General features: G+C 28.7%; 4 protein-coding genes across 9 annotated transcripts; 1 reads left to right on the top strand and 3 right to left on the bottom strand.

Moving 5' to 3' along the window:
* Positions 1-35748: 35748 nt before the first annotated feature.
* On the bottom strand, positions 35749-37065 carry LOC108337007 (uncharacterized). The gene has a single exon (XM_017573445.2). It carries the CDS (start codon positions 37063-37065, stop codon positions 35749-35751), a length of 1317 nt encoding a protein of 438 aa, XP_017428934.2.
* An 8423-nt stretch (positions 37066-45488) lies between these two features.
* On the bottom strand, positions 45489-51224 carry LOC108338554 (endo-1,4-beta-xylanase 1). 5 transcript variants are annotated; one of them, XM_052880848.1, is made up of 8 exons: positions 51057-51224; positions 50180-50560; positions 49206-49573; positions 48961-49117; positions 48378-48733; positions 48014-48191; positions 47316-47852; positions 45489-46826 (listed from the first exon to the last, which is right to left on the bottom strand). In XM_052880848.1, the coding sequence occupies exons 2-8, from the start codon at positions 50261-50263 to the stop codon at positions 45711-45713; spliced, it is 2796 nt and encodes a 931-aa protein (XP_052736808.1). In that variant the 5' UTR covers positions 50264-50560; positions 51057-51224; the 3' UTR covers positions 45489-45710. The 5 variants fall into 5 exon arrangements, with proteins under 5 accessions (XP_052736808.1, XP_017430988.2, XP_017430991.2 ...); XM_017575499.2 differs by having other exon boundaries at positions 50180-50370; XM_017575502.2 differs by lacking the exon at positions 50180-50560.
* Positions 51225-51705: 481 nt separating this feature from the next.
* On the bottom strand, positions 51706-57568 carry LOC108336442 (RNA pseudouridine synthase 3, mitochondrial). 2 transcript variants are annotated; one of them, XM_017572898.2, is made up of 10 exons: positions 57299-57568; positions 56023-56352; positions 54738-54809; positions 54410-54568; positions 54235-54282; positions 54072-54152; positions 53137-53253; positions 52905-53006; positions 52637-52795; positions 51706-52379 (listed from the first exon to the last, which is right to left on the bottom strand). In XM_017572898.2, the coding sequence occupies exons 1-10, from the start codon at positions 57338-57340 to the stop codon at positions 52005-52007; spliced, it is 1485 nt and encodes a 494-aa protein (XP_017428387.1). In that variant the 5' UTR covers positions 57341-57568; the 3' UTR covers positions 51706-52004. The 2 variants fall into 2 exon arrangements, with proteins under 2 accessions (XP_017428387.1, XP_052736914.1); XM_052880954.1 differs by lacking the exon at positions 56023-56352 and having other exon boundaries at positions 51707-52379.
* A 5395-nt stretch (positions 57569-62963) lies between these two features.
* Positions 62964-65744, top strand: LOC108337579 (transcription factor RAX2). Its single transcript, XM_017574135.2, has 3 exons — positions 62964-63144; positions 63847-63976; positions 64948-65744. The coding sequence occupies exons 1-3, from the start codon at positions 63009-63011 to the stop codon at positions 65612-65614; spliced, it is 933 nt and encodes a 310-aa protein (XP_017429624.1). The 5' UTR covers positions 62964-63008; the 3' UTR covers positions 65615-65744.
* The last annotated feature ends 6345 nt before the right edge of the window (positions 65745-72089 follow it).

Genomic DNA, 72089 nt, shown 5'->3' with positions numbered 1-72089 from the left:
TGCCTAAGTCGGCAACACCAAGCAAAGTCTGCATAAGTATTAGAAAGTGAGTTTATGCCTAACTCATCCCCACAAAACCGGCTTTTAAGGTGAGGTTTGCACCTCAATTATATATTATCATTTGGCCTTATCTCTAGTCGATGTGGGACTTCCAACACACCCCCTTCACGCCGAGGTATAGACATCTCGTGCGTGATAGTAGAAATTGGGTGGTCCGATAGCGGCCCGATTGCGGGTGGAAGAGAAGAATAGAATGCCCACTTAGAACTCGCTAGGATAGGCTCTAACCATGGCTCTGATACCATATTAGAAAGTAGGTTTTTAAGCCTAACTCAACCCCACAAAATCGGCTTGTAAGGTGAGGTTTGCACCTCACTTATATATTATCATTTGGCCTTATCTCTAGTCGATGTGGGACTTCCAACACACCCCCTTCACGCCGAGGTATAGACATCTCGTGCGTGATAGTAGAAATTGGGTGGTCCGATAGCGGCCCAATTGCGGGTGGAAGAGAAGAATAGAATGCCCACTTAGAACTCGCTAGGATAGGCTCTAACCATGGCTCTGATACCATACATCGACTAGAGATAAGGCCAAATTATAATATATAAGTGAGGTGCAATCCTCACCCTACAAGCCGGTTTTGTGGGGATGAGTTAGGCATAAACTCACTTTCTAATATGGTATCAGAGCCATGGTTAGAGCCTATCCTAGCGAGTTCTAAGTGGGCATTCTATTCTTCTCTTCCACCCGCAATCGGGCCACTATCGGACCACCCAATTTCTACTATCACGCACGAGATGTCTATACCTCGGCGTGAAGGGGGTGTGTTGGAAGTCCCACATCGACTAAAGATAAGGCCAAATGATAATATATAAGTGAGGTGCAAACCTCACCTTACAAGCCGGTTTTGTGGGGTTGAGTTAGGCATAAACTCACTTTTCTCTAATAATAAGCCGACAATATTCATACAACAAAGATCGCTAAGATGAGATGGCAACAAAGTCCGCCAATCCGCCTGCATGATGAAAGACGTCCACACACAATTTCGCCAGACAGTCAGGCCGCCTGCAAACCTTAAAGTCTTCTACGACACACAACATGTTTAGTTGCAGTTTCAAAAAAGCATCCTCGTACTTTAATCAAACTTTTGAGCTTGAAAGACTTATGTACATACCCCACCCGACAAATATGCAAGTGATGCGACCCAATAAAACTCGTTCGACTTTATTGACCTAAAATGGTTGGAAGATGTTTTTTGAGATATATTATTGGTGTAAATATTTATATATTAATAGTATATGTGACCAAATCTCAGTAATTTGATTACTCTTTAATACCATATAGTTATAGAATATATGATATATTTGGTAAGGCGTCACATTGTCATTATTATTTCGCTAATTACCATATATACGGTAAGTCATTATATTTATTGATATTATTTGATATTCTTTTAATATTATCATTTTTATCACTTGAGTAACTGGACCTAGAAACCCATAAATACACATGGTATTTCACAAACAAATATACATTTTCTCATAATTATTTTCTTTTACTCATAAAGATCTAATTCTCTTAGTGACTTGAATGTTAGAGAATCTTTTACAAATGACTTAAATGTTTGAGAATCTTTTACAAAACAATTTTATTATGTATTCTAAACCTTATGAATATATATCATAATTTTTCAATTTACTCATATTTTACCACCTATTCAAATATCCATGTTCCAAATTTTAAAAAAACAAATTCAAAATTACCAAAATCATTTTATTTTAAACATTTACGCATATCACACTATTTTTTTTTAAGTTCAATTTCAAAGAAACTGAATTCTAAACTTATTATTGTATATAAATTATTTCTTTGAAAGTAAAATTGCAGTTCAAAATTTAATTCTCTTCCAACTTATTTTTCATATTTTTGTTATTTTAAAATTGGACTTCTAGAAAATTAAGTTCTGGCTAAAAGAAATGTATTATTTATATAAATATTTAATACAAAATGTTAGTGAGATAATTTATAAATTGATGTGTACGAAGTAGGTGAAAAAATGGCAGTAATTACAAGGGGAAAAGATGATACAGTTACAGTAGATGAGGTCCTTAGTATTGCTTTTTTAAGTTTTGTTGGTTCTGTGCCCTTTTGACAGAGGCAGTGTATAATTCTGAAACATGCATCCCCCGAGAGTCCCGCGCTCCTAACAGTGGGACCCACCACTTTTTCCATCTTCTTCCATTTCTCTTCACTTGTCATTCAACTTCACTGTTCTTCGCATCTTCCCCGTGCATTACCTTTTTTTTATACGACTTCTATACACAACTCATGCTCTCTTCATCCACCTAATATCTATTTTAGGTTAAATATGCTTTTTAGATTTAAATTTTATACAAAATTAAAATGGTTAAATTACTCGGACGGTCTTCATATTCTAATAGAAATCTTAATTTGTTTATTTTTTTCAATTATTTTAATTGGATTCTCAATATAAAAAATATGTGATACATTTTTGATTTTTTTTCATTAGAACTAATACATTAACTTAATGCTATGTGTCAATATATGATTTTTTTATTCTTTTTGAAAGAAAATTGTCATATTAAATAAAGATTCTATTATGTGATAGAGATAATATGACGTGAGAGTGACAATCTTATATATCACTATTAAGAAAAACATCATGTGAAAATTCTCAATTCATATTTGGATTTTATTCACTTTAGTTCCAATATTTTAAAAATTTGAACAGTTTCATCGTTTTTTAAAATTTAATAATATTATTTTTGTTCACTTTAGTTTCAATTTTTAAAATCTAAACAATTTCATCGTTTTCTAAAATTTAATAATATTATTATTTTTAAATTAACTCTAATATTTATATAGAAATTATTAATATATAAATATTTGAAACAAAATATAAATAAAGTTGAATATAAAATATAAATTTAATATTGTTAAAAATATTTAATAAAAATATTAATTTTAAAGGAAATATTATTATGCATCTATATAAAAATCTATATAAAAATTAAATGTGATCTTAATTCAGAGAGGTGGAAAAACTCTCATTTAAAAGAAAAAAAGTTAAAACTAAAATAAAACAAAATATAAATAAATGATTAAATTAAATTCTTTTACATAACACTTTCCTAACGTGAGATGGTTACTGTTACGTCACAACATCTCTACCATATAATATGATCTTGTTTGATATGTGGCAAATTCTTTTTTTTATAAAAAGTTAAAAACAAATTAAAACTAAAAGATGAATTGAGATTAAATATTAAGAACATTCACTGAATTTAATCAATTATAATTTATTTTTTAAATTTTTAGTTCACATATTTAAAAATAAATAAATATAATTATTATAATTCTAACCATGTTATTTTTTTAATGTGTTAAAAGGTTTATCAGGTTGATATTTAAGTTAAAAGATATCAAATATAATTAAAATTAAAAATTTGAAAGATTATATATATATTTAAGTTAAAAGATATCAAACGTTTAAAAAGAATAATTAATGCAGTTAAATTTAAAAGATTATATATATATTTATTTTTAAAATTTGAAAATTAAAATATATTAAAATTTAAAAAATAATAATTCCATGTGTTAAAGTTTAAACATTAAAAACATCTTCAATAGGCATCTCCATTTTATATTTAGGGTTTGTGTTTATTATATAGTGTGTGTTTGTATTTATTATGTGTCATCACGCGGTCTTATGTGAAAAATTTAACACACTTTTCCTACATACATCCGTGATAGGCTTTCATTAGGTGATTTGATGGTCTTCATAATAAAAAGTGTTTAACACATTAGTGTTATTATGCTAAAAATGTAATTCATTTTTAACTAAGTTGACATGCTGTAATTCATTCATCACTTGTCATATGTTAAAAATGTATTAAAAATAAAAGTAAAAAAATATAGAAATCAAACTAAACTTATTAAATTATACAAGCCTAATAATACTAATTTAATTTAGTACTTTTAGAATATGATTTTGTATTACTTGATTAATTATTATAAATTACCACGCACGGAGGGAGGTATGCACGCACGCACACTGCATGTACCTTTATTTTTAAAAAAAATTCAAATAATTTCGAGTATTACTGTTATAAATAATAAAGACTTAATACTCTCGTTCTTGAATAATCAGCTGTCCTTTTTATTAACACACTCAAATAATTAACTGTAGAATAGATAAGGTGGCTGATTATTATGTCACCATCTTTTATGTTTTCTAGAATGAAATTCAATTCTTCGAAAATTGATATGAAGAGACTTGGGGCTAAATTACTTTAGGAAGAATATAAACATAATAATCTATTAGGATTCGTTATCAAAATTTATAATCGATTGTTTCAGTTAGAAAATCGTTTTTTTATGATTTTTTTTTAAATAATTAATTATCAATTGTGATAATTAATTATTTGTAAAAAAATAAAAAATTTAAATTTTTATTTGACATCTTGTATGTTGTTTTGGTTCTTTTCCTTATTATTTTACTTTTGATTAATGAAAATGTAATAATAATTTAAAACTTATTTAATAATATGAATGAAATCTTTTAGAAAGTTTTACACATGAATTTTATGTAGGTTTTCAAGTATGGTATTGAAAATTATACAGAGAAGATTTTTAATAAATGTTTGTAGAAGCTCATTTTAGGGGTTATTTGACATTTTAATGATCATTCATTTTTAAATAAAGAGGAGGGTCATGTGATGAGAGCAGCAGAAAATCCTAGTATAAGAGTCTTTACTAATATTGTGTGATAGCTTGGAATGGACCAATTGTTCCATTATTATAAGTGTACAACCCGTCATAGTTCAATAAGATGTTATAATATAATAATTTTAAGAATTTCATGTTTTATTTTTATTTTTATATTACCTTATACATATGTCTTTGTCTATTTGTATTATTTTTTAAATGATCACTCTAAATTATGTGGACATAGGAGAATGTCTTCTAATTGATGGATGCGAACCAAACAATAACAATGACATAAGGTTTCATTTATATATATATATATATATATATATATATATATATATATAAATAAAAGTATTTAGCTTTAGAAATCTAAAACTATTAAAATCTTATTTTAATAGTTTTATACTGATTGTTGTTATAGAATATTACTTTACAAAGGGTTAGTAGTATAACTTTTTATTATTATAATGTTATATTCGTTGTTCATTGTTTTAATGTTAATTTCTTTTTTTTTCCTGTTTTTTTCTCTTTTTCTGTCCATTATATCTTTACTATCTATATGAAAAATATTTTATATATTTACATTTATAATCAAATATTTTTAATTCGATTAAATAACATTAAATAGTTTTAGAACTAATTTAGAAATTAAAAAATATGTGGGTTCTTACAATTATAAAATATATTTTTTCAAAAGGAAACATATAAGTTTATAACAAAAATATTTAAAATGACCTCTACTTTTAAACAATTTTGTGAAATTTTTTTAACAGAAACTGTGTTCAAATTTCTAATATTAAAATATGCAGAGATTATTTTCGGAAATTAATTTATATTTTCTTATAATCATATTTATAAAAAGAACAAACCAAAACGACCAATCTTATGAAAAAATATTGAAAATACCTTATTATTTAAAAAACATTAAAAGAAAATATGAGTAGTAACTATTTTTTCAAATTACTAAAGTGTAAAGCATGACTTTATAACATGAATTTAAAGCATATATAAAAAAAGAAAACATTCAAGTAGTCACCGGGAATTCATTGAAAAATGGTGTGTGATTAAGAAAAGACTTTACAAATTTTGCTACGAATTATGTGACAGTTACATTAGTACTACAGATTGGTCAAATCCATCACATCACATATAATCGAAAGTTACCATCGTTTTTAATATTTTTGCGTAAAATTCAACGGTTAATAATTCATCATTTCTTATTTTAACAATTTTAAAATCATCATATTTAAATGTGTATGTAACATCCTAAAATATAGTATAAAATCATACTATATAATATTTATATATTGACAATATTACAACTCAATTCTTAAAAAGAAAAGGTACAATTATAGTCGAACGACCTTACAATAATACTCTAGAATTTAAAATTTTACTAAGCCAAAGTCTAGATCGAACGATTTTCAAAACTAAGCTTAAATCGAACGGGTACACAAAACACAATATCTACAACTACCGAACGGTCTATGGTTCGGCCTTAACCTCCATTTCTTCCAGAGCCTCTTCCAGCAACTCTTCTCCTTCTCCTCATATCCAAAGGATGATCATTGCAACAGAAAACGACAACAAGAAGTACAAACTAGACAAGACAAGAAATAGGGTAAACTTATGTAATTTAATTAATTCAATACAACATATAATTCATATCAATCCACCAATCATACATTAATGCATGCAATGAACGACCAATTGACTCTGACTGTCCGGACTGTATGAATTCTGTGTAGCTACGACGTTTTTGTACCCGGGTGATGTAGTAGCTGGGATGTCTCAACAGCTGTCACCCGAGGTTAGTCTGTTCTTACATCTCCCATCTTAACCTTATGGACTATGACATTCTGCCATTCTCACACATGATTTACTCCTCTCAACTTGAGAATGAGTAATCATAGAATAACAGGATAAACGCCACCTTAGCATGACCACATTCATACTTTACCATTACATAACAAATCCTGAGATATCCTCCCTGGAATACTCTTTCATATCCATACCATTCAAATTACATAATACTTTAAAGTCATCATACTTCACATTACATTCCTTATTCATGATGATTAATCATCAACATAGTCATACCAATTCTAGAAAACAATATCCCATCTTAGAAGCAAAACCAAATGAGAGAATATTGTTTAGATTATTATAACCGAACACTTAGTGTAAGACCGAGCGGTCTTTCACTTATCCACAGAATAGGACCGAACGGTCCATACGAGACAAGACTAACTATAAGCATAAGACTTATAATAATAATAATAAGGAAAGACTACGGGATACACAACAACTTTGACCGAAAGGTCTTTACTAGACATAATTCAAGGAAAGTGTGTAATATTATATAACACATATAATTAAACATAATGGAAGATGATGAAATTTTGTTATTTGAAACCTAAGAGTTTAAATCAAACACTACCAACTAGACCAAACACTTTGTTTGATGCCGAACACTAATGAGACCGAGCACCTGGTCTATGACCGAGCACTACTGAGACCGAGCACTACAAAACTTATTCAATGAAAGAATATATTCTAATTATAATTACATATGACTTATTTTCAACAAGGATAAATATCATATTTAAGAATTTAGGTATTATTGAATATCTTAACGAAGCCGATTTAAAAAGAGCAAAGGAGAGACTATACGTAGACCGAACGCTCATTTACATATATAATAATATAAAATTGATCGATCATTAACTAAATTTTCTACAGAAGAATAATTTAGTTTAGACCGAACACTCAAAGGAAAACCGAACGGTCAATAATGACTCTCAGTGTCAAACAAAGGATTATGCAGAAAGCTACAGATTTAAGATCAACGCCCTATAACAACACAGTTCACATTATTTGTAATGCATACACTCGCATATACAAATCATGTCGTAACATCTATACTTCATATTCACTCATAGATCAAACAAAGATACAACCATTCAGAACAATGATCATAATCAAATTATATAAGCTTCCCTTACCTCTTAAGCTTAGCAGTACGCCCACAATTTGTATAGGATAATCCACCACTAGAAATCTTACACTCCTACGATCACGATTTATGAAACTAAATCAAACAAAAGACCATGTGTGTGCTCAAAATGAGATGACAAACTCATGCAACCAGAAACTCGGTTTGCATGTGACAAAAAACAACAGTGCTGAGAGATGGATGAACTTACCAGCTCAAACCAGCAGCTTGATCGGTGCAAAGTGAAGCTCTCGGCACCAAGAATACTCAGACGTGGTCTGATTGAAGATTGGAAGAAGAAAAGGGTATTATTTTGTAAAAAGAAGAAGAAGATTGTAGAGAGAGGGAGGAAAAAATGAAGAACTCAGAAGATTTGGGAGAGAATGATGCATGCAGAAAAGTGACACGAATTTTGAAAACTTTAATTTATAAACTATCGTCAAAACCGATCGACCACTTAGCTGCTCACACCTGTCTTCTACTTTCTGATTTTCATTAACACCTGACTTCCACTCACACAAGATTTTTAAGGGTTATGACAGTGTCAATAAGGAAAAAATAATTGAAAATTGAATAAAGAAGCAACGATAATAATTTTTTATATGTTATCTTTATCATACCGTTAATTATTACACTACTTATTTTAATATACATTTTGTTTTGTTCTAAAACCTAAATATAAAATAAGGATAAAAGTTGATCTTTGTAAATAGTAATATTGGTCAAACATGTACTATCATGTTTTACGAGAAAAGCAATATAAAATAAAAACAAATGTTATACTATTATGGGTCTAACTCAATCTGCTAATATATTTAAAGAGTTATTATTAATACTTCAAACTTTTTATTTGAATTTATGTATTGGACTACGTTAGATTAATAACTTTTTTTAATAATTTTTTAATAATGAATTTTGTGTCACTGTTTTACTTGTCTATATATTTAAAATAGACCAATCACAAGTTATCATATAGACGGTTATAAAAAAATTGTTAAAAAATATTTCTTTCATGTATTATCATGAATATAATCAATATCTTATTCTGCACGAATATAGTAAGTATTTTTCAACTAAAAACTAATTCAGAACTAATAAGTAGTTAAATGTTTAGTATTTTATGTTAGTAAGAAACTAATTTAGACTCTATTTTATAAATTAATTATAATTATTTATTAATAATAAATATTATTTTTCATACCAGTAACTTTTTGTTTATAAAATAGTTTCTAATTTAGTAAATATAATAATTAATTATTTTTTCGTTTTAAATTTAATTGTTATTTAATGACTTTTTTTTTTAATGTAGTGTGTGATTACTATTCAATCCATTAAACTAATAATAAAAAGAAAATAAAAATGTATAACATATTTTTGAAGAAACAAGTATGCAAACATATTGTTTAAAATATTTATAATAAAATCTAGATACGAAAAACAACAAAAATTACAAAATACTATAGCACTTCATTGGAATTTAACACTATATTGACAAATGTAACCTCCTCTACAAAAAGTAATTATTTAAATATATGAATGAAGATGTCATTTCAGTTTGTTTTGTCACTCTTAATAGTGAATATTTATACAACACGATTTCATAATTTTCTAAATATTAATCTTCATAGATGTTGTTTGACTCTATTATTTAATACCACGTTAAGATCATTTTTAAGAATAAGATTCTTATAAAAAAATCACTTCGAAGTACATGTTTGTTTGATTAAACAAACTACTCCTTTTTCTAAAACGCCAATTATTAAATCCTTTAAAATCGTACAAGTGGTGGTACAATGTTGGATAAAATATACTAATCGAATGTACATTGAAAATAATATTCTTATATTTAAAGATTTAAATACAAGAGCTGGACAAATTTGTATTTATAAATATTGTTAAAATCTATCATAATTTTGACAGAAAAATATTTGCATTATCTGAATATGGATATAGATGTAGATCATTCTCATTTTTTAAACAAAAATAAGATTATAAATATTTACTCCATCTTATTCTATTTTAAATTACTAAGTTATGTTTATTTTTTTTTTATTAAATAGCCTACAGTGTTTCATATCTATTTAAATTCACGAAATTTTAGAAATGATTACTGTAATGTATTCTAATTTATTTTAATAGTTTTTCAGTTAACTTATCCTTTTAAATCATGAGCAGTAATCGCCTTGTTCTTTCCTAAAGAACATTGAAAAGATGTGGATGTGATAACGTACTAAAAAAAGGCCTGTCAGTGATCGACATGAAGGAATACACATTAATAAAAAAATATCTTGGCCACTATAAGATAATTATCTGAACAAAAGCTGTAGTTTATATTTAAATAAAATTATTTTTAACTTTGAAATTTGAACTTTAATTAATTCTTAAATTATCATGCACGACTAAATTTTTTGGTTTTAAAATTGGAGGAGGTGTGAAGATGGAAATAAAACTATGTTTCGTAGGAGTGAAAAAGAAGAGAAACGTAATTGTAGAAAACGGTAAAAAAATATATTATTGTTTTTTACTTATATCTATTTTTAATTAATTTTATCAAATTACTTCAAATAAAAAGTTATTGGTATGAATTTTCTTACTTTACGAAACAACTATATATTAAACTTTATTTACTATTTATATTCTTTTTACTTTTTTTTTCTCAAAACAAAATAATAGTTGCTCATAGAAGAATTAAGAATATAAATATATATATATATATATATATATATATATATATATATATATATATATAATTATTGAGTATACATAATAGTTTTATATTATTTCAAAATTAAAATTAGGGATAATTTAATTTTTTTTAGTTTCTATACATATTTTAAAGATAAAACTATGAAAAACTTTTAAGTTCTAAAGAGGATAATACAATATTGAGTTTAGTTATCTCGTTAGATTTGAAGTTGAAATATTAGAGTTATATATAAAAACAAAATCTTTTTTTAGTAATTAATTGAGAGACTTGTTTTTCATATATTTCATATAGTTTAAGAATTGAAACCTAAAATAAAATAAATGTATTTATTTTTTTTTTAATATTTATATGTTTTTAAAGACAAAATTAATACAAAATCTTCAAATTCTAAAACAAACAAATGTGATGATTAACTCTAAAAAATGTTATTTTAACATAATTCATGTCAAAACCTATATAGTAAAGATAATGATACGAAATTTTACTACTTTAAATCAACTTCAAATTTGTCTTTTCTTTTCAATAAGAAAAATTAATTAGATAAAGGGTGAAGAGCTCATTATTGTGATCACCTAAGTGTTTTCAATCGTAAAAAAAAATGACTCAGAGAATGGGAGAAAGAATTTTCAGAGAATAAATTTTAAAGAGATAGTCAATATTTTAAATAATAAGACGTATTTATAAACTTATATTTATATTATTGAATATTTTTATATTAAAATAATTAATTTTATTATTTTAAAATATCTATTAATGTATATTTTTTTTAAGTTTTTACAAATTTTGTATAATGTACTATTAAATTTTAATAAAACAAGTCACTAAAAAAATTATAAATTATAAATATTTATATAAATTTATAAATATTAAAATTTTATTTTTATATTATATTAAATACTCGTAAAATTATAATTTATTATTTAAACTTGATCATTATCATTTATTTTTAACCTTTTTTTTGTCCAGACTCAATGATGTCTGTAAATTTGCTTTGAACTTGTTCAAATTGGGTCATTGGATTTTTATCTGGTCAGCCTAATTCAAACATTGCTTCAAGAATGTAAGTACAACATTTTTTAGTCTTACCTTGTCTCCATCATTGAGAAGAAGACGTTTTTAAGTTATGTAACACGTTTTACAAAGCTGTCCTTTTTTCTTTTGCAGTAAAACAAACATAAGAGAAACTGAAAATGAGAAAATAATTCTACTCCTACCTTTACTTAGGATGAAACAAAAGACAACAAAAAAACAGAAGGTAATGGCTCAATTTATTTGTGTTTATCTTTTAACTACAAGTAGATTTACTTTTTTTATTATATATTTGAATAATCTGTATACTTAAAGGAAATTAATTTTGTATTTTTATAAATAAACTTTATCTATTTATTAAATAAGTGATTATTTTTAAAACTGTTTCTTTTGTAAATATTTTTTTTTAAGTTTAAAAAGTCAAAATTTTATATTTGTAACTTTTTTCTTTATTATTTTTTAGAATTAAAAAAAATATTAAGGAATTTCGTAAAGTTTCATAATATTTACAGTATAAATTCCACAAAATATAAAGAATGCTAATAACAATAATAATAAAACTCGCCTCATCCTTATGTAAAAACATCAGAGTTACACTTACATAAGCATGAAATCGTTATATATTTTTATTATTTATAAAAAAATAATATATTTTTATTTTTATTTGATTAAACACTTGTATTTTTATTTATATTTTCAACTACCTTTTTTTCCCTCCTGCTACTTCTCGCTTAATTTCCCTTGGTTATTTCCAAACATGGCAAAAGGAAAATTTATTCCATCCAAAACCAAATGAGCAGTAAACAAATAATTAATTAATTCCTAGAAATGTTTGATAATTATGATATTGGCTTTTGGTCTATCACATCGCCTTCTGTATCAGTGTGTCTGAGCTGTTAATGTCATGTCACTCACAATGTAATGTTTTGACGTTTAGTTTTTCCCCTCCATAAGCTTTTGAAAAAAAGAGGCTACATGAGCCCTTTTAAGTCAAATAACTATTACACTTAATTTTACTTCACATCATCAATGCCTTTTAATACTTTCACATCTTTATTATTAAACTATATATATATATATATATATATATATATATATATATATATATATATAACAAATATATAAGTGGATGTTTAAAAAGGTTATAAACACTTGAACAAATAATAAAATAATTTTTTTGTAAATTAAAATTAGTTTATAAAAATCTTTATTATTAATATTTAAAATAAATTTTTAACTTATAATAAACTAATTTTAAAGTTGTAAAAAAGTTTAACTTTGGTTTTCAATTTTAAAATATTGATTATTTGAAAAATGTAGTTAGTATTAGGTCTTGTTAAGTTGTGTATCCATAGATAATTTATTTGATGAAAATATTTAGGATAAATAGTTAATTTAACATAAGTATTGATATATTTTACTTTTTAGTACAATGTATAGTTTTAGTGTAAAACTTTTAGTATTGGTAATTTTAATTAAATTTCGTTAACGGTTGAGTGTATTTGATCATTGGTAATTGTTATCTATGTTTATTAAAGAAAATAAATTAATATTTTTATGTAATTAATCTTTTATTAATATGTAGTTAAAATTGTGATGTATATAACAATTCAAAAGCATTCTTGACAAGTTTTTTAAAAAATTTAGACAACCATATAAACTTAGCTTATAATCATTGAATTTGTTTAATAATATCGAACTATAGAGGTCTTATCTTTGAGGTGGTATAACAACAACAACATTCTCATCAACAAATCTTCACACTCCAAAGTTAATCCTTTCAGGTATCTATGACTAATAAATAACCAATAGACTAGGAACTTCTTGTTATTCTCCACCACATAATCATCATTCTCTCTTGGAGACTGGTGATTATTGAGAGCGTAACATCTAATTATTAGCTTCTTATATCAATACATACACTTACACACGTAACCATTTCAAAGGAATTCTCCTTGAACCCCTTATAACCATCATTCTCATGCCATCACACCTTTCACTCATACCACAAAATATAAGATACATCATTATACCATTCACTATTAAACATAGTAGAGAATTCAATAAAAATTAGCAATAAAACACAGGCTTACTCGTTCAACGAGAAGTCCGCACCCCAACAAGCTGGCTCGCTTATCCCCTACAACCATCACCTAAACACCCTACAAAATAGCCCAACGAACCAATTCACTCGCCTAGCAAGTGCGAAAAAAGAGAACTCCCACATACTAGTGAGGGAGAATGCCCACCCATGAAACTCACTGCCAAAATCCTTATTTACTCGCCTAGCAAGCAGATTGTCCGCCCATCCCCTCTACATAAACCAACAACCCTCCAAAACTACTAAGAACACCACTTTAATCTTTCATGTCCTCTCCCATGCATTTCTATCAACTTCTAACTCTTATAAATGATAATCAAAGCTATAACCAACCTATACATATATACTTAAGTCTAAACCAATATTGACTCTTTTTGCTATGAAATTTCCACTTAAAATCAACTCAAAGCTTACTTTATAGACCAAAACTCAAATATACCAATTTTCACTCTTGACCAAGCAACTTAGGGGTATGAAAAAGTCCAATTTAACTCAAAAGCATACCCTAAACTCTCCATATTTCCTAAAACCTTCTACTTCTAAAACTCACTACTCAAAATCTTAAAATACACTTTAAAAGTCAATGAAAAACACAACCTAACATCTACTATGCAAATCTAAACCATCTATATGTTAATTCATCATCCAAACTAATCCTAAATGACACTACCAAAGATCCCAAATTCTCATTTCTTCCATTTTACCATTTCTTCCAAAATTCAACTACCAACACCACTCTTTTGACCAAGAATGACCTAAAATCCTACAATTTCAATTTCATTCAACAATCCAACCAAATATAACACCATAATTTCACTAAAACATTATTAACAAGATTATTTCAATCAAATCACTACTTATACAAGACATCAAACATCATACAAACAATTTCACTCGATCAAGACAACATTTTCACTAAGTCATTCATCTTTAACACAACTAATTCATATTATCATTACAAAAACTCAACAAGCATACTTGAAATTACATATTCAAATCATAAAATTAGTTTCCCTTACCTTAAATAAACTATCACTGTTTTACACAACTCACTACTCTTACTTCGAGCTCAAGGAGGTCAGGAGAGACTTGCTTTATAAGAAAAAGTGATCGGATAAAAAATAAGGATTTTCTACCATGATTACTCATACACCTCCTGATCGTCAAATGAATAATTCAGGCATTTCAAATTTTAGAGAGAAAGTAAAGAAACTAAAAGAAAAGTTTATAGAGTTATGATAAGTGTTTTTTATAATGAGACGAGTTTAATAATTTCTAATTATGTTAATGAATTATTTAACTTTAAAATATTCAGTTTTATTATTATAAAGCACTTATCAACACTAATTCTTGATTTTCTAAAATCTTACAAATATAGATATTATTACATTTATGTATGTATTTTTTAAATATTTATAAAATATTTAAATTTTAAAAGTAGTAATTAAAAGAATAAAATTTAAAAAATAAAAAATATATAATTATAAATATATAGTGATAGATATAGGTGTAAATAAAAGAAATTTCATTGTTGAAATAAAAAAATATAATTTAAATTAGAAAACAATAATTAAGAAAATAAAATTTAAAAAGAAAATACACAAAAAACTTGTATCTTTTTTATATACAGTTATATATATATATATATATATATATATATATATATATATATATATATATATATATATATATATATATATATATATATATATATATATATATATATATATATATATTTCGAGATATATTTTTTATAAAATTGTTTGGTCCACGTTATCTCGATCTGAATTCATTCTGACCTTATCCATAATTTGAGTTGAAAATTAAAGTAATAATTTTTTTTTTCAAAAGATTTTTATTTTAAAAAATTATTCATGGGTTAAACTTGACCACTAAAACTCTTATGCACATTTTAATCTTCCGAACTTTATTTTAATATGTACTTTTTTAATTTTGTGGGCTTTTTAACCCTGAGTCACTCACGTAGATTAGGATGAATAGACTAAGTTAAAATTACTAACTTTTATTCATTTAGAAATCATGACTCTCATACATTTTACTAAACATATTCGATTTGAGTGGACAAGATCATCTCTTAAAGTTGAGAAATTAATTATAATATTTTATAACAACTATAAGGTGTAATTTAGGTTTTAGAATGTATCCACAAATATTTAAACTATTTTTTTTATTATTTATACAAGTTGTGCTTTAATACTACAAAAAAAAAAAGAGTAGATATTTAGCATCAATTCAATGTTTATGCTTACAAATAAAAATTGACCCTAAAGAATTATTAGTATTGAATTTGTATTATGTGTGTGCGTCTCTAAAATACTGAATGTTATGTTAGTTTTGACTTTAGAAAACGGAGTCTAAGTAGGAACTGACATCAACTTATCACTAATTTTTAAATTGATTTTTAATTAAAACAGTTTAATATTATTTTTTAAATTTATAGGTTTGGCCAGCACTAATAACAATAACTTAAAAAAATATCATAGTGTCTTTGTATTCAACAAAAATAAAACATAAACTAGAAAAAATAGAAAAACAAATATAGTAGATGAATGAGATAAAGAGAAGAGTGTGAATAAAGATGATGAGGAAAATAATATGAATGAGGAGATGTGTGTAGACGAAGGAGATGAATGTGAAGAAAGAAAAGAAATATGGAGAATTTGAAAGAAGGGGATAAACATACGAAAATATATCAACATAAATGAAGAAACTAAGTATAATTCAATTTATATAGAAAAAGAGAAAGAGAAATTATAGGTAAAAAGATTTATCAATCTTTAAATTTGAACTTGTAAATAAAAAATAATCTAGAATACATATCAATTCTCATTAACACGTACAAATTATATATATATATATATATATATATATATATATATATATATATATATATATATATATATATATATATATATATATATATATATATATGGAGTTTGTTAACTTATGTAACTTCTTAAAGTGTATCAAATTTTAGTTAATAAAAATATTTTCATGGATTCTAAATTTTAAGGTTAAGGGTATTTGAATAATTTTTGATTTTTTTTAATTTTAAATTAAAAATAAAAATTATTAAAATATTGTATATTTTTTTTGTATGAATTAAGATTTTTTTATCAATTAAAATTTGGTACACTTTAAGAGGTTACAGCAAAACCTATATAGATTAATGTCAATTTATTATTTATTTTAGTTAATATTATCTAACCAATCCGACAATAATAGAAATATTTAATTTAAAAAAAATTAAAAATAAATTTTACGTTTTGTTTAAAATGAACCTTTTACGTTACATAAAAGTTAGTTTAACCACGTCTTTTAATATCAAACATTAAGCGAATATTAGTTTTACACTTGTTAACTTCTTTAAAAAAATAATAATAATAACAATAATATTTTACGAGTAAACTAAATTACTAATAATGTTTTAATTTAGTCAACATTAGTATTTGAAAACTAGTTTTATACTTTTTTAGTGTATATACATTGCATATTTATTCTCATAAACTATAACATGCATTGCATTTCTCCTATGATTTTTCTTCTTTACAAGTTTGCTTTTCTTGAAAACAGACATTTGAAAAAAAAAATCTCTTTCACACTAATTATTATCACAATTGATTTAGAAGGTATTTTTTCTACCTTTTTCTGGAAATCAAATAGCTACATGAATAAAATATGTTGCAACTAATTTTAAAACCTTTATAAAATCGATGTAGCATTTATCCATTAACACTAAGGTCATAATCTAAACGTGTTATTTGAAAATGAAAAAAATAAAATACCCCGATCTTGAATTTTTTTATATTCTTAATCAGTTATTTTATTGCATACACGCATTAGAAATACTTTATAAAAATGAATGGCGTAACACATGTTGTCGTATATAACGATTAAAAAAGAATACTAAGAATAATAATAGCAATAAAAAAATAGTGTTAGAGTTGTGTTTTTCTTATACCCTTTTGAATTTGATTATGAAGTTTTGTTTGGTAGGGAATGAAGCACCTCTCTTATGTGCCTGCCACTATCAATTATAGTAAATCCTAATAGTTTTGTTGAAATTATATGCTAAACAAGAAACTATCCATGGAGGTCCCATGTCTGCCATTAAATCAAATCAAATGTGTTTAGCTAGCTTTTGCTCATTTAATAAGTCAAAATACCAAACAACTTTGTTGCGTAAGAAAGACAAAACTGAAGAATTTTACAGATGAAATGCTCAATATTATCTTTAACTACTTGTTAACCCAACCAATCAACTTTTATAGTAAGAATCCGAGGGGATAATGTTTAACTTTTTATTCACAAATTGAACATCACAACGTTCGAACACTATGATGTCGAACAATATCATCCACTATCGTTGTTGGGTTCCAATATAAATAATTAGCATATGGTAATAGTCATCAATATTAATGAACTCCAGCTGCAAAATAATTAAATGTAATTATTGCCTTAAAGAAAAAGGAAAGTTTTTAAATGAAAAGAATTTGCTTGCTTTATTAGGTAAATTAATTATTATTCTGCTTTGCTGTCAAACAGTGCAAATAAAAAGGTGAATTAATTAGGCTTCTAAACAACTTATTAGTCAATAAAAGGTGTTATTTTCTGTATTAATTTATTGTCAGAACAGTAACTACCACTATCTATTGACTAAAACTTGGAAAAGACATAAGATGTCATTTTAAAGAGATAAGCAAGTCGATTTGAGGGAAAGAGAAAAAATTCGCATAAATATCAAAACAGTAGATTCCAGAAAAAATAACAGTGAAGGTATTTTTTTTTTATAAACCAATAAATTATTTTTTTTAAATCACATTCAAAACACACAAAAATGGAAAGTATAGCAATCGCAACTTATATGATCTTACCAATTTATAAGATTCTTCTTAACCTTCCAGTTTAAGACGTGTTCTTTAATAATATAATTCATTTTATATTTTATTGAGATACGAGTAGTTCTTAGAAAAATACTTTACGCTCAAATCAATAATTATCAAATATAGTAACTGTAACAATAAATTAGTAAATCGTCTTATTTGATAAATAGTGTTCTTTTTTATACCTATTAAATGGACCTTTTTCTTAATAGAACCTTCATTAGATATAATATTAAATACATAAATAATGCTTTATTTAGATCTTTAACCTTATAATTTAATCAAGTTCAAGATGATATCTTCCATACGGGATGGTTTTGTACAAAACACTATATAAAATTTATATAAGGATGATTTTTTTTTTCAAAAGTAAATTACTATATTTCGAATATAATGCGTTTAAGTTTGACTATTCAATTGACATTAAAATAATTAGTTAAATTGGTTCAGTCCATTTTAGTATTTCTAAAATTAATCTTTGATACAGGAAAAATAGGATAAGGAAGAAAGAAATAGGTGAAAATGAAATTATGGGAGTGTTTAGTAAAAACAAACGAGAGACAAAAAAATAAAAGAATATAATTCTTTAGTTATTTTTATTTTATTTCTTATTTTTGCACTTTCCTCTTGAATTAAATACTCTTACTTTTATCTCTTAATTATTTCTCTTATTTTCGTTCACTTTTTATTTCCCAAACCAGACCTAATTGCTGAAAATAGATACAGTGCTGTTTGATGAAAGATCTCTTCTTTTGCATGCAAATATCACTTCTCTAAATCCATAAATTATATATATATAAGCTATTCACATAAATTTAAAATTGCTGTGCTCATCATTCTTAGCACAAACCGTGACCTGATCATTATCTCCATCATTATTTTATCATATTCTTTCCTTTCAAATGAACACGAGTTGATTGTGTTATAATATCATATATAAAAAAAAACCCTTTATTTAAATATTTGTTGTAGCCCTTTTCATAAAAAATTGAGATTACATCATATCAGAGTGATGACAACAAGTGTGAAAAATCAATTAGTTTAGAAGATCTTCAATCACCAGATTGTGTTAGAAATTTATAGAATTGAGTCAAAACACAATGACCAACAATTAATTATTAAAAAGTAGATTAGATGACAATTTAAATTCAATGATTAATGCATCTCCTATACTCTACAAAATTTTTATATACTTTGCATGTAATTGATGAGCCTCAAAGATTACAACTCTTTTTGTATTGATAGTTTTGCAAAGCTTCTTATAATGTCTAGAAATATTATAATGCACGCCACTTCAAACCTTGTTCACTTATACATTATGCACTCAAAGCCATTAAATAGAAAAAGAAAGATAAATGGGAAGGAATCACCTTTCCATTAGTGATGACCGTAATAATAATGGAAGAGACTATGTTGACAATAGCAGAAGCAGCCAAAAGCAAGAATCTGAGCTAAGAAAATGTTCCATTTTTCATCAATATCCAATGTGATTGATGCAAAAAAAAAACATTTATAAATGATTCCATGATTGAATTGATGATTTAGGAAATTTCGGTTCGATTCTATCTTGATTAGTAGTTCATCTCGTTGCATGTTTTCCACTTGTCATCTTTATAATTAAGTTTGGAGTTACAGATGGCGTTGACCCTCATCTTCATCACCACCTTGTGCAAACAATCATTAGAAATTAGAAGAAAAAAAATAATATAAACACCTTTCAATACTTTTTGTAGAATCTTAAAAGGATTGATAAAAATATTTTAAAAAATAGTGAAATGTAACTGAGAAAATAAATTTCCCACAAACTAATAAGCTCCATAAGTTTGTTATTTAATGTAAATAAGAATATTAGGTTAAACGTTAAGAATATTGACCTGTTGCATACAGCATTAAATAGTAGTCTTTAAAATGGCTTAGATTTAGTTTTAATCCGCTTACTTAATGCTTAAAATAAGTCTTCAAGGTGAAGAGTTAAAAATCATGTGGGTTGGAATTGGCTTATAGATACTAAATTTAATAATTTGATAAATTCTTTTAATGTTATGACGAGATCGATTTGAAAATATTTAAAATTAGATTAAGTCAAATTTAAGTTAAAGATATTTTTCCTAAAATTTTAGTTGAAATTCTTCAACCGAGATTGGAGTGGAAATATTTTGATTCAATACTATATTAAAGATTAGGATGAAAATTAAGTTAAATATAAGTTTATTGAAACAAATTTAAACGTATTTTGGAAGAGATTGAGTTAAATATAATTGTTGCTACTGAATCGAAGAAATGTTGGTCGAAACCAAGTTCAGAAAAATTCTAGTTGAAATCATGTAGAAAACATTAGTATTTTGGTACGTGGGATTGAGATTAAATCTTCTTACATAAATTATTTTTTTACTTTTAGCTTAGGTCACAATTTAGTGCTATTAGGTTCGGTCTTTTCGATTCTCAAGTCAGTATTTATCTGAATGACTTGTCAATAAATGTGTAGTAAAAGTAACCAATTACCTTAATATTGAATTTGTATTTATAGACTTTCATGACACGTTTCTGATTAAGGCTTGCCTAATTACGACCCATGTACCCGTAACTTGAATTTGGGTTAACCTAATTATTTTTTACAACTAATCTTGTTTATATTATGACCGGTCGTTTTGTTGCTTGACGTCACAACCCTAGGCGAGATGGGCGTCAATATGATAATAGGCGTCGAAGCCGAAGCCGTAGTCGTAGCCAAGATTGCCCGTTACGCGGTCATATAGATACAATCTCTGAAGGGTTTGCAGACGAAAGATTATTCTCATTCGCGTGCAAAGAACACCTCAGAGGCTTAAAGACCATTCACCTCGTGGACAAGAAGCTGAGATCGATGTCATTGATCACCTTCTCAGATGAGGATTTCTATGCTCCCGATCCCGACCAAGACGACCCGATGATAATAACCATTGAGATAGCTCGCTATAACGTGAGCAAGGTGCTTGTTGACCAATGATACTCTGTTAACATACTATATTGGAAGACTTTTCAAAAGATAAACATTAGAAAATTTAATCGTCCCATATAACAAGAAGATCGTCGAGTTTACGCGCAAGCAGGTGAACACAAAGTACTTACATAAAATATATCTTATAAAGATCGAACTTAAGATTTTATAATATCAAACCAATATTATGTGTATAAGAATAAGCATAAGATTCTCCCTTAAGTAGAGTAAATGGATGTTAAAAAAAACAATAGGAAAATATTTTAAAAAAAACACACCTACAAATTAAAACAAAAATAAAGATACACAATAAATTTAAATAGTTTGACATTTCAACACGTATATATACGAATACACAATAAAAATATTATTATTCAATATATAAATTTTCTAGAAAAACTTTAAATCTTCTCGTATGGACAAAATTTTAAACCTTCTTATAATAGTTTTCTAAATAAAATTGTAAACTTTTTCACGACAAACGTTTCATGTCATCATAAGCAAGTAATAGATGGCTAAAACTTTTAACCATGTTGTTTGTAACCTTAGGAAGAAAACACACATGTTTATTTATATTAAAGAGTGGACTTGTTTACAAGTACTCTACTTTTAAATATATTTCTTTTTATTTGTGGTTATCCTTTGATTAAAAAGTGTTATAAGGCTCAATGATATTATTTTATTTTTTAACATTTATTCATTAATTTTAATATATTTATTTAACTATCCACTAATCAATTATCAAAAGTTATTTTTTATATTTTGTAATTATTGATTTTATCTTGATGGTAGTTAATCTTTTTATTTTGAGAAATATTGGAACCATAAAAGAAAGCATCATTTTAAAGACAATTATAAGTTCATTTACTTCTTTTCTTTCTCTCTAGACGACTCTTCTCTTATCGTGTTTAGTTTGGATGTACTCATTGGATGTTTTTCACTAAAACTGAAAGGAGATTGTGTGTGCAATGACACTTCAATGCTTAAGTCAAATATATTTATACTAAACATTAGGTCTATGGACTCTTACTTGATTGGGCTTAGCTTGTAAAGATAATTACCATGATTAACTTGCCTAATAATATTTTTCATATGTTTTAACTCTTAATCTTGTTTGTGTTGAAAGGTAACGAGACCATGGTATCAGATGTAATGAGGCCGACAGGATCTCAGTTATAACGAGGCTGACATGATCTTGATTGTAACGAGGCTGACATGATCTTGATTGAAACGAGTCTAACATGATCTCACCCATTATAGGAAGTTACATAAAGATGGTTGAGTATATGCATAGGCTTTTGTTTGTAAAGTACATGTTAAGACTGAAGAATATCATATCACTTTATCAACTTGGTCTTGGTATCTAGTCAGTTATTATGTGAAGACTGAGATGATTTCAAAACATTTAATCTGAGATAATCATAAATAACTCTTAAATCACATACGTACATAGTATGTAAAAAATATGATTAATATGACCAACTTAATAAAAAAAATCTTTAAAAAAAATTAAAAACAAAGAGACTAACAGAAGAGAAAAATAAAGGAAGTCATACTCATCTAAAAAATAAATTATCAATGCCATTGACATATTTAATGTAAATAATTTATTTAGATGTATTAAATTCTTCAAACTTGAGAGTAAGAATTTGAAAAATATGGTCTTACCAAAATTTAAAATAACTTATACTTAATTTTCATGATCAATTATAATATAAATCTAGAAAAAGGTACTTTAATTAATTATATAGCCTTGGCTTGTCTAGGAAGTTTTGTCAAAGTTAAAAAATTGTAAACTTGTTATACACATTTATCTAAAATGTACTTTTCATATTAATTATTTGTATTACATTCATCATTTTGTTAAGAATATCAAAAAGTTTAAAAGTTGTAGAATATAAATTGTTTAACATAAAAATATTTATCTAGAAAATATTTCTACATGTATGTTTAGAAAAGCTAACCGAATATATATATTTTTTAATGTGAGAACTATTTATTTGTTAGTAACATGTATTCACTCCATGTGCTTTCAAGATGACCAATACCATGTGCTTTCAAGATGACCAATACCATGTGCTTTCAAGATGACCATTTTGGTAATGACCTCTACAACTACTCTACAATTACTTAAGTAATCCTTTTTTAAATACATTATATTTATTTTAGTTTTTCTTTTTTGTTTTTTTCTTAAACGATATCTTCAATCAAACTACGAACTTGACTTTCTTTAAATTTAAATGTAAAAAAAAAGAAAAATATGTCTTATTATTTTTTAGAGCTGTCAAAACGGGTCACCCGGTCCGACCCGACCCGGCTCACCACGGGTTGGTCACTTAGTGAGCCAACCCAACCAGGCTCATTTATTAGCGAGTCAGAAAAATTCGAACCTGGCTCGACCCACCACGGGTTGGTGGGTAAACGGATTGGATCACTGAGTCACTTAATTACAAATTACAAACTTTCTATAATACAAATTTAAACAAATTTCACTCACAAATTTCATTCCCAACATGGGTGTTTAATTAATTTTGAAAATAAGGAACTTAAATAATTTTTTCAAGCAAAAAGAAAATAATAAATATTTTTTTATAAAATTAAAATTAAATTTTAATAAAATAAAATTAGGTAGGTGGGTTGGTGGGCCAACCCGGTCCACCACGGGTTCAACCCGCATGAGCCAGGTTTAAACGAGCCGGGTTGAAATTTGACCCACGTAAAAAAAGTACAATTTTTTCTAATCCAACCCGGCTCAAACCCGTGGTGGGCTGGGTTGGCTCGCGGGTTGTGACCCATTTTGACAATTCTATTATTTTTGAATAAAATATCAGAGATATATAAAAGAGAGTATCTATAATTTTGCTATTTTATTCATATAATTATTCTAATATGATTCTATAATAATATAACATTATTTTTGTCAATCACCTATCTAATATGGATAATAATAACAATATATTCTCTCATAAATCTTGATTTATTTTTTAACATTAAACAAAGTATTATGGCACAATATTTAGAATAAATAAATTATATTTAGAAAATGTACCAATAACAAAAATGATTTTGGAGTGAATGGTTGACTTATTAGTAAAATTTTCTCAATTTGGAACCTTATGAGATAGTTTGTCCTTAAGATCATACTTGAGAGAATTATGTATCGCGTGACATGTTGTCCATAGATTCTGTTTTTATGGTGCTTCAAATGAGCTGAGACAAATAAAATATGTTAATATTTTACTTGAAATTTATGGCAATTTTGGATAAGAATATCATTATAATTTAAGGTTGTAAAATAGGTACAAAATTGATAAAATATTAAAAAGAAAATTAAAAATACTTACTAATATATTCATATATTTTATTTGTAACATTCACAATACAGTATTGAACTATGTAAGAGTTATTACATAATTAATAAAATAGAACAGTCGACAAAATGAGGAATAAAAAATTTCATCATAGTTATACAAAACATAACTATGAAATTAACTTAATATAGTCCAACTTAGAATAAAACTATAAACATAAATCTAGTATATAGAAGACTAAACGTCAATCGTCCCGCCATCTAAAGCAGGCTCCACTGGCATCTCATCACCCTCTACTCACACCCATCGGATGGTCATAGTCAAGATCACAAGTATAAGAACATACAACAAAACAAACAAACGAAAGGGTAAGCTAGTGTAAGCAGAAAACCTCATCTAATATTTAAAACTCCAACATAGATCATAAAGTCCAAGTCAATTAATCACACATTATGTGAATATCTTATAATCATAGACTTGACTCATCCGGATCTAATATGAATGTCAAATTATAGTAGTTCATGAACCTATAATGGTAATTTACTGGCTCAATCCAAGCTACCATATAAGTTAGTCCTTTAACAAATGTCTTTGACCAAAACTAGGCCCCTAGAAAAGGACCTCCTACTATTCTCATCACATGAATCATCTCTCTCTATTTAAGCATGGATGATCGTTAGAATGTCAGAATGAACCCCAAACGTAACTTCATCCATTCATATTGACAACACTATAAGACACCACTATGTAACCTCTCCATGAGGATCATTGAATTATGTCTCTCAATATCATTCACTTGAACAACAACGTACTTATATGAAATCATATCACGTTCATCAAAGAAGCCAAAATAGTGCATCAAAGATCACCTAATAACTTAGAAAGGAAACCAAAAACCTGCACGAAGGGCGCTCAGGCACCCACTGGTTGACGCTCAATGCCCTGGCCATTGGAAATGAGCACTCAGTGCCTAGGGCCTAGCACTCAATGTTGGGGCCTCTAGAATGGGGGCGCTCGGCCCCATGACAACAACCAACACACTTCGAAATTGTCCTTTGATGTACTTGAGCGTTGTTCTAATGATCAAATTGGTTCCTTAAACATTAGAATTGATAAGGAAACACGTTTATAAGTGAAATTAATCATCCATTTGATCATTAGACCCAAGACTAGGTGTATCAAACCACTTTTTACACTCCAAAAGCACCTAAACTCATATTTACTCCTTCTACACATATTTTTGCAAACTAACCACTTGAACAAGTCCTAATAGACTAAAAAACTTATTGTAAACCATCACTTATAGCCCAATTGAACCTAAAATCACATAAAAACTCAATATTTCAACTACTAATTTCACCTCAGCTTTTCCTTAACTAAGAACCTAGACAAGTTTTAAATGACCATTAAGCAATCCCAAAAACAAAATTTTCCTCATTAGATCATTACTTCAAGGTTTCACTCATCAAAATAGTTTGAATATTGAAATTTTTCAACAATAAAAATGTGAGACAATATTATTCATATGCTTCCTAGATCTCATTCGCACTAACTCCTTAATCTAAAAAATAACTTAAGGAAACACAATTAAATCCTGAAATCTAATATGATTTGACATCCTGCAGGTTATCCAAAGAAATGCGGTATGGCAACCACTTTAATAACTTTAAGCAAATGACTACAAGGATAGTTCATAAATTGCACAACTAAATAAAAAGAAGAAAATTGAAAATTCTTAAAAAAAATTTCTCAATCATTCCCACAACCATAAAACATTGAAATAACAAATGGAAAAAGATTCAACATTATTACCACACAAACAACAAACATAAAATCACTCCTTTTTTTAAAAATCAATAGGTACACGACCATACAATAACAATTTTAGCTAGTGAGACTTCCTCCAACAAAATCAAATTTTCCTAATCTACATGTTTTGTACTAAAAGAGTAAAACATTTTTGTCAATTTTAAGAAAGCACATTAATATCATTCAAACTAAAAATAGACACATCACCATCCTCTCATTCATTGTTAAAAAAGAAATTTAAACTCACATAAACGGACAATAAAAGAAGGAAAATACCATTAACTATTGCCTAAGCGAAACTAATAACAAAATATAACTTTAATATGTAAAAATAAAAAATTCTAATCAAAGATATTAAAATGTGAAAATACCAATTATCATTTTAAAATTAATACAGTCACCCTTTTGTCTAAAAAGTGTAATAAATTTCAATAGTTAGTATAATCCTAGTGCACAAAACTCTTAAGTTATGATTTGGTATCAACTTTTTTTATTAAAAAATATTATTAGAAAATAAATAATTTAAAACATTTTTATTATAACGTTAAAATAAGAAATACAAAAGAAATTATATGCAAGTTCTATCATGTCATAAATAGGGTAGAACACATGTATTGAACATTTAATGAGAAATAAAGCTCAAATGTTTTTAAAGGTAAAAATATTGAAAAGGGTTTTCGTATACCTTAATTAATTGTAGTAAAACAATTTTAAAAAAATTAAGATAAAAAACCATATATAAAAATCATTTTATTATTAATTAATTTAAACTATACATATATATTAATACTTCACGAAAACTTAAGACTAAGTACATCTTTACATTCAAACTTTACGAAGTAACCTAACTTTAAATAATGTATTTTCTCGTCAAGGTATTTTTCCAAAGAGTACACTTTTTGCACTTTTTCTGTTAGTTTTCAAACCTTACATAAGTATAAGGTGGCATAATCAAAACATAAGTTTTTGTACAGAAAAAAATTATGTAAGATTTTATTTGATACCATATCTTCAGTAATATCTTGTTTATTAGCTGAAACATCCTGATAATCCTACTAATATGGATTAGGCTCAGATTATTTAATGATTCAAAATAATATTTGATTAGAATAATAAAACGCCAAAAGTGTATGAACAGTGCTAATATTTTTTTTCAAAGCTTTTGTCACACACTCACTCGTCGACAAAAGAAAAGCAACAAAATAAAATAAAATATATATTTTTTGCAACATACTATTTCTATAATATTGTTTAATATTACTTAAAATTGATTGAAAAATGAATTATGATTTTACTTTTAGTTGGGTAAAGAATGTCAAATTAATTAGGCACGATTTAGTATTGAAGTTTTTCTTAGATTTAATAGTATTTTTGTTTTTATATTTATAGTAATAATTTAATGTTTTTTATTTATTTTTTATGGTTTTATATTTTTTTAAAAAGACTCTCTGTAGTTTAACATTGTTTCTTTCATTATATCACTGTTAATTTCATTTAGGAGTGATAAGTTGGCATTTACTAATATAATCACTCACTCTCTTTCTATATTTCTATTATTCATTCTCATAAATAAAATGGAAGGAATGACGTTAATTAAAAATAAATATTAAATAATTACTATAATATAGAAATACCAAATATATTAAATCTTTTTTTCTCTGCTACAAATCTAACGACTAACTACCAGTACCTTCTCCAATCGATGGAAATGCTTTGAGAGAAGTATATCAGTACTAACATAATAACCTAAAAAAACTAACTTAACTACACAAAATATAATAAAACAATTAAAAATGTTAAAGGTGATATTTTCTTCTATGGATAAACTTTAAACTATGAGGTGAAGGATAAATACAATTGAGTGTTTTACTCAGTCCTAAAAGATTATACTATAACAAAAGTTAAAGATTATTTAACATGAAACAAGACTCATAAAATTATATATTTTTTAATAAACTTTAATACGTTCAAAATAAACTAAGAAAATATATTAATAATATTTTTCTTTGTATTTAAACACTTACTCTTGGATAAGTAATTCCTATGGAGGGATAAGTATCTTGAAGTACGACTAAAAGAAATTTAGTTTCATAATAAAAAATAAAAAGAAAATTTGTATGAAGGGTTCTTTTTTTCTTTATAAATTTGCAATGCTTTCGCTTCTTTACTTACTTCTATAATAGTATATTTTCTATGGAACGAAAATAATTTTAATCAAAAGAATTTTGATTGTCATATTTATTTGTATCGTTTTTCGACTATAATGAGAGAGATTCTTTTAAAATCCTTGTGTTTTAAAAAAATCATGAATAAATCCACATAAAAAATCAAGAAACAATTTGAATTTTTATAAATTATGCATTTTATTTAATTGTAAATAAGTATTAAAATCAAATTTAAATTCTTAATATACATTTATTAAAAATTCACGTTGAAGATAAAGTTAAATTGTAATTTTCATTTTATGTTATTTTAATAAAGATAAATTAAACTTAAACTCATTAATTATTTCGATATCATAGCCTCCCGAAGTAAAATTGGTTTAATATATCCTACATTAGTTCATCTACCAATATTTAAGTTTATACAATTCTTACTTTACAAATTAATTTTATAGTAGTAAGTTAGATTTAAAATCTAATTAAAAACGGATATTATACCATTATTATCACAATATTACATTCTGAAACTTCTAATTTCTTAACTAATTTCATGAATGTCTAAACTCTGTCTATACTTTTTTCGTAATAATTATATAATTTTTTTATAGGAATTTAGTTTTGTTATTTCCGACAGAGAGTAGGGAAAGCGAAAATTTATAAATTGGAATCATGAAAACCCGTACGTTGAACAACTGTGTGGTGTCTGAAACTTTGAGACTGAAACAGTACTCACATGAAATACAACCTACGCTTTTCCTTCAAACCCATACCTCTGTGTTTTTCTCTTCAAACAAACCCTATTCTTAAAATAGCTCGATATTGTTACATTAATCTTTCAAATTAATAACCTTTAAATAAACTCTTACAATATTTCACGTGTTTAAAATTTAATTATTTATATACTGACATTATATTTTTAATTTAAATTTTAAACTACCAATTTTCATGCAGAAGATTATTCTTATGTAATGAGATGGAGAGATAGATACAAAGACTTAACTGCCACTGTTGTTGTTGTTTCACTTTGAGTTTGAGTTGAGTGTTTTTCTGACAGGAGCTGCAATTTTGTGTCACCGTCACGTTGTCACAGTCGTGGGTCCCACCTCAGAGGCCATATGCATAAAAATTTTCTGAGTAGGGACCCACCAACGGTGTCGTTTCGAGGAGAGCGCGCGGGAACAGCGCGGGAGCTGTTTCCCAATGCACTGCACACTTCATTATATCATAACTGCGTGCGCTGCTCCACTGCCCCCACCCCCATCATATCCTCCATGCACCTACCATCTCATTATCATAAATAAATATAAACTATATTTTAATCAACAAAAACTAATCCAATTCATCAAAATTCAAACTCTTAATTTTCCTGATACATGGACTTTGACTTTATTTTTTATTTTTAAAATAAGATAACTAATGCGTTAGTATGATATATATAAAAAAATAAGTATACTTGTATTCAGATTTTAGTATTATAAAAAATTATTATTTTGATACGGTAATTTTAATTATGTTAGCTTTATTTAGATTTAATTATTAATTAATGTAATTAAATATATATATATATATATATATATATATATATATATATATATATATATATATTTTTTAATAAATATCAACATGTGCTTATCAAAAAATTAAAATTAATATGTAACAAATTTGGTACAAATAATGAAGAAGAATTCGAATTTTACAAAACAAAAAAATAAATAGTGAAATGTTTATTTCAATATTAGTTACATGTTAATAGTATTTTTACTTTTAATAAATATGTGTGAAAAATATTAAAAATGTGTTTAATTGTCTTAACTATTAAATGAATTAATGAAATTGAATTTATTGTATTAATACTCTAATCTTGCTTGCTTATGTACTATATATATATATACTTATTATAAATACTTATTATACTGATGCAATGATTTACTGAAAACAAAATATTTTACCGATTGAGAAAAACAAAATTTTATCCATTTTTGTCTAATATTTCAGAAATATTTTGTAAGTAATTTGTTATTTTTTGTTTTTTTCCTTGTGGATGTTGATTCATTTCTAGGTATATGGTACCAAGTGTCTCTGTGCACAAATTTGTGTACATGGGACTTTATTTTGATTGAATCAGACGTTTGGCCTAAGGCCTTGTTTGGATTTTAGTCTGTTTTGGATGCAACGGGGTGTGATTGATTGAAATTCAAAGATGAAATTTGAATATTACTGTTATTATTATTTATTTGTTATTATTTATCATTATTATTATTTTGACATTGAAATTGATTGGTAACATATTTTGGATGGTGTGATGCCTTACTACTTAATTAGGAGAACAAATGGGCCCAATTGCCATCCCTTCAAACTTTAAATCCAATCTGACATAGACCCATTTGTGTGTGTTTCGAAAGCAAATGCAAGGAAGGGTTTCTATGTACCCATGTGACCAGTGGGCTCCATTGGAGGGTGAGAAACAAGAGAACCTTCACCTATGCCCATGGGCCTACCCAAAAGGGCCTATTCATCATTCTCATCTTCCTTTTTTCCATATTAAATAAATACTAAAATATTATTAATTATCTATAAAAATTTCTATATCATTGCTTAGTTTTTTTTTTTATAATGGTAAAAAAATTTATCTTTCTTATACTTGCCTTAAAATTCTATATGACAAGAGATTTCTTGTTTTATACTATAAACTTGTCCAAAATACTTTATCATTTTACACCCCCAAAGTAGGGTTTTAGTGGGGTGATACCAAAGGGTGATGGATTAAGCTATTAAGGTAGGAAAAAGAAAGAGATACGAAAAGATATCGTGAGAAAGTGATAGATGTAGGATTAATTATTCCTTTTTTTTAAATACTTTTGTAATAAAAGTAACCACGATTTTATGTGTTTGTTTAATCAGTTTAATTTCAAACTAAGTATTAAATCTTTTTTTTTTCTTTTAACTTTTCGTTTAAAATAACTTATTTTAAGTTTATGCAAAATGCTTATATGGAAAGATAAACAGGGGTGTTTTTTTAGAGTAGTTTTGTATATTACACATTCTTGTATAAATTGTAAGTTGAGAGTTGAAAAAAAAAATTAAATATTTATTTAATAAACTAATTAATTAATTAACTTAGAAAGATAAAATGATATATTTAATTATTTAAAATAAAATAAGATTTTATATAAGTTGGTCAAAGAAAAAGTTAGCTTAGGCTAACTTGTTATTATAACTATTCAAATAGACCCGTTAATAAACAAATATATTTTGGTTAAACTCGTGTCACACTTTTTAATCTTTTTTATTTAACTATCATTTTCAAAATTTAAAACAAAATGAATTATTCTTTTTATAGTTTATATTTTTCCTTTTTTATTTAAATATTAATTAGTTTACTTATACATATTTATTATAATGAAAGAATAAAAAGAAAAAATAACTTATGTACATAATATATGTGTATATTGAAATAACTTACAAACATTAGTCCAAATATAAGTCTTAGTGTAATTGAAAACTTACGTACATAGTAGATGTGTATGCAAAAATCCAAACATAGAAACAAAACAATATATATATATATATATATAAAGAAAAAGTGTATTTATTTGTAGATATAAATGGATAGTGGGAGGTTGTCATGTTGACATGAGTGGTGTCTGTACTCTGTTCTCAATGTCTCTCTCAAGCTGGATCTTACCCATCTCACTATTGGATTCCATCACTTCTGTTAATTAATAATAGACCTGTTATTCATTATTTTATAAACAAAATTAACATTTATTTTCTTAAAGTAGAATATACTTATAAACATGTTATCATATATTTTTCTATCACAAGAATGTGTTTAAACACTGTCAATTCATTGGGTTATTTTCATAACTTTTTAATAAGCATAAAATGTAGGGTATAAAAGTTGAATTTACTTTGATTTTTAAACCAACTTAATATAGAACTTGTTTATTAAGAGAAATACTTTAAATAAATATTTATAATCTTGTTAGTGGTTATACGATAATTACAAGTATGTAAAGATATAATAAATCATATAAAAAATAAAACAAATTTCAAATGAATACAAAACTTTGCAACCTTATTATATATGTAAAGATATAATAAATCATATGAAATCATTTTTAACTTAATTTTAGTATAGAATGAACTTAACAAAACTCTATGCACTTTAATAATCTAACTAAACCAAAAAAATTATAATTGTATTGAGTTAGACTAAGTCTAATCCGCTCTTATCCTAAATTTTTCTTCTCAAAAACAAAAAAAAATTAATTGCAAAGCAAATATTCCTTATATATAACTATTTACTCTTGAATCTTTGTTGAATCTAAATGGAGTCAAGTGTATGCCTTAAGTATTGTTGTTACTTTTTTTTTCATTGGCGAAAGCTATTATATAACTATAATTAAACATTGTAGTTAATTTTATATAATAGTAGAATAGAAATATTAATTATATGTAGAATGAAGATGGTTGAAGTGGGTCATGTCTACCGTTTCATGGTCTTGTAATGCATGATGGAGTGATGGTGCATGTTGTCATAATAAATTATATATATATATATATATATATATATATATATATATATATATATATATATATATATATATATATATATATTATAATTAATTAGAGAGAGAGGTGTAGGTAGTGTTTGACTATGTGCAGGTACTTAATCTGAGTGACCTAAGAAACTTCTTCATTCTCTTTCTAGATTCCCTTCAATGATTGAAAACATAAATAAACTTCATACAATTTTTTTTAAGTAAACGAGAAATTATTAAAAAAAATTAGTAGATAGAATTCTTAAAAAACGGTAAAATTAATATTTCTTCATAAGACCACGCGCGGTTGTGAATTACTATTTAACTCGCTTCTTCTAACACAAAATTGCTTAACAATAAAGAATTTGTTAAATTTATTTTTAGAAGTAAAACCATTTTACAAGTTGCATCTTAAATGTGTTTTTTAAGATAATTAGACTACAAAATAAAATGTTTCTTTTAAATATGATACTACAATGTACAATATTAGTATATTTCTATAAAATTTACTTATTGAAATTGGAAAGTTTTTTTGGGAATGTTTAATTGTTTTGTGAAGTGTTTCGGTAGATATTTTTGTAAAACCGAGACACTAATCTTTCTGACGTGTTTTTTCTTCTCCTGACTTCTGAATCTCCTGCTCCAAGTTTTTCAAGTCCGAGTCGAGGGGGGATGTACCAGCAAAAGGCACTCTGACGCTCAAGTTAGGCATCTGTTGAAGGAGTTGCTGCTCACAAATGGATATTATGGTAATTGAGTATTATGATCTCAGTAGAGCATGAGTAGAATGTAAATGGAATATTTTGGTGTATGAATTGAGCCTACCTGGTTGATGTCCCTGACCTTGTATTTATAAGTTGTCATAAGCCAAACAGACTTACCTTGAAATCCGAGCGGTTGAATACAGTCAGCTTTTAAAATCCGGGCGGTTGAATACAGACAACTTTATGAATATCTTTGACTATTTCAATCATCCAGTGGACACTTGGCCCAATAAGCGCTAGCCCAATAGTGGTCTTAATAAAATTAATCGCCCTTGTTGGCTATAGTGGTGACCGAACGGTGCTGAGTGTATGACCGCTCGGTATCTACTAGGTATAATACACAATTGACGAGCGCTGACGTGGTTTAATCTAGTTGACGAGCGTTGTTGGGGCGACGAGCGCTGTTACAAAAGATAGACCGATCGATATTGGATGCTAACCGTTCGGCCTAGATATGATACTATACATAATGCCCCCCAAGTCCGAGTGAACCGTTTGGCTTTAGCCAATGTTAACTATAGGACTTATATGAGCTTGGGAAAGACTGTCCTCGTTCTATTGGGGAGTTTTCTCTGATTGTAATTTGAATTATTGCTCGTCTCTAACCGATTGATGGACTTTAAGGGTTACCTTTTGAACTTTTTACTTGGTCAATCGACTTGTGATGGGAGTTCTTTTTAGAACTTTTTTCCTATGCTGACTGGCGACTTTGATAGCATTTTGTTTTACCTGCAATACGACGTCGACTGGTTGAATACCTTTTGGGCCAAATAGTCAAATGTCTGTGAAGCCGAACGGCCTAACACTTGTGGGGCTGCATGGCTTATCACTTTTTGAGGCCGAATGGCCGAATCACTTGTGAATGTATGTGAGTGAGCGTTCGTCGGGAAAATGCCTTTATTATTCGGATGATAGTCCATGAGGGACTGTTTTCACCGCTTAGTTTATATAGTCGAGGGAGGACAGTCGCTACCGCTCGGTTTACAGTTCATGGGAGACTGTATTTGATTTATAGTCCATGGGGGACTATTTTTGATTTATAGTCCATGGGGGACTATCTTTGATTTATAGTCCATGGGGGACGATCTTTGTCGTTCGGTTTTGAACATTCCCTAAGTCTTGTGGATGGCCTTGTAAGGCCAATTGGCCGAGTACCCGTGAGGGCGAAGGGGTTGAGCACCTGTGTGGCTTGATGGCCGAGCGTCTGTGGGGTCGGATAGCCGAGCGTCTGTGAGGCTTGATGACCAAGCACCTGTGAGGCCTGATGGCCGAGCGTTTTTTAGGCTTGATGACCAAACGCCTGTGAGGCCTGATGGCCGAGCGTGTTTGAGGCTTGATGACCGAGTGCCTGTGAGGCCTGATGGCCGAGCGTCTTTGAGGCTTGACGACCGAGCGCCTGTGAGGCCTGATGGCCGAGCATCTTTGAGGCTTGATGACCGAGCACCTGTGAGGCCTGATGGTCGAGCGTCTTTGGGGCCGAACACGGAATTGAATGCATGGGATGCCGAATGGCTGAATACATGTAAAGTCGAACGGTCAAATGCATTTGATAAAACGTGATGGTAGTGTCATAAACGTTTATTCCAACAGAAGAACTTAAACAACAAAAGTCTATGTATTAAGAAATTGAAATAAGCATGATAACAATGTTCAAATAAATTTTAATATTTGTTGCACTCCACATGTTAGAAAGGAATGTTTATCATATCTTTTAGTCGATGCGGCCCCGAACTGAGCAGTAAGGGCTCCGACTGCGGCTATTACTTCGCCTGTGTCTTCGTTTAGCCCTTTGATATGACCGTTCGGTTTCTCTGTGTTGAGAATTTTCTCTGATAGGACTTTTTGTTCGGGTTCTTTCTCCTACAAATTTCTGCAAATGGCCTCCTCGTATGAGCCTTTCTATCTCATCTTTTAATGCATCACATTCCTCTGTAGTATGTCCTCGGTTTAGATGAAACTGGCAGCTTTTCGTTTCGTCAACGTCTTTTGGAGAAGACTTTTTCCAAATTGTAAGAAGTTCAATATTTAGAGTTTCCTCAAGAACTTTTACCCTGGGTGCGTTGAGGGGGGTGTAATGATTATACATGGGTGTTCGAACGAAATCCTTGTGAAACGTATCTCCGTTTCTGTCATTATTGTTGAATGACTGCCTGCTTTCTTTCTTGTTTCCACCTGCAGAGACTTCTTGTTGTTTCTTTCTTTGTGAGATTCGCATATCCTCCATACGGATGAATTCAGCCACTCTTTCTTGGAGCTCTTTCATAGTTTTTTGTGGTCGCACATACAATTTCTCAGCAAAATATCCTGGCCTTAGGCATGAAGGCAGGTTGCTGATGATAAAAGTGTGATTAACATCTTTAACTCGCCGTGCGACTTCATTATTCCTTTTCATAAAGGCTTTCAAAGTTTCGTCCTTTTCTTGCTTGGTGTTTACCAATTCCATCGGTGTTATCTCCTGTTTCCGATTGGAGGCGTATTGCCTTCTGAATAGAGTTTCCACAGTGGCGAAGCAATCCATTGTATTTGGGGGAAGAGTGTTATACCACTCTAATGCCTCGTCCTTGAGTGATAAGGAGAATGCTCTGCATATAACCAGGTCACTGTCTGTGTAAAATGCCATTGCATTGGTAAAGATCCTGAGATGATTGTCTGGATCTGCCGAGCCATCATACTTATCTAATACAAGAGGATTCTTTTCTGGCATTGGAGTTTGCATGATGGTCGAAGTAAAAGGGAGTAAGCTAGAGGACCAACCGGTTCGTAGGGGAGACGATTCTTTCCTTCCCCGACCATTCGGGTTGGTGTGCTGGGATGACTGCCGATTACGGCTTCTCTCGTTTTCATTCTCTTGGTTCGAGGCAGATCGTTCGGTATGGACTCGTTCCAGCCAAAGCGTCGCAATCTCTTCTGCGTGCTTTCGCTGCAACTCCTGTTGTGCTTTCGCTTGGGCCTGTATTGTTCTCGCCTGGGCTTGTATTTGTGCCTGCATTTGTGCTATCAAATCTCCGATACTCTGTTGTTCGTCCATGCTCCTCGTGGTCACCATTTGGGCTTCTTCTTCTTGTTCTCGGCCCCACGATCAGTGAGATTAGTCAGAGATTAAGGTTTAGGTAAAGATTAAGATACTTATTTTGTAAAATAACTTTTTCTGAAATTGTGAAAGAGAAAAACACTAATTCCTTATTCAGATGTCTTGACACCAAGAAAATGTAAGGTTATTGAGAGATTAAGATTTAGGTATAAGAAAAATACGAAATAATGTAAAAATTGAGATTAAACTAAATTTCGAAAATTATCTTAGATTTAAGATTTACAATACATCTTAGTATTATTTAGAAAAATATATTTAAATCATTACAAATAGTCTAATTGGTAAATAATTTTGTTCCTTAAATATATAATAAGAGATAAATAAATGTAATTAACAAATTTTCACTAAAAATATAAACTTTTGAAATAAAGTAAAATACACATCCCTATTTGTAATTTCAACAATTTGTAATCTACTGGAGAAAATGTATATTTCATGTTGTGTGATTTTAGTTGCATAAAGACACGAAAGTAGAAAGTGTTTCTGTTAATGTTTTCAAAACGGTTATTTGGCTTAACTCAACTCGGTCAATTATGGGTTGGTTACTTAGTGTATCAACCTAACATGACTCAAGAACTCGGCTTGGTCCACCATAAATTAGTGGATTAGACGGATTGGCTCACTGATTCACTTAATTATAAGTTTTTTTAATTAAAAAATAACATTTTTTTTAATTCAAATCTAAATAAAAAGGAAAGGTCTCAAATTAGATTTATGGTCAATTAGATATCACAAAATCTTCTAAACAAAAATTTTAGTGATTTTATAGCAATTCAAATCTGTTTTTCCATAAAAATTAAGTTACTAAGTATAAATTTGTGGATTTTTTATGTTGTCTAATTATTCTATACAAAAATAATTTCATGCGAGTTTTCGTTTCAATATTTTGTAAAATGATTGACCCAATAAGAAGTACTTATTAGAAAAATTACATAGATCTCACCACGAGTTCAATCCAAGTTAGTCGAGTTCTTAGTGAGTTATATTTAAAATTGGTTTGTATTAAAATTTCAAATTTTTTATCAACCCAACCAAATCCAAATCCATGATGGATCGAATTGGCTCACAAGTTTCAATCTATTTTGATAACACTAGTTTATGTAATCTGATTTATTCTTTCTAAAGGATGTATGAAATTTATATAATTTAAGGAATACATATTTATAATATCTTTTGGTTTAATTTTTTAAAATATCTTTTGGTTACAATTTTTTCTTTAACAAATAAAAAAAACACTTTTAATAAAATGCTATTTATTATACGATTTTTCTATTCAAAAGTAAATATATAATTCCTCTATTTAAAAATAATCGCCTCATATAATTATGATAAAATTGTATTTAAATTTTCTTTTGGTCACAGTTGCATCATATAATTATCATACTATCAAGTTTTTGAGAGTCTATACTTTTAAACAATCATCACATAATGTAGAAGATCTTTATCTTTCTATATCTGAATTGAAATTATTTTTTCTAATATTTTTGTTTTTCATAATCTTCCAGACAATTCTGTTAAGTATATTTTCAAAAGTTTAATTCTACATTGTAATTCCTCTCCTAACATATATTAAAAAAAAATTATTTAATAATAAATAAATTTTAATAACAACAAAATCATTTTATTTAATTTATTCTAGTCTTTTTATTGTCTAATCCAAATCTTCTCACTTATTATTTTTTCTTTTCTTTTATGAAATTATCTAAATAAAGCATAAAAAAAAGACGTACGATGGAATTGAATGAATGAGTGATGAAATCAATCAATCGTCCTAAGAATCATTGGAAACATCGAATATCATTTCATGTTCCTTTTAACATCAACCACTTCAATAGCCTCACAGATTCAACAATTATATTGCTTCGTTCTTGTCCTCTTAAATTCTTAATGGATATTTTTACTTTTCTTATTGTTGCAAACCTTTGAAAGAAGGTCTTGTCCTTCTTTCCATCATCTTTGGAAAAATATAAATTTTGAGAGAGCTTTAAACTCAAAGTTATTCTTCTTAGGAATTATGAATTTTGACTAAAAAAAATTAATGAATTTTAAAATGGCAAGAATGATATAAATGTTATTATTAGACATCAAAGGCTAATTCATAATTTTTCTAAAATAATTGTGATAAAATTGTAATTAAATTTCCTTTTGGTGCAAAATCCAATATGATTTTGATTTTATTTACTCTGTAAAAGATAATTAAAATTGGAGACTACCACAAATAATATTTTTAGTTTTTTCTGAAAAAATATTGCTAGAAAAGTTAACTTAATTCAAATTCCAATGAGAAAATATTTAGGATTTATTTTATTTTATTTTATTTCATCTATAATTACAAATTGTTTTAACTCATTTTGATTCTTTATTATTTCTATACTGAAACTTTCTAATTTGAAATTAATTTAAATTTTAATATGATTTATTTTATGTAATATTATTTTAAAATATAACCTTTTACATATTAAAAATTTATAATAATATTTTATTTTAATTTAAAATTTATTTTTTATTTTAATTTAATTTTCAAAAAATTACTTTTTGTATTAAATTATTTTAAAATTATTTTCTAAATATATTAATATGCTATTAAATTTATTCTATTACATCAATCAAATCATCTATAATTTTTCTATTTAGTTTCACTCACCTTTCTCAAACTCAAACAACCTCACTTTTCCTACTATTTTTCGCATCCTTTCTTTCTCGTTGGTCTATGTTAAAACTAAAAATGTCGTAAGAATATTTTAATAATAAATTTTAAAGTAAATAAGAAATAAAGTTTATAAATAGAAGTTATATTTATTTCGTTCTTTATTCTAAAATTTTTAAATATGAAATTCTTTCTTTTTATGCATTCTTTTTTCAATAAAACACAATTCATCATGGATTTTTTTATCATACTGAAATCTTGAATAGCCAAAAAAGTTTAAAATATTTTGTACTGATTTGAATCTAATTTCAGGTAAGTATATTCAATCTTCGTAGTGTTTAAATTTTTTCCTCCTTTTCTTTGGTGGATGTTTAAGAGGAGAGATGTTGTCAATGTGGGGTTGATCTTTTGGAAGATTTGTTGTTGGATTGTGAGAAGAGATTTTGTACAATGTTATGACTAATTCAGATACGTGAATTATACCAAGTTTGATAAAATATAAAACATATGACAAAGTTGTGAATTGACATGTTTGGAAGTATATTGTTGTATGTATAAAATCAAACTTGTATATGATATTGAAAAGAAAAGAAAATTGTGAGATGTTGGTGATGAATGAAAATGTTGAGAAATACGGATTGAGGTTGTTCTCGAGTCAAATTTACTTGAGTGACATGTAGGCCCAAACGATGTGCATAATTACACTAATCATCTTATATCATTCAAGTGATGTGTTGGTTGATCAAACAACATGGGAAATTGCTTAAGTGATGGTTTGTACCTTGAGCAAGAGAGAGACTGAGAGGATTTTGTTTCTCTACAAGCACATCATTTAAGCGTTGGATAAACACTCAAGCTATATGATTTGTGACTCAAGCATTGTTTTGAATGTTTAAATGCGGTGTAAATGTGATACTCACATGTATAACATGTACTATATGACACATGTCATGAACACTCGAGTACTAAATGATGTTAAAGTGTCCTAAGGTGGTGAAAGAGTTCTTTAGAACTCGTTGAATTAATCTAAACAAAGTGGTGTTATTCAAGTGTTGGCTGTAATACTCAAGTGATTGATGCTTAAGCGATGAGGTGGTCGTTAGAGTGAGGGAAACTCTATAGTATGTTGCTTACACGACAAGTGTGTTGCTAAAGCATAATGGGTATTTATTTTTGTTTAAGAAGTTGCTTAAGAGAGAAGAGTTCGCTTAAGTGATTTTGTTGAAAGTGTGATGATGCTTTGTTATATTATATACTTTTGTACATGTTTAATGTTACATTATGATGTATAAAAAGTATGATTAATGTTAAGATTCATGGCATGATGTATGCATGGTATATTTCCTTTTTGGGTGGCCATTCGTGGGTGATGGATCCTAGGTGGGTATGTTATATATATATATATATATATATATATATATATATATATATATATATATATATATATATATATATATATATATATATATATATATATATATATATATGCTAGTATATGTGTATCTAAGTCTTGATCCTAGATGAGTGGCTTTAACTAGGTTGTTAGTATGACCTTTAATGAGTGGTATGGATACTCAAGTAAATTAAAAACAACCACTACAATATGACAATAGCATTAACACGTGTCACTATTATGTGACATGATCATGACCTAACACATGACAATTTAAATATTTTTAAAATAAAAATAAATTAAAAAATAGTAAAAATTTCAAGAATTGACACGTGGTATGTACAAACAATGTTAATGTTAACCTACCGGAAATGACTAAATTGAATCTTTTTAAACAATTGGAGGACAAAATTAAACCAAAAAACAATAAGGAGACCAAATTGAGTTGAACCAACACATTAGAGGACTAAATAACTAATTAAGTTTAATATATAAAACTTCTCTTTTTATTCTCTTTGATATTTAATTTTGTTTCATAGGAAGAACTTTTTTTTCTAAAACAATTTTTGTTTTTTCTTAACCGTTTAACTACTTCGATATCTAAAGAGTTTTCCTTAGATTTAAGGTACTTTTCATCTTCTCATATCCTTAATTATATATTTATTTTTCTTTGTGCAATTTCAATGAATGATGTATCAATTTTTTTTTAAAACGTAATCATTTTTATTCTTATTAATATTCTTATATAATTATATTTTTCTTAACTAATTTCATAAGTTTAATTTTATCATTGTAATTGTATAAAGACCTTTTATTTATTATAATATAATAAATGAATATTGTTTATCATCATTCATCATATATTGAAATTAAAAAGATGAAATCTCTAGTTAAATTTCAATTGTTATTAATTTAATCTTTACTTATTGTGCGATTTTGTTTATGTGGTATATTATAAATTTTATTATTGTATCAAAACAAGATTTAATTAGAATTTAGAAAAATGAAGTAAAAAGATATTTAAAATATTTTTAAACTCGGAGGATATTTGTTTTTTTTTTATAATTTTTTAAATATATTTTTTATTATATAAATTTTGTTTCATTGATGTTTGTAAACTTAATAAATATTTGGGCTCTCAGAAAATTTTGTACTCTAATTTAAAATGTATATAGTTATAATTTCTTTTTAAATATTTGATATTTAAAAAAATACATCATTTTTAATATTAAATATTTGATAATATCATATTTCTATTATCATGATTTTTATTTTTTTATAAAATTTAATTAGTTAATATTGAAATAGTAAGAAAGCGGGTACAAGCATAAATATGAGTATATATACCTATTACTCGATAAAGATGGAGATGTAATAAAAATATTATATCTTTGGATATGGGGATGAAGATAATTTTTTTTGTGTGATGTGAGATAATGAAATTCATCCTAGTCCAGTCCTCTTGTCATATTACGTAATTGTGTGTTATTGAAGATTTGTAATTTTGTTCACAAAGGTTTATAAATTTTGCTAAAAAAATTGTATATTGAATGATGATACTTTGATAATTTGTAGATATAGAACTTGAAATGCTAAGTGATTTTATTTAACTTTTTACACTTATTTTAAGTGTGTTTATGGTGAAAGAGATTATTTTTTTATATTAATTGATTCCAACAAGAAGTTTCGTAAGTTTTATGTCATGTGTTACACTTGTAAAACTTTTTTATTTATTAGTTAAAATCTTATTAATTGTAAGCACAATAGAAAATATTATTAAATATAATGTAATCTAATAGAAAATATTATATTTAAATATAATGTAATCTTGATATAAACACAATTATATATGTATAATGATGGATACTTATATATTAATATGTTTTATTTTATATTGATTCACCTTTTCATCCCTGTGTGTATATTCTTGCAATAATCATATTTAATACAGAAACAAATTAGTGAGAGTGAAAGCATATACTTTCAAATGATAATTCATTATTATTCTTTTTATGTTGTATATTCCTATAAGAACCTTTAAATCTCGAATATGTTTATAATTCTGATAATATGATAATTTTCTTTTGTAAAACGTTATACTAGGTTTAAAAAAACATATGAGAAAAAAGTTTGAAAAAATAATATCCAATTAAAAGATATTATATATATATATATATATATATATATATATATATATATATATATATATATATATATATATATATATATATATATATATATATATATATATATATATATATTAATTACACTATTTCTTTTACCAAAGATTAGACTGACTATAGACACTAACACCAATAAATAATAAATAAGAGTAAAAATGATAAAAATGAAAAATTGATCTGTCTAAATATTTTCTACACATAGTAATGTATAAATTTTCTTAAAAAAATAAGAGAAAGGTTAATTTAAATAAATTCCTCAAAAAATAAAATATGTTTTTCTATAAGCTAGAGGTGGTTGATATACAAATTAAAAATAAATTATTTGAAAGATTATGTAAAAAACTTATTGAAATTCATTTTATTTTATTTTTCTCTACAGTTTGGTCAAACACATTTATAATTAGTTAATTATAGTATTAGTAAAGTAGGAAGAGGAATACATAAATTCATAATAACAAGAATGTTTTTTTTAGTGATTTTAGTCTCTAAAAATTTAATTACACATTTAATATCTTAGTTATCAAAAGGATAAAAAGATCAAAATCTAAGTTTTATCGTGGTTTATATGGTTAAAGGAAAAAGTACTTAAGTTTTAGACCACTCTTCTAGTAATGTTCCTTTTATATAAGCCATTTCACGAAGTTGGTTTAGGGAATCGGCCTATTTGTGTTATTAATAGAGGTGTTTGGGGTTTGAAATAGTTGGTTAGATTGTTTGGGACATTACACCTTCTTAGCATTGATAATTTTAGGGACAAATATCATATAAATCTGAAATTTTTAAAAAATTATACTTTTTGACACTAATATTTTCTCATGATTCCTTTTAATGATAAAATATTATATTTAACAAAATAAAAATAAATGTAAACAAAAATTCACACTAAGCTAATAATATTTGTCAAATGGGAGTAGAAATAAATGATAGTGTTAAACTATCATGCTCCTTTAATAATATCCAAACCTACCTAACTCAAGTTGCATGCTAGTGTAAACTTGCTTTTAATAACAATATTTATTAGGGCATCAAAATAAATTTATGTCGATAGACTGGCTTGATAAACTAACCTAATTAATTCGATGAACAAGTTGAGTTAAAATGTGAATATTTTCATCAAAGCTTATTTTGGTTAGACTTAATTGGACTCAATTTTATTAGTTTGGAGGGGATTTGTCATGGTAGGTATATTTTATTACTTAAATTTTATAATTGATAAATTATAAAAAATAAGTTTGATACATATATTGTTAATTTCATATTTAAGGTTAATATTTTATGGGTATCGGTTTCTTTATGAACTTACCTATTGTTATAACTTATACAGTTTATTTTATTTCTATAATTGACACACTTCGTTATATTTGTAATATATATATTAAGGTACAAAAAACAATATAGATATATTTAGTTTATAACTATCAAAAGCATTTTATTAATATGTTATACAAAACTAAATTATTTTGTTATTTTAAATTTTTTATATATTTAAAAATAGCTGACCACTCATAACTCACTAAAGACTGGGGACTAGAGAATTTTGAATATAGATTGTTTCTTTTTTACACCCGCAATTTTCTTGGGATACCTCTCATATTTAAATTCCAGAGAGTCTAATCCAAAATCTATGGAGGTGTTAAAATAATCATTGGGGTGTAGGAAGGTAGAACCTTGAATAGGTGTCAAATAGGCTTGGCCCAAAACGTATTTGCCCATTATAGACTAAATCGAGACAGCTCCTTCCTCCACCCCCACACACACACTGCAACGTGCACCCCGTGCAGTAATGAAATAACTTATTTATCCTTATCTTTTTCTTTTCATCTTCTTTGCTTTTGTTCTCGCTAGTGCATTCTGAATAATATTAAAGAAATATAAAAGATTATGCAATTAAGAATGTATATTTATTTTTATTTCAAAAAATATAATCTGAAATTTGTATTCAGGAGTATACATTCCGGAACGTTTCCGGATTATACATTTATGAACTAAAAATGAAAATCCTAAATATTGAAGTTTTCAAGTGTATGGGGAGTGTAGGTTAAAATTATGTAGGTGCAAGAAGAAGATGCCTTAACCCGAAATCACAAGTAAAAAGTTTGAAATGAAAAGCAATTAATAATAGAATGAGCCACAGGGATAGGATTGTACGCTGTTTATTAGTTCAGACCAGTATCATTTTCATTTATTTTTCAGTTCTTACAAGTATATTTATAAAATGGTGAAACAGTATTTTTCTTTTTTGTTGAGATTTTGTGAAGTTGTGCAGACTGCAGACAACTTAAATCCACAACAATAAACCAACAACATAGTGCTTCATCCAACCCAAGGATATAAAAAAGACAGCAACATCATAGTATGGTTATAAATCAATGGATACCACCAGTGGCGTGTCACCTTTGTCAAGAACAAATGTCTTAGAAATTTTCTTTGATGGGGTCACAACTTGGACATTGTATGTTCCATGAAAGCCTCTTAAGTTGTATTGGCCTTGTTCATCTACATGGCCACGGCTGTGAGAGAGCCACTCCTGTTTTAGAGCTAGAAACCTTTTCCCTGCCTCATTGATGTCACCTTCTGCATTCACCAAGTGTGCATTATCCCTACTCATAAACAGCTCCCAAAAACCCCACAGCATTATGCCTTCTACTGCAGGATGAGCCATGGCTTCACGCAGCATAACTTCAAGATCATCTGCTCTGACATATTCATTGATGGAAGACACATCAAGCTCAGTGAACCATATAGGCAGACCAAGAATACCCAACTTGTCAAGGGAAGAACTCACAATAGGCCCTATTGGACTATCTATGTGGCCTTGAATTCCAATTCCTCCAACTGGGGCACCTTGCTCTTGCAAATCAAGAATATGATGGATGTACTTATCAGGACATGATCTGGTGTCACATCCATCCTCAACATGATAATCATTCACAAAGAGTGTAGCAGAAGGGTCTAGCTGGTTTGCAGTTTTGAACATGTTAGCCCTTATATCCTTTCCTAGCCTATCTTGAAAGAATGAACCATGCAGCATTTCATTGTTGACATCATAGTGACTAAACTTGCCCTTGTAACGAGTCAGAAGCCCGTTTAGGCGGTTCTGGACAGCCGTCATCAAATCGTTGTTGTTCAGTGATTTGATCCACTGCTGAACCACTCCATCCACATCCCAGAAGATACAATGACCACGAGTTTGAATATTGTGCTTCTGACACAGGCTTATCAGATCATCAGCATCCTTGTAATTGAAGTTCCCTTGTTGTGGCTCTGTCCAATACCACTTTAACTCGTTTCCAAACACAGCCCAGTTAAAATGCTTCACCATGAAGTCAACAAAGTCTTCATTGTCAATGTTTGATCTACTGATGCATGTTCCAATTGGGAAATCATTCTGTGTTTGTCTAACTTGCACTGAGGTGTTAGCGTAGCTGCCAGAGTCCAGCCCAGAGAATTTCAGTACAACCTCACGTTTACGTATCTGCAGTGCAGCAAGTCAGTATAAATTAAAATGCATACAAAAATAATGCAGAACATCACTTGTCTTAGCAATGAAGAATGGAGAATTGAGGTGATGATAAAGTACTACAGTCTGAAATATATGTAACATTAATTTCCAGCATGGAAAATTTTGTTTTGTTCATATTTAAAATTATGCTTTTTAGTAATCTTAAGCCGATTTTAGAGATTGAGCAATTCATGATATATGTAAAACAAAGGGAGGTAAACACGTCTCGGTATCATACATCAATCAATCCTTCGGACAGGTTAATGGTAAATTTGCTGATCTATATGCAGGCACCATGCCTGAGCATTAACCTCTAGAAGTTATTATATCATCTGCATATAACTTATTCTGCATATTTTATTCTCTTTTTGTTCGAGTATGGTAAGGGAGGGGTATTAAGCAAACAAATTCAAGTGCAAGGCAATTTGGGAACATTCCATATGTTTCTGAAGCTATTCTCACCTTATCTGTTTGGATCTTTAAATATCTAAATCTTGCATGTCTATCCACAGGAAAAATTTGAAGTCCAGCCACCATTAAGTCTACACCAGAAGCAGGACCTTGGACATAAACCATAACCTTTGATGGCTGTTTTTCAATTCTGAAGGACCCTCCTATTTCATGCCACGTGTCATCAGAAACCTCAGTTTGTCCTCCATTGACCCACTGGTTGTCAACACCAAGAGCAACATTCACATTCTGTGGCCCTGATGATCCTGAGCCAATCCGGACCCAAGCAGACACTTGATAAGTCAAAAAGAGTTTCACTTTATCAGTGATGATCTGGGCTGGACCCATCCATGTTTGTGTTCGATTAGTTACTAGGATATACCGCCCATTTAAGAGTTCATGAGGACCAAGAGAATCTCTTGCCATTGGTGGAATTATATGTGGTGAACCACTTTTAACACTTAAAGTGCAATTGCCAAGGGGAAACCATCCATTGGTGCCATCAGCTAGATTGCTGTTTTGAATTATATTAACCCCAAAAGTAACATTCTGCAAAACAAAATCAACTTTTAGGTGCTTGTAACATAGAATTGAAAGCACAACCAAATTATATAAGCAAAGCAATGCTTGTGCAAAACAAATGTTCAGAAAACACTAGCATTAATGTTATCAAAGTAATTTACGAAATAAGAATGCTGCAAATGTACAACCTTTACATCTGGTGGGGTTGAAGGAGGTGTTTTAGCTGCGTGCTTTAAGACCAAATTATTGAGAAGAATGTCAGTTCCTGGAGGGGGGCCCTCTAAGTAAAGGACCACTTTTGATGGAGAACCATTTAGAAGGAATTTTCCCTGCAGAGTAACCCAATCCTTATCTGTTGCCTGCAAACTTCAGAACACACCAACTTTGTTCAGCAAGCGGAAGAAATGTTAAAGTAGCATGCTAATGTTAATATATCACTAAAACATACTACAAATTTCTTTCTGTTTTGTTTATCAAGATTCAAGAATAATAAACAGCCATGCTATGCATCAGATTCTAGTACAGTGATAGAAAAATAAGACAGATACTAACTTTGCAATGCCTATATACTGTTCTTTAAGATCTGGTGCTTGGACCCACAAAGTAGCCCGTACATCAGCAGTAGAGACATTGTTTCCAAAAATTCTAACTAAAGCAGTGACCTCATAGGCCAGTTTGCGCTGCACGCGTCCAGTGATATCTTGCTGAATTCCATTCCAGTTCTGTGTCCGTTCTGTCGCAGATGCAAAGAATTTCCCAGATTTTGGAACAATTTTCCCATCATTCATGGAATCATGCAACACAATCTTGCAGCCTCTTCCAGACCAGTTATTCAGACCATCATCAAATTGCGGGTTGATGATGATGTTCTCATCTCCCGCTGAAACACATGCTGGGCCAGTGGTCTTCTAAATTAAGAGGAAAAAGGTACACTTAGTAAGTTGAAAACATACAGATTCGACAAGACTTATAATTACACTAACAAATATTTATTGCAATTTCAATCAGACCACAGAAGAAGTAATAACCAATGCACAAGCATGAGCTTGATATTTATCAGAGTATTAGACTATGTCAGTATGTAGAATTGCACAGAGAAATAACATTTCCATGAATACATAACTTCATAACCTACATTATTATTCGAAGTGGAACAATTTATTTCTACTGATCGTATGAGAAGATCAACTCCTGGAGCAGGTCCTTCCAAGTAAAATACAACCCGATCAGGCATAGTTGATAATGAGAATTTCCCTTCCAACTTCTCCCAGCTATCCTTATTAACAGAAGTTCTGAAGAAAATCATGGTAATGTAAGGGCGTTTTCCAGAATTTCTTCAAAACAAGGAAGAAGATACAATGAAATCACAAAACTTCATACCTTCCAATGAACAAGTAACTAGTAGCTGAATCGTGATATTCTAGTTTCAGAGTAGCTAGAACATCACTAGATCCCTGAGAAACACTGGATACTCCCACACAAGCCAAAACTGTGTAAGTGTAACCAGTGGAAATTCTGTCTGTGATGTCTTGCTCAAGGCCTTGCCAGCATTCCTTTCTGTCAGTAATAACAACATAATTAGCACCCAACTCCATCGATATTCCTCCTTGAGCACCTGATTCAGCTGAAATTACATAGCCAGTGCAGGAATTGAGATGCCAAGAGTTCAGCCCTCTAGAAAAGTCATGATTAAGTAAAATATTTGCACCCTTGCTCCCACTTGAATCAGACATGTTTCCTGCCATGATCTGTCAAAGAAAACAATATCAGAGAAAACAGCCAAGAAAGAACTCTGTGCATGATTTATACAGGTTATGTGTTTAGCATATTGGGAAGAACTCTCCTAAGTCCCAAATGTGACCTTCCATAACTTTTGAACTGTATATATTGTTTTATCTGCTGGCTAATTATATTTGTTTTATTTTGCCATAAGAAAACTTAAGAATGTTTCATATACTTCCACTTTCTTATACTAGGTTGTATTTAATTGGTTGCAACAATAGTCCTTGTAAGCTTGCAACTTACAAGTATCTAATAATTATAGTTTGTATAGTTTTACACATTGATTGAATCCAACACAAGAAGTTAAAATCGGCAATGAAGCTTGTAATGGTCATCTGAGAGGCATGATCTCAGACTCCATCCCTTGTGAAGCTACCAAATTAGGCAATGTGGTTAATGCAGGACAACCTTCATTAATAAAAGGAATAGGCTAACTAATCAAGGGGTGCTAAAGCAGAAATGCCAGAGGCATGAGCAATTCATAACTAAAGAAACAAGAATCATTAAGCAAAGACAATCTGAAAGATTTTAAGCTTTGACACAGAAAGAAACTACCCTCAGTGGTAGGATACCTGAGATTGAGATTGGTTATGCTTCCTTTGAGAGTGAAACTTAGAGATTCTGCTTGTGAAGCAGCACGCAGAGAACCTCTTCATTATATACCCATTTGCTCAGCAAATTTGTGAGTGAAGGCTACGGATAACACGGGGGCCAACCAGAAAACTTGATCCTTCATTTGGATATATTATTATCCAACCAAACCCTTTGGGATAAAATGAATTTAAAAATCAATCAACATTAACAGACCCGTTCAAATAAATCAGATACCTAAAAAATTAAAAAATTAAAAGTAGCTTTCTTGAATTTCCTTTTATTCTGCCTCTTCTCTCGTGCCTCACTAGTGCTTTTTGCTTTATCTTGCAGATTAGTGATGCTTGAATTGGAATGGAAGCCTAAGTAAGGATGAAGGATAGGAAGTTAAGAATGAATTCTTTGGTTCCTTAATGGAATATTAAAAATCCGATCCAATTGGATGAGTCTTAGATTACAAGATTTTGCAGTGTTTGGTGGAATTGGCTTTTCAATCCGTACTTACAACACGATGGATCCAATTTACTACGTATATATATGAACATACAAACTTGAATTGAATTGCAGATATCCAACAAGACACAACAAGACTACTGCTACTGTAATACAGTCTCTATAGCACCTTGCAACATTCAAATTCCAACGAAACCAAATCCTAAACCCTATGTTTATATCCTCGTACTAAACCTTTAAGTCACGTTGCTCTTAATCTTACAAGTAAAACCATGTTTACAAGGCTTATTATTTATATTATAAATTTACAGTAATAGCTCGCAAGTGTGTGAATATTTGGAATCATGCAATTGAAATAAAATAATAAATGATGGAATATGATATGACGCAGTGAGTGGGTGTTACCTAAATCAAAATGAAGTAGTTGTTGTGTGTGTGTCTCCGGTTCGGTTCAACAAGAAAAGGAGCGGTTCGTGCGATTAAGAGGTGGTGGTGCTTTGAGAAACGCTGCGTTTCATGGTTTCGGGAGATTCTGATTTTGGAGAAGTATGTGCCATCTAACAGTGTTTTTCAAATTTTAAGTGAAGAAATAAAGTTTAAGATTTCAGATTCAAAGGATTGAATGAGACCGTTAAGCATAAAAAAATCACTCAGCAATTTTTCTCTTAAGCAGTATAGAGAAAAATATTATAAAAATGTAAATCACCTTGTATACTATAAATTAACTCATACTAATTACATAATAGAATTGCACTCCCAGTGGTAATTTTTAACATACATAATAACAATGTTTTTTTCTTAAGGTCAAGGGCTTTAAATATTTCTAAGTAAATATAAAAAAAAATCTTCTTGATACATCAATACACATTGTCATTATATATTTTATTAATGTTTTATCGAGATATAAAAATAAGAATAAAAATGCATATTTCTTCATTTGTCATAAATGCATTTTCTTTGTTCAATTCCACAAAACGAAAGCTTATTGTTGTGAAGTCAACCTCAATGCAAAAAACATTTTTATTATGTATTTCAAAGTATACAATGGAAGCAAATTTTAGACAGTACATATCTTGATATGATCTGTTGACCAATAATAAAAGTCTCCAAAATGTGAACAAATTAAAAACATGAGTACACTGAAGCAGATATATTCAAGTCGTCAAAAAGAGAACTTTGACAAATCAAAGAAGTTTCAGTATGTTACTTCAATGTACTTGGACTTCAACCTATGATGTAGTAACATCAGAAATTTTGAACAGCAAAGTATACATTTGCCTAAACTATTAAATACTAGTGACCACCATTTATTTTCCCTTGAGTTGATTAACAAATTGCATCATGCAATTAAGTTCAGACTAAATATGATGACATAAGATTCCAACTAATTCTCATGTGGGATGGCATTGTTGCCACAAATCGAAGAACATCAGGCTGCTGGCTGAGTGAACTCTGTAGTTCTTCTGAACTATTGTTCAAAACTTGTAGAAACTTAGCGATGTTGGGGAGCACAAGTTCTCTGCAGTGAAGATGCAATAGAGGAACCTTCGATAAAACACTTCCCTTCTGAACATCAAGGCCTTCTGGCCTACGCAACTTGTATGGTTTTCCAGTTGTTGGCTCGATATCGATTCGCGGCATTTGTTTCCATCGGCTGTGCACAAACCAGCCATACTTGTAGTCACCCACTATTGGTGTGCCAAGTGCTTCAGCGCAATGGACGCGCAACTGGAAAATGGGAACAAAAATCACATGAACTCTATTGCTAAAATATTACTTGGCAAAACAGAAATATATTAAAACAGGGAATTATTTCAAAAGTTGCGTAAACAGAGAGATAGAGAGAGATAGAGAGAGATAGATTACTAAAATATTGCTAAAATATATTAAACTGATACCTTAAACTTACCACATTGGAACAATACAGAATTCATCATGCAGTAAACAGAGAGATAGAGAGAGAATAGAAATTGATACCAATATACCTGATGTTTCCTGTAAGTAAGAGGACGTAGCTCCACCCACGAGCATCCATTTATCTTTGGACCAAGCACCCGATACTCAGTTACAGCCTCTTGGCGTGGTTCTACACTTGAATGGTGAGCTAGTATTATCCTCTCAGTCTTCCCATCATTTAGAAGCACCTGGAATAAGAAGGCTTACAATCAACACACTAGAAGGTAGCAGCCACTAAAAACATGTTATCACTGAATGCATATAGAGAAGAGAATAAAAATGAAAGAGATCATAAACCTTAGAAAGAGGAGCATGAATTACGCCTTCCTTCTCTTTGGGAGTCCCTATGACCAATGCCCAATACCTCTGATACGTAGCTTCACATGCATCATTCCAAGCCTAAAATAGCCAATTAATGTTACAATTCAAATGAAAATATCAATCAGTTGTTCAGAGTGTTTTCAAAAATTCACTAACTAAACAAGACGTACAGAAAATAGGAGTTTGTTATTTATTGTATGAAAGGCACCTTACAAGAAGATTTGGCATTGTTAATGTTAGTGAACAACCATTGGAGATGAGATGCACTATCTTTAGTTCTCCCCAGTAAAAGGATGCCACTGGTCTCTCTGTCAAGACGGTGAACCTGAAAAGGCCAGTAAAAAATTATGTATGTATCTTTAATATGAAAAAACCATTTGTACTGAACAACTTCACAGTTTAAAACATATTAATAGAGTAGAAGAGCTGAAAATTTAACTACACCATTTGACATTATGAAGAAAATAATCAGGAATTCAGGTTAGTTAAGAAACATTAAGCAAAAATCTTGAAATTTTAAAAGCTTTACATTGGTGAATGAAATACTTACATTTAGTGTCATCAATATCTATGTATTTTTAAATCTTTCTAGTTTCAAACAAACTAAACTATAATATTTCTTAGAAGGTGGACTTTAAGCCTAACTTAACATCATAAAATCTTTATTCACATCTTTAGTCAGTGTACTATCTCCAATACACCTAATCACATCAAGGACTTGACATCTTGAACATAGGACTGTAAGAAAAAATTCAAACAACAACAAATGTAATAATTGTTAGAGAAAAGGACACAAGAAGAAAAAATATTCAAAACTCAATAGACAGATTGAGTAATTGAGAGTCTATATCTCTTTTTAAGCATAGGACATATTCTTTGTCATGGTTTCAATTATAGGACTGTGCCTCAAATGAATCTATTCCTATTGATAGTTGGCTTGAAGGTTTGTCATCCAATGAGAAACCGGGACTAAGCCATGAAATTGAAAAAACCATTCAGAGTGGCCACAGATCTTCTTCTGCTAATATTTTTGTAAAACTGGAAGGGCAACATATCTAAATGAATAAATATCCATTTGTTAGATGATGAAATATATGCCAAATCGTTCCACTGTAATGATGAACAAGAGTTAGAGTAGTTTACTAGTTTAGGGCCCTCATCATAATCATAGGACAGTGCAGCAGCTGCCAATGCGTCCATGCTATTGTGAACTGGTAAACTCCCCTAACAAAGTATAAGCAAGAAATTAGAATCACATAATAAACTCAGTGAATTACTGTAAATGTGAAAGAATAGAAATTTGAACCTTAACCGGCAACTTTGGAGGTTTATTAAGCACAATAATAGCTGAGTCCTGAAAGTAATACATTTGATTGCATTTCGCAATAAATAAAATTTATTTTAATGGAACTGAATAATAAGAATAGCAACAAAAGACTGTAAGAAATAAAATAAATTTGATATTGAACGAAAGGGTATACCTTGTAAATCACAAGCCTTTGCAGATACTTAATTTCGTCAGCATTTGGATATAGTGTTCCACAAGGAATAGCATCATATCTTTTGGAAATCCTAGTCTCAGCAATTGATACAGGAACGTGAACTCTGGCACCATGTTCCATCACTTCATTAGGTCTAATCTGCATTTAAGCTGTACAGTTGTAGTATTATTAAACCTAAAACAAATCTAAGGCAATTGACTAAAATCTGCTGTTGAAAAACTGATACAGAGACAAAGGGGGGAAATTACCCAAAGTGGTTTTTTCATAGAAAACAGTGAATTAACAGAATAGATATAGACATGAATACCTTTCGCATGGATTTCATCAGAGTATCTTTCCGAGTGTAAGAGTCAGCAGCAACTAGGCCCTCCATTTGCACCTAGAATATGAAATTAGCAACCAGGCCTGTAAGTACACTTATCTATTATTTTATATCTGACCATTAAACATGAACTGAATAATATTTAATACAGAAATGTAGATGCTAATATCTTGTTAGCTGTTTCAATTTGCAAAGTAAATAGAGTTTTACAAGAATATCCCTTCAAGTGTAATAGCTGATGTCATCATAAATAGGAAGGAATTACTTCAAACTATGGATGAAGATAAAGAGAGGGAGGCAAAAGTAAGAGCTCTACAAAGTTAGGAAACTTTTAAAGAAAATATAGTTATCATGAAATAAACCCTTTGTTTGGGTATGAAGTTTGCAAGGAAACAAGATAAGACTTCTTAGTAACCTTGCGTTTGGTTACATGTATAAGAGGAGGAGTATTTGGCCACCTTTTCTTCCCTCAAGCCTCCTATAAAAGGAATTCCTTAGACTATTTTTAAAACACTTGTACTTTGGAAAGAAAAGTCATTTATATGCAAAAGCCTTATGTGCTAGTGAGAAGTGGAGAACTTCTCTCTTTTAGATTCTTATCTTCAGAACTGTCTCAAGTAGCAGACCAACTTGCTTATCTCACAGAGTTTGACTGGCACGAGATTTTTTCTAATTTTTAACTTCTAAGTCATAATCTTGGTTAGCTTATTGAGCACTGGCTCTATTATTTATTCTTACTTTTTTTCTTCTTTTATTGAAGATGAAAGCACCAAGTTCTGTTTGTGGGAGATGGGTGGGTGGATAGGTGTGGAGACTCAACCTCTCACCAATTCTTCCAGAAAAAAGTCCCAATAAAGATTGTACAACCAATTTAAGGCAATGACAAATATAATAGATTAGGCATCACATTAGTATTATCAATTCTGGGTTGCAGAAAATAGAGGAAGTCCAATAAAAAGCTATATCATATAGCAGAAGTCACATAACAGTTGAAATATATGATATATCAATTCTATGTGTATATAAAGATAAGCCGTCTGCAAATAAAATTTGGCATTGCATTAACTCAGAAGTTCCATTGGCAGAAGAATTATCAAAATGACAAGATGAAGCAGGACGCATGATGCAACTATAACAATGATAGTCAACGCAATAAGAGTTGCAATTTGGAGTCAAGAAATTTCACTATGCGATAGCACTATGGCACCTATTTAACAACACTGCAGCAGCTAAAATAAAGTGTAAATACAATAAAGTACAAGACACTTACAAGACCCTCTCTGAAATGGGATTCAATGACAGAACCCCATATACCCTTGAAGTAATACTTAATCCAATTGACAGCAGTAACATAATCACGCTGTCCAGGACCACTATTTGAGCTCTTGGCAGGCAAGGGGTGGCCAGGAAAAGGAGGCAATGATAACAGCTGTCTGGGTTTTGGACCTTTTTTAGGAGCATCCAGGCGAGCAATATTGTTAGATACTCTGATTACTGGTTTAACAGAAACAGGCCTTGGGGGTTGAATTCTAGAGTAGTGCCTCACTACGAACAACAGCAATGTGCAGCTATTACTATTATTACTCACATGATTCAACATCTGTAGCCAACAAAGGAAAACACTAGTTCATTAGTAGAAAAAGATCGGCTGTTGGGCCTTTATTTCTTTATTCAAGATAGAATGTTCCAAGAGTAATCACATTCGCAGGTACAATCAGTAAAAAGGTAAAAGTTGAACCAGAAAAGTTGCAAAAAAGGCAGTACAAATGTTTAACAAATGAGAAAGTTCGCTAATGTTGTTTAAGGATCTTGTTCTCACTTTCTTTTCATTTATTAGTAGTTACTAAAAATTGGCTTTTCATCGTGCATGTCATGTGACTTTTTTGTCAAGATACTAAAGATAACTACTAAACAGATTATCCAAACAATCAAAGTTGCGAAGCGTTAGATTGCCTTAACATACTAAAATTTACACGATGCCTGGATAAACCTTCACCCAACATCAACAAGAAAGCTCAGCTTGTGAAAAAAACATGCTTGGTAGTTGGTTAAACTCAGACATTTCTGAAATCACTAAATTTGTCCTTCACAGTGTGAGGCATTGATAAGTTAATCTTAAAAGAACAAATAATTGTAAAGAGATTTCTGAAATGGCATTCTTCAGACAAATGCATTATTCCGTTAGCTTGTTTTGAAAAATAAAATTGTACAAGTCATCTCTATCCTCTGCCTCCTCATCCTCGTCCCTTCTCTTCTTTAAGTTTGTCCAACTGCCATCATTTGCCAAAAGAAAAGTAATCTGCTTCATCAGAAAACTCACTTATCTCATGTTACTCAGCCTCGATAAACAGCTTATGGCCAAACTGATTCAGATAGACCTGGCCGTGAAGAATCCAACCCCTTCTTCCAAACAAAACCACCCCACCCAATCACTATCTCAGCTTCAATGGCCCCAAATCCACATTCCAAATAAACTTCAATTTGAGACATTATGTGGTTTGTACAACAATGAAGAGGCGATATTTAGTGGATTAGGAATGGGTTACCTTAATTGAAAGCTTCAGAGCGGCTTTATAATAGGGTTTCATTTGGAGCTTCGTCTGAGCCTTTGTTGGGGACGACAATAGGGCTTTGTCGGCCACAATAGGGTTTCGCCAGCGCCAGGAGCTTGGTTTCAATGACTGCGACAAGGGTTTCGCCGCCGATGACGAGAGCTTTGCCGGAAAAAGGGAATTCACGACAGTGTGAGAAAAGGGAACCGCAGTGTTTTGTGTGAGAGATGACAGTGTGAGAAGAGAACTCCCGGGCTTCTTTTTTCTGACCGATTTTGAAAGAAAAATAAAAACATACTATTCAAATCTTAAAACTTTTTATTTGGTAAAATATGTATTCTTTTACAGTACATTTAATATAAGATAATAATTTTATTTCTAGTAATTTGAAGTTGAGAAAATTCTTATATGTTTGATTAATTTTCAGAAAATGTTGTTTATCAGAAATATTTTTTTAATTATATTTATTACAATTTTTTTAAGGGGTGTGAAAATTTAAATTCTTTAAACTTTGAGTTAGACATACTTGCATTGAGGGAGGTTCATATAATAAAATTTTAATTTGCGGTGTTTGGGAGAAATCCGCGATAAACATAAAAAAAAAATTAATTCTTCTTTCCTTCAACAAAAATATTGTGTAACACTTATTAAATCTTTAATATAGTATATTAAATATTAAAGTCAGTGGAAAAATTCTATTAAAATTAAATTTAAAATCTGTTCATGGCCATAATACATATATAAACATTTCGAATAATATTAATAGATACATAGCCAGTTAGAAAGAATTCAATCAATTGTAAAATATATCATGGTTATCACAACTTGAAAAATATTATACATTTATAAGAAATGTCTATTCTACTGAAATGTAAACGATATTAAAACATATTTGTGGACACGGTTTTTTTATTATTAACTTTGATTTATTAAAAAGTGTATTTTTTTTATGTCATGGATATCTGTAGTCAAATTAGGATATAGTTCATTTTTTTTATGGAAAAAATCATAAAAAAAGCTCCAATAATAATTTAATTAATAATAAAATAAAATAAAAATAGTCAACACAATAATATAATATGAAAATTCTAAAATTAGAAAAAGAAAACTAGGACAATTGTGTAATAATAGTTAAAAAATAACATTATTGATAAACTTTTATAACGTATAAACAATTATCACATGTCTTTTGACTTTAATTACATTCATCCTCTAAAACAAAAATAAATTCAAATCTCACAACATTATAGTACAATAATATAAAAAAAGTCAAATACAAGTTTAAAATATTTTTGACTTGGGATAAGAAACATGATGATGAGTATCAAAATAGGTCAGGCCCAACAAGACATCGTACCTGCCCTCTAAGAAAAAGGTAGGTTGGGTTGAAAATTTCAACTCGTCAATCCATTGTAGCCCTGTCTGCCTAGTCTACAAATTGGCGGACCAACTCGCCCCGACCCATATATATCAATGAAGTTCTACCACTAACCATGGACCTTAAGTCCATTATATAGTCACTAACACTCACTTTCTTATTTATTGTAAGTAATGTAGGACTTTTCAAAATGTATTATTTTCAGGAACTCAAGAATTTCCACAATGATTAAAATAAACACATCTTCATTACAACAATCATTCTCTACCATAAAAGAATATACTCACTTGGAATTAAATCATCCCAACAATTTCTTTTCATTGCACACATGCATCAATGTTAATCAATGTCCCATGTATAATCACTACACACCTTGCATCAATATTAGCCAACACTCATGCCCAATTACCATACACATTACATCAAAGTTAATCAATGTTTGTGTATAATCATCACACGCATTGTATCAATATTAGTCAATGTCTGTATATAAACACCACATTTCCTAAGTCAATGAAAACCAATATTTGTGTAGAATCACCACACACCCTACATGAGTATTAGTTAATGCTCATAAATAATTAACACACAACATGCATAAATGTTAACCAATGTTTGTGTATCACCACACACCTTGCAGCAATATTAACCAATGCCCATGCAAAATTACCATTAGAAAATACCCATCTTAACACTCATAATTTGCCCAACCATAAACTACCATGTGCCAGTATCCACTACTCTCAGGCTTAATCAACCAGGAGATGCCACATATCATCTTTATTTCTTTTTTTCTCTTCTAGTAGATCCAACCTTGCTTTATCTTCTCTACACAACCACCATTAATGTTTCACTACAACTCACTAGAAAGGAGACTGAGGACTTTTTGTTCCTTCTTCCACAATCACCATAACCAAATTGTTAATCTGCGTGTTAGAAGCTTTCGCTTCCTTATTGCGAACATTTAGCTACTCAAGCAAGAGGTGGAAATGACTTTCCTTACCTTGACCAACACCTTCATGAGAGGTAATCACTCATGCAAAATACAAACAAAAAGTAAGCTAAGTTAATACATGACTCAACAAAGGCATAGGGCAAACACGTACCGAGTATGTCAATTCATGGACAATAGGAATTCACTATGACCACCATTTTTCGAGGTAGAAGTCGTCGAGAAAGGGTATTAAAGAGGCTAAGAACCCTACAATCCTCGGTAGTTATCATGGTTCTTGGTCAATCATCATAGTAAAGAGGATGATAAGTCCAAAAGAAAGGAAACATTGTAGCCATCAAAGAAATAGGAACGATCGAGAGGATTTATCACTACCTTAAAGAATGTGTTTTTAAAACTCTTGAAATAGGAAGTATAAGGTGCAAGAAAACATGTTTTCGGTAGACAACTAACTAATTGGGTCTTTAGGGTGAGTACCGTAATGATGTAAGAACATAAGAGGAGATGGTGTCAGGACTAAGAACTTATAAAGAATCCTAAACGCTTGCAATGCCACCAAAGCGCTAGGATGAAGTCGTGTCAGTGCCACATTCAAAATACGCAACACCTTCATGGTAAAATCATCAAAAGGAAGCAACACATGCCAATAGGTTATTAAGACTGAGTACATACAAAAGAAGTTGATAGGATACCCTTATTAACCATGACAAACATTATCTACCAGCCCTACCTTGTCCACAAACACGACATTGTCGAGGCTTTCCTTATCTAGAACAAGATGGGAATCGATGAATCTACAAACTAAAGAGGATCATTTATATTTGGAGAAGTACTCACATACACCACTAACAACTCACTCATACCTAATACGCATAAGAAGGTCTTTCAACACCTCTTTTATCAAGAAAGTGGCAGCACTACTAAGACTACTGGACAAAACTACTAAGGATGTACCTACGTGTTTTATGGGCTTTATCAACTAGGGAACTACAATCAGAGGAGGATAAGGACAAACACACACCTGCAAAGCGAGAACTAATTGGGAGTTTCCTCGACTATCAGAGGAAAAACAAGTGGCTCCTCAATACCTCGTAAACCTTTTTATAGACAACAAGCCAAAATCAAGAGTTATGTGCCTTCACATTCCAAACATCAAATTCGTTGAAATCCAAAGGTCTTAAGAGTGATTGTCACACTTCCCAACAAAGTGTCACATCACTTTGGACCAGGCCCGTTGTCGTGTCACACCTTTTCAAGTTTCTTCAATCCTCTCGTGGTCTTCAAGGTTTGGGAGCTACTATACTAGGATAACTTAAGAATGTCTAGTAATCCAAGATAAAAGAATTTCTCTTACAAAGATTATTAATTCGTCTAAGTCATCTCGGCTCCGAAAGGCTAGTGTACATCTATGCTAGTACACCTCGGCCCCCAAGAGATTGAAGACACCTCGACAAGACTCTTGACTAGCACGTCTCGACTCTATAAGGCTAGTGTACATCTATGCCTAGTACACCTCGACCCCTAAGAGGTCGAAGACACCTCAACAAGACTCTCGACTATAACATCTCAAGTGTACACATATGTCTAGTACATTTCGACCCTAAGAGATCGAAGACACTTCGACAAGACTCTCGACCAGTACATGTCAACCCCCAAATGGTTGAGGACACCTCAACTTGCACCACAAAGTAAAGGATACATGTGTCATTGTTGTGATACAAATCTACCTAGGTGAAAGAACAAATTATAGAAAGATTAAAGATAAGTAGACGCATTAAGAAAACCTTAAAACAAGAACAAGTATGGCTCATTCAGGTATTGTAAATAGTCATTATTTACAAGGTATGTTAGTGATCTTATTTATTGCAATATATCTATTTACTATCAATAACTAACTTGAGTGTTAAAGTGTCTTTGTAGGTTCGCCGATGTCACACCACCCTCATCGAAAGTGAACATCTCAACATTCGTGGTGAATAAGACTTGTTGTCTAAAGAGTAGAAAGAATGGAAGACATTAGAGTCATCTATTAAGTCTCGACCCAAATAGAAGACTAGTGTACCTTTGGGTATATCTGTGCCTGGTAGGAACATAACGTGAAAACCCCAAAACCAGAGAAAAACCATGATTTTTGTCTAGTGACAACTAAAGAATAACACTATGTGAAATTTTTTTACAACACATAGACAATTCTCTTATGTTTTTTTGACCCCAAATACACCCACACTCTTCAAAGTAAGAATTTAACTTAAACCTTACAACACTATATTACAAGAGTATAGGAAAAATCAAATATAAATTTAAAATGTCTTTAGGTTGGGACAAGAAACACCATGGACCTTAAGTCCATTGTATAATCACTAACAAACACTTCCTTTCTTATCTTAGGTGATGTGGGACTTTTCAAAATGTATTTTTTTTATCAATTTAACAATATATGTCTAACACACTTTGCTAGAATATTATATTAGGAAGTGAGTTTAAGTTTGAGTAATCCCCTTGAATGTTTGAAAAAACTGATTGTAAACTAAGGAGTATTTTCACTTATATACTTTAAATTAGTTTTAGACTTAACTAGTAGTTTGGTTTTTATATTTAAAGTTATGATTCACTTTAGTTTTTATAGTATTTTTTTACTCATTGAATCTCAATATTTTTAAATAGAACCAATGTGGTCTTTTTTGTTAAATTAGCATTAATACTATTTGAAATGTGTTACGTGTCAAAATTTGAAAGGACTCATGTATCAAATTAAAAAGACTTCAAGATTTCTTTATTGAGATTTTGACACAGATGACACATTTCAAACAATGTTAATGTCAATTTAACAAATAAATCAAACTGACTCTCTTTAAAATATAATGAAACTCAATTAAGTTAAAAAAAGTTATAAAAAAAAATAAATTATAAATTTAAATATACAAACTAAATTACTAATTAAACATTATTTTTGTATATGATGGGTGTGATCTTCAACCCTTTACTCTCTTTCTTTATATTTTTCAATTATAAGTTATAACAGAAAAACAGATTAAAAAAAAATTTAACTGATGTATTGCTAAGATGTAACATTTAGAAAAAAAACTGTGTAAAGAAGAATAATGGACAAACACCCAGTTTTGAACCAACAACAAACAGGCCTAGAATTTGAACCCAGATTGGGTTTGTACAAACTTGTAACAGTCTGAACATGGTCTCATCTTATCTTATTAATTATTACAAGTTAATACAATGTTTTGTCTGGTAGCTGGCTGGGTCCCCCTGCCTCAGATGACACCAACTTTATAACACCTTCACCAGAAAAAGAGTCTCAAAGTCTCATTGTTTTGTTCTTTCTGTGATTATTGGAGTTTCTGTGAGAGAGTGGTGTCGCCATGGGAAGAGCTCCTTGTTGTGACAAAGCCAATGTCAAAAGAGGACCATGGTCCCCCGAAGAAGATGCAACACTCAAAGCCTATGTGGAGTCTCATGGAACTGGTGGAAATTGGATTGCATTGCCCAAAAAAGCTGGTTTTTCTCTCTTCTTTCCCAATACTTATTCACATTTTTCAAACACCTTCTTCTCATTTCAGTATATGAATCTTTGTTCATCCTTTTTCTCAAGATCTTTTCTGCAACACCCATCTCAACCAAAACATGATTATCTTTGTTTTGTTCAACATGGAGTTTTGTTTTGTGTTATGTATATTGATACATGCATTTTACTTTAATTCCAGTTTCAATTATCATTTTCTTTTGTTTATTCCTATACTCTTCATCAAAAGTTAAAGACTAATTCTTGTTGAAGCATTGAATTCACAAACTGCATGTTTAAAGGCCATAATTGTATAGAAACTCATCTCACTATATTTATGATACATTAATTTGAGTTACAAATACATTGACAAATGCAACTGTTTTCTCAATCTATTTCAGTTTTCTCAGTGTTTGTTCAATTTCCAAGTCCACTAGTAGACACACTTTTTCCGCAAATGACATTATTTCCTTTGAATCCTTTTGGTCAAAATCATAAATAGCTTCTGCAGTTTACAAGGCATGAAACAAGGAATGGGAGTTTCTCCTGTTATAATACTCTTAATTAATCTCTTTATTTTGTACCTATTTTTTTCATTGTTTTAATAAAAAAATATTCATCCATCTTTTATATTTATTATAAACTTCATCTATTTACTTTATTTTTTCTTTATTATATAATTTTTATTTAATATGCAGGCCTTAGACGGTGTGGGAAGAGTTGCCGCCTACGGTGGCTGAATTATCTGAGACCAGACATCAAACATGGAGGCTTCACTGAAGAAGAAGACAACATCATTTGCAATCTCTATGGCCAGATGGGAAGCAGGCAAGTTTTAATTTTCAAATTATGTAAATTTCACACTATAATATTCACCATCGATTAAAAAAATAATCAGCAACAGATATATTAATAAAATACATCCATAAGAGATTATTCTAATTGGGATTTAGCCAATGCTTATATGATTATGTCTCTATTCACTACAGTCTATATGAGCGGTATTATTAACTGACAATTATAATAAAATTTTCATTTTACAAAAATATATTAGCTTGGACCACGTCATGTGGTACGGACCAATTCTTATATAACATGTCATTTTTTTTATTGAAAGGTTTAAAGATAGTGTTGTAGATTTAAGCTTTATATTATAACCAAATAAATTTATAATTATAAATTATATACCGTGAGTTTATAATTATGTGTTGGAAAAATTCATACCACGCGGTTTCGTTTAATTTATATATAACACATACATACACTTTATAGTTTTTCTGAATAGTTTGAATAATATTTTATATTTAAATTTTATAACGATAATTAGTATGTGATAATTTCGAATGAGAAAAATCTTTTTCAGCACAAATTATTGTATAATTTGGGAGCTCATCATATAACACGTTAATTATTGTTTCATTTTTATTTAGGGATAAAGGGTTTTGAAACAATAATTTAACTTTAAATTTTATAACTTTTTATGTATCGGAGAAACCCATTTTAGAATAAATTATTCTATGGACAGGGACCACACGGTTTCCATCAAATTTTATATAATATGTTTGCTTTATAAAGATGAAAATTTTAAAAAGAGATTTAAATTCAAATTTTATTATTGTCATTGTACACACTCATAATTTTACTAATGAAATCTTTAACAAACCAAAACAATAGTTTAGAGTCAACAGTGGCCTAATTAATTGTTAGACTTATATGAAAATGAAACATCACTATGTTTACACCACACACATAATATATATATATATATACTGATAAAATTTGTGTTCTTGCTTGTTCAGATGGTCTGCCATAGCCTCTAAACTTCCTGGCAGAACCGACAATGATGTGAAAAACTACTGGAACACGAAACTGAAGAAGAAGATAATGGCAGGAAAAGTTAGTCTCAAAACATTGACCGAAAATGACACTCTTCCTTCAACTTCAACCCCATTACCAACCAACCAAAGTCTGAAAACTCAAAATTCACCTTTCAATGTTTCACCAAATCAGCTAGCCTTGGTGCTACCAATCTTAGAAGCAAATGATAACAATGCATTCACAGATAATCAAAAAAACATCATTAGTTTTGACCAAACAAAGCATCATGGGTTGTACAGTCCACAAGTCATGCATGGTGTCTCACAGATTGGTGCAAGTTCAAGGATCAACAATAACACCAACGAAAGTAACAGTAACAGTCACATGGTGTCATTGTCTCAAGAAGGTTCAAGCAGCATTTCGGATTCATCTTCCATTGCAATGAATTACAACAAGTGTGTCGTGTCACAGCCTCAACAGCAGCAGCAAGAGCAACAACAACATTGTATTGATGAATCTATGGAAATGTTGGTGGATTTTGGCTTTGGATTTCCCTATGATTTTGCTAACTGCCATTATGAGAGAGTTGGTGAAACTTTTGCTCCAGAGTGGGTTGATTTTAGCTATGCTGACATTAAGCCACATTGACCAAATCAAAGTGTTAGCTAACTAGTTATTTTATTCATACGATGTATAACCAAGGGAAGAATATCATATGGGATATTTGTGTAAGAAAAAAATGCAAAAGCTTATGTGAAGTGAAGATTTAATTAGGTGACATTTAGTTTTCTGGTTTGTTGATGATAAACTTTAGTATATTAATATGTAGTTCATAGATAAGAACTACATAGTTTAATTAGGTCAAAGTTTGAATTAAGCAAATAAGAATGCTAAAGATTATTGACTAGATGCTCTTGTGTTATATTTGTTATTAAATTATGAGGTTCATGCATGGTAATTTTTTGAATTGGTTGTGGGGCCAATGAATATGGTTATTTATTTGGTTTTTGTTTGATATAAGGATTTCTTTTATGTACATGTGTGTTGATGACAGAAGCATGTTGGTCACGAAAGTTGCATGGAGGGGTGACTAGTTCAAACCCTAGAATTGAATAATGTGTCTTTCTTCTTGCATTGTTCATCAACCATAAAAGATTCTCTGTCCTTCTCTCTCTCTCTGCTCGCACCTCTCGTGATGCACTTTCATCAACAGTCATATTGTAAATAAATGATCATTCTGAGCTCTGAAATATTAATTGGAAAAAGTTAAACCTACTTGTCGACTTTGAGATGCATGAGATTGGATAAAAGATGTGAGAGAGAAAAAATAATAGATGTGGTACAATAAATATTTCATTGAGAAGAAAAATGAAATGAAAATTGAATAAAGAAGACTAAGTGGAAATGGATATAAAAAATAAAAAATTATATTAGTATATCGTAAAAATTTCCAAACGAGTACTTATAGATTTTTATTTATCTATATGTCTAGGTCTTTGACTTTTTTTTTATATCTTTTTTACCTATTTTTTTTTTAAATTAATTGAGTCACTATCTTTGTAAAAAAATATTCAATATATTCATTTTGATTAAATTGATATTATTATCATTTAGAAATATTAGGTGTAAAAAATTTGGACGGTCTTCTACTTTAAAGTGTCATGTGTCAAAAATACAAGGATTCTAAGATAGAAAATAAATCAAATTTGTCACATAACAAACTTAAATTTTGATACATAATATTTTTAAACTGTATTTACAATAAAACTACCTACAACATAAATAAAAACTATCTACAAAATAAATAAAAACTATTTACAATACAATTATAAAAATTATTTATATTTAATTTTATAATTATAATATTAACAATTTATTATTTTGTATTATCATAAAAAAAACAAGTGAACACTGCATATGCGTATTTTCACTAATATCGATAGTAAGTTTTGTAAATTATTAAATATGAAAATGAATTGTGTTTTTTATATACTATTATAAACAATAATGTGATTGTAACCCAATGTGACTTTCTTATACTATACAGGTTTAATATGGAATTCTTACCAAATAACATTTTTTTTTTCACATTCTATATATATAAGAATGTCAAATAAAAATATTATACAATAATAAACTATTTAAAATGTGATTTTGTTAACTAATTATATTCAATTAGATAATATTATCATGAAATTATAAACCCATATTAAATTTGGGGCAAATTTCATGTTTGTAAGGATTAAAAAAAAATAATGAAATATGTTAATTAAATTTATAAAATTTGGTGAGAATTTTCTGGCTTGATTATATAACCCTAATTAGTCATATTCCAATACGACTTTAAAAATTTTCTAAGACATAAAAAAGTCATATATGTCTCAATCTCTTTCCACTAAAATAATTTCCATAGCTAATGATTATATTTCATGTAGCTTGCAAATAACATTTGAATAATTAGGTCAATGTCTGCAATATTGTCTCATACTGGAGTTGTTACTTGTTTTCTGAGTCAAAACCAGAGTTTTTTTATTACTACGTACTTTAATCACTACAAAGTTCAGGAATCTTATCCTTAAAAATAGAATAAGACTACTAATGTCATTGTTCATGTGCCAACCATAAAGCTTACTTGACTATGTTTGCTCATTGCTTTTAATATTTTTTTTCCAGAAAATCAATGCACTCTATTTAAATAAGTTGTTTATTTAAAAAATTTAAGTTCTATAATGATTATAGATTTACAATTTTGAAAGCGAAATTAATATTTTGAAAAAAAAATAGAAGATTGTTAATTTTCTTAACCAATAATATGAAATTCATATTTTCCAAATTTCAATTTCATTTTTTTATGTCACTTCTAAAATTAAATTTTCAAAATATTTTACAGGCTAAAGAACATTTTAAAGAGTGCACATTTTTTTAAAAACATGCAAAAAGTAATTCCCATACAAAATTGGAATGCCTTGAAAGCTGGCCAAAACAACTTGTTTATTCTCATGTTTGCATATATCAGTTTTAACACATGTTTGTATGATGTTCTACATCTGCTTCCTTATGGCATTATATATAAGATGAATATTCCTTGAGAAATAGCTTTAGTATAAAAAAGACAAACATTAGGATAAACACTAAAGACCAAAACTTTATATTCTCTTTTTCTAAATAGGATTTCACTTTTACATTTGGACTAGTATGAAACATGTTTGTATTTTCATATAAAAAAAGGAAACACCACCTTTGAAATTGTTCTTCATTTTGTACTTTAACACACATCATATGAAAATTGCTTTGGGAAATCATGTTGAGTTAGAGATGTTTAGTGGTTTATTGAGGTAATTTTTCTATTGAAATGGTCATATAACACTTCAAATTTGTTTAAGAAAATTTGTATATATATATATATATATATATATATATATATATATATATATATATATATATATATATATATATATATATATATATATATATATATATATATATATATATATATATATATATATATATATATATATATATATATATATATATATATATATATATATATATATATATATGAAATTTCTTAGACACTGTCTTCCATTAAAGTAAAATTAAGTATAACTTAGTTAGTAAGATATGATACAATAGAGATCATAATTTTTTTTTAATATGTAAAGCAACCCATACATATTGTGAGTTTTCATTATAGATTTTCTTAGCTGATTTCTTAATTAATCAATTATATAAACTTCTTATTATTAGAGTTGTATTAAAAATAGGAAAAATTTTAATATTTTTCAACTTTGTATAATAAAAAATAATTTTCTTAAATGTTAAATTCTGTGTTAGCATGTTCTGAAAATGGAATCGCACACCGGAAAACTAATTAGTTCATCCATTTAAATAAATCACGATTCAAACATATTAAAACTAAAATCTTTTTGGATGATAAAAAAATTTGTAAGATCATTTTACTTTTATCTAAAACAATGAAAATCGACCAATAAATATTTTTCATTATTTTTTAAATATAAAAGTATTATTATTATTACTATTGAATATTGATATATATTATTAAATTTTAACTTAAGTATTATAATATATTTTTTTAAAAAAATATATTTATTTTAAATGCTAAGATTATATTTCGAAAACATCGGCTTTTGATACCATGATTAGCATTTTTCTAATTAAAAAAGTCTCATAATACTTTTCAGTCTCGATGGTCTGCTAATAAGAAAGAAAAATTATTATTTGTGGATAGATGTTTTAAGAAATTACAAATATCTATCAAAATTAAGATAATAATTAAAAAATAAACTAAACTACACATGTAGTCCTTTATTTTGTAAATATTAAATTTAGTTTTGTATGTTTGTTTACGGCAATTTTGAACAAATGTTACAAATGATAAATAATTTCAATATAATGATCATTATAAATAATTTAAAAACAATATATTTTGATATACATTTGTTTATTTACATGTATATAACTTTTAATCATCGCTCTATTATTTAAAAATTAAGAAATTTTATAAACCATTATGTACTAAATTTCTCTTAAATTACATTGTTATCTATATATGATGGTATCATTTGACTTAGATAAAATATATGCTACTAGAACGACACATATCAATGATGTTATATATGATTTTAGTGATAGTTTATTTGGTTATATGGGATGATAGTACTTTAATGTCACTATCAAAATAACAAAAAAAAATATAAACACAAATTTATAATAATTCATGCTAAACAAATGTTAGTGTTTTATTGGGAGAATATCATCATTATGTATTTACTAAATTCTCACATGGAATAATACAAGAAAAAGGTAAAAATAATTGATATATAAATAAATAGTTGATTTAATAATTGTTATCGAATTCAACAAGTTTTTTAAATATGTAAGGGACTTGAGTGATTGTATATTAAGAGTTTGTAATTTTGCCATAAAATTTTATGAGAAGATTTTCAATTTTCAGAAAAGTTATATAAGAAGGTTTGTTTGTATATTGAGTAATAATACTTTTGTAGAGCCTTCGTGGATATAGATCTTGAAGTGTCGAGTTGGTAGTGAAGATGACATGAAACTTATCAACAACAAGTTTAAGGGACAAGGTGAGGAGGACTGAGCATGGAGAAAGATTATTGCTATAAAGAAGTGTATACAAGTCACTATGGTGATAGGTCACCAATGATAATAATGGTTTTAAGCAAATATGTTAGCAATATTAAATGTTTTTTTTAAAGCATGAAAAAGAAGAAATGATGACATTGAAACTTCTAGTTGGACTTACATTTTATTTGTGAAACTTTTGGTCAAGAGAGAATATATTAATTCTCAAGTGGGTATTGACCAAAGTCTCACATCGAGTAATATAAAGAATGAAAAAGTATAAAAAAAAACTATTATATAAATGAAGAGTTGATTGGAGAGTTGTTATCACAATTCAATAAGTCTTTTGAATGTATAAGAGACTTAGGTTGTTGGGTGTCATGAAAAAATTTGTAATTTCTGTCAAGAAGTAATATGAAAAAGTTTCTAGTTTTTTCCAAAAAAAAAGTTGAACAAGAAGATTTGAAGTTTTTATAAGAAAAAATTAATGTCGAATAATAATATCTTTGTCACAATTAGGATCGTGATGGACCACAAACAATTTTTTTTTTAAGTTGAGGGAATTATCGCTATAGTTTTAAGGAAAACTACAAAAACAAAAATTTTGTAAATGATTTTGGGTGTTGACAATTCATGTTAAGTATTTGTGGATGTAATGTTGGTCTTAAGATGTCAAATTACTTCAAGTTTATTATGTATTTTTATTTATGGGTATGTTTCCGATTTTTTTTTCTTGTGTCAATTCTAAAATAAAAAAATTACATGAAGTGGGAATACTTCTCCCTCCATTATATATCAAGAGGTGTTTTTTAGACCTTTAGACTAAACTTCTTACAAAGCATTTGTAGTGTAAAATAAACCATCAAAATCACGCGATTTACTCAAATATAGAGGAAAATGACAAATAATGTGTGGAGGTATTTTTGTAAACAAATTTGCACTAAATCCTACATAATCAAATGTACAAGTATTTAAATTAGGGTTCCCAACTTTCTTCTTCCTCACAATTCCCCCTTCTTGTTTTCTTTCTTTGATGACATTAATTGTGAATGTTTTTAAAAGTGTTGGAAGTCATTTTGCTAGTTCAGATTGATTGATGTGGATCTTTTTGTCATGGTAGGTGATTTTCTTTTATTGGATTTGAGTTTTTTTAGTCTAAATGTGTCGTTATTTTAGGTGTTATATGTCTCCATTGTATTATTGAAATTGAAATCTTGATTGTTTTTAGGAATCTCCATCACAACAATTCATGAATATCTTCCCTAAATCTCTTTGTTGGTATACTTTTTTGTTTTAACCAATTTACTTGTATGTTAAAAAATTAATCCTGATCCATTTGTGTTTTTTTATTGTATTTCTAATTTTTTGTTTTTATTTTGTTTGATTGTTTACCATTTTTTTTATATCTTGAATTCGTTACATATGTTTTGTTGTATTTGTGTGTATATTTTTCACCAAATTTTGTAAAAATCGTTAAAAACAACTAGAAATTGATGGTTAACCCAAATTATTTTATGGTAACTTATTTTAATGTATATTTAAGAATAAAATCCTTACATTTGATATAATGGTAATAGATTTTAAGACAAAAAAGTTGATTTGAGACAAGCTTTAAACAGTCACAACGTTGGTTACAAAGTTCAAATTGACATTAATGGAAAAATTAGATTATTTTATAACTTATTATGATTATTGTAATTCACTATTAGATATTGTTAAAATATGCTAAATATTTTATTAACAAATATTTTAATTATAATTTAGATGTTATTTTAATTTGTGTAGATATCCTTACTCTCTCGGTGATTAATAAACAATACTATGAATAAATAATTTTATTGATGTTAAAATTACTCCTATGATTCATTGATTCACTATCATTACTTATGATTGATTTAGTTATTTATAGTGACTATTCATAAGATGGATTATTTAGATTATAAATAATAAGTTTCTACTCTGTCTTAGTTTTTTTTTCCTATATTATAAAGTTTATTTCATAACATTTTTGTGT

Source organism: Vigna angularis, chromosome 7 (assembly GCF_016808095.1).
Source record: "Vigna angularis cultivar LongXiaoDou No.4 chromosome 7, ASM1680809v1, whole genome shotgun sequence".
In the NCBI taxonomy this organism is placed as follows: Eukaryota; Viridiplantae; Streptophyta; class Magnoliopsida; order Fabales; family Fabaceae; genus Vigna; species Vigna angularis.
The sequence above is the reverse complement of the archived record's forward strand: the minus strand, read 5'-3'. Positions and strand labels throughout refer to the sequence as shown.

What these genes read in the sequence shown, in the direction of transcription:
- LOC108337007 (XM_017573445.2), bottom strand. Translation starts at nt 37,065, where the DNA reads ATGGACGAACAACAGAGTATCGGAGATTTGATAGCACAAATGCAGGCA.
- LOC108338554 (XM_052880848.1), bottom strand. Translation starts at nt 50,263, where the DNA reads ATGAAGAGGTTCTCTGCGTGCTGCTTCACAAGCAGAATCTCTAAGTTT. An exon ending in GTTCCACTTCGAATAATAAT is followed by an intron (nt 48,734 to 48,960) that starts GTAGGTTATGAA and finishes CTCTTAATTTAG; the next exon opens with AAGACCACTGGCCCAGCATG. An exon ending in CAACCCCACCAGATGTAAAG is followed by an intron (nt 47,853 to 48,013) that starts GTTGTACATTTG and finishes TTTGTTTTGCAG; the next exon opens with AATGTTACTTTTGGGGTTAA.
- LOC108336442 (XM_017572898.2), bottom strand. Translation starts at nt 57,340, where the DNA reads ATGAAACCCTATTATAAAGCCGCTCTGAAGCTTTCAATTAAG. An exon ending in CTCCAAAGTTGCCGGTTAAG is followed by an intron (nt 54,153 to 54,234) that starts GTTCAAATTTCT and finishes ATACTTTGTTAG; the next exon opens with GGGAGTTTACCAGTTCACAA. An exon ending in TTCATGCTCCTCTTTCTAAG is followed by an intron (nt 52,796 to 52,904) that starts GTTTATGATCTC and finishes TTCTTATTCCAG; the next exon opens with GTGCTTCTAAATGATGGGAA.
- LOC108337579 (XM_017574135.2), top strand. Translation starts at nt 63,009, where the DNA reads ATGGGAAGAGCTCCTTGTTGTGACAAAGCCAATGTCAAAAGAGGACCA. An exon ending in TGCATTGCCCAAAAAAGCTG is followed by an intron (nt 63,145 to 63,846) that starts GTTTTTCTCTCT and finishes TTTAATATGCAG; the next exon opens with GCCTTAGACGGTGTGGGAAG. An exon ending in TATGGCCAGATGGGAAGCAG is followed by an intron (nt 63,977 to 64,947) that starts GCAAGTTTTAAT and finishes TTGCTTGTTCAG; the next exon opens with ATGGTCTGCCATAGCCTCTA.